General features: G+C 45.1%; 1 protein-coding gene across 2 annotated transcripts; it reads right to left on the bottom strand.

Moving 5' to 3' along the window:
- Positions 1-25245: 25245 nt before the first annotated feature.
- On the bottom strand, positions 25246-50835 carry LOC133360558 (putative methyltransferase DDB_G0268948). Of its 2 annotated transcripts, XM_061579354.1 has the most exons (6): positions 50501-50835; positions 42997-43157; positions 41343-41556; positions 38673-38773; positions 37764-37901; positions 25246-25793 (listed from the first exon to the last, which is right to left on the bottom strand). In XM_061579354.1, the coding sequence occupies exons 1-6, from the start codon at positions 50609-50611 to the stop codon at positions 25694-25696; spliced, it is 825 nt and encodes a 274-aa protein (XP_061435338.1). In that variant the 5' UTR covers positions 50612-50835; the 3' UTR covers positions 25246-25693. The 2 variants fall into 2 exon arrangements, with proteins under 2 accessions (XP_061435338.1, XP_061435339.1); XM_061579355.1 differs by lacking the exon at positions 37764-37901.
- Positions 50836-58114: the final 7279 nt, after the last annotated feature.

The following is a 58114-nucleotide window of genomic DNA, read 5'->3' as shown; positions in this document are numbered from 1 at the left end:
TTATTAAACAGTATATTTAATTAAGTAGAACGCGTTGTCTATATTTATTTAAAGTTGCGTATTTTGATGTGACGTCACATTATTCAAACGCCCCCCCCTCGTCACGCATCGTCACAAATGTCTGACCACCCCCCCACTAGGTGCGTGACGTCATTTATGGACGGCCCCCTAGTAGTTTTCACCTGGTAAAATTAAAGTAATACAATTCTCACCTGATGATGATTGCTTGTGTTGCAATCGAAACATCGTGAGCATTTTATTGTTTTATTTTTGTTATATTATTATTTTCCTTCTACGTGACTTTACCGAAATAACCAATAATACGTTCTACTTAATTAAATTTATAATGAAAGACTTCGTCAGGCACTGTTGGTCCCCGTTGGTCTTTTATTTAGTTTCCTCTTCGCACCCCGCTGGTCCTGACCGCAGACCAGCGTCTCCTCGCGCGCTCCCTCGTCAGCTCCTCTGCTCTTCCTCGCACCCCACTGGTCCTGACAGCAGACCAGCGTCTCCTCACGCGGGCCCACGCGCGTTCCTCCAATAGCTCCTCCACTTCCTCACTCCGCACACCGCTGGCCGACGGCGTGCCGAAGGTCCTTCAGCCACGTGGCCGATGGCGCGGATCTCCTCCAGCCAGCCAACGTGGCTCAGCCTCTTTACTCCCCAACTGACCCCGATCCCTTCCGGGCTCCCACCTATATCCTCTTTACCACGTGATCCTGACTCCTCCCCTTCCGGATCGTCAGATTCGGCCTTCCCATACTGCCCTGCTGGCTCCACCCCCATTCACCTCGCTTCCAATTGGACCCGAGGTGAACGGCGGCCCCTCCCACACGCCCCCCATACTGGGCTCCGCCCCCCAATACCCCAGGCCGTGTGATTGGGCCAAAGCCCAGCAGCAAACCCCGTTAACGCTCGCATTACATATTTATTGACATTATTAAAACAAGTTTACGATTGAGAATCAAAGGGGTGCAAGGCTGCAGTAAAGGTTAAAAAGCACTGATCCAGGCAATATTATCATGACACGCATAATCACACGCGTACCATTGCATTCGCGCTGACGTCACGGCGGCGGCTGTGCCAGGCGAGGTGCAGGAGGCAGTCACGGGACAGATTCAGGTGGTGCCATTGGTAGACTGCTGTACCAGACTAGGTGCAGGAGGCGTTCACGGGACAGACCTAGGTGGTGCCATGGGTTGACCGCTGTGCCAGGCTAGGTGTAGGAGGAGTTCACGGGACAGCCCCAGGTGGTGCCATGGGTTGACTGCTGTTCCAGGCTAGGTACAGGAGGAGGTCACGGGACAGACCCAGGTGGTGTCATGGGTTGACTGCTGTGCCAGGCTAGGTGCAGGACGATGTTATGGGGACAGACGTGGGTGGTTCATGGGTTGGCTGCTGTGCTAGGCTAGGTGCAGGTGGAGGTAATGGGACCGACCCAGGTGGTACCATTGTTGAATTGCTGTGCCAGGCTATGTGCAGGAGGTGGTCATGGGGACAGACCCAGGTGATGCGATGGGTTGACTGCTGTGCCAGTCTAGGTGCAGGAGGAGGTCACGGGGACAGACCCAGGTGGTTCCATGGTTTGACTGATGTGCCAGGCTATGTGCAGGAGGTAGTCATGGGGACAGACCCAGGTGATGCGATGGGTTGACTGCTGTGCCAGGCTAGGTGCAGGAGGAGGTTATGGGACAGACCCAGGTGGTGCCATGGGTTGACTACTGTGCCAGGCTAGAGGTAGGAGCAGCTCACGGGACAGACTCCGGTGGTGCCATGGGTTAACTGCTGCACCAGGGTAGGTGCAGGAGGCGGTCACGGGACAGACCCAGGTGGTGTCATGGGTTGACTGCTGTGCCAGGCTAGGTGCAGGACGATGTTATGGGGACAGACGCGGGTGGTACATGGGTTGACTGCTGTGCTAGGCTAGGTGCAGGTGGAGCTCACGGGACAGACCCAGGTGGTGCCATGGGTTGACTACTGTCCCAGGCTAGGTGTAGGAGGAGGAGGTCACGGGACAGACCCAGGTGGTGCCATGGGTCAACTGCTGTGCCAGGCTAGGTGCAACAGGAGGTCACGGGGACAGACCCAGGTGGTTCCATAGGTTAAATGCTGTGCCAGGCTAGGTGTAGGAGGAGGTGATCACGGGACACACCCAGCAGGTGCCATGTGTTGACTGCTGTGCCAGGCGAGGTGTAGGAGTTCACGGGGCAGACCCAGGTGGTACTATGGGTTGACTGCTGTTCCAGGCTAGGTGTAGGAGGAGGTGATCACGGGACACAACCAGCAGGTGCCATGTGTTGACTGCTGTGCCAGGCGAGGTGTAGGAGGAAGTCACGGGACAGATCCCGGTGGCACCATGGATTGACTGCTCTGCAAGGCTAGGTGCAGAAGGAGGTCACGGGACAAACCCAGGTGGTGCTATGGGGTTGACTGTCTGGGCAGATGCACCAGCTGTGCCCTCTAATGTGCCAACTGACTGTGTTTTAGCCACTCGAGAATTGCATCAGAAATTATTCAACAACTTAAAAAAAACTATGCAAATGTATTCATATTTTACGAGATAAGGCCCCACTGAGCTATATAGCTTCCTTTTCAGACGCGACCTGGCCACAATTTATAGCTCAACGACGTGGGCTCTTATGATCATCATGTGGGAATTTATAGCAGTACGCCAAATACTCTAAACGCGTGACGTTGATTATGAATGTGGAGGGAAAGACCGAAGGACCCGGAGACCATGAGGAGAGAGACACGCAGACTCCAAATATAGAGCAGGCGTCAGGATCGGGAATCGACCACACGACCTCCTGTATACCAGGCGAGGTAGCAAACATCTTCTACCCACCGTGGCGCAGCAACAACAACATACGCAGCCACCATTAAGTGGCGCTAACGTGACCACGGCTTTTGTGCCAGTCTAGGTGCATCCTAATGGCACGTATAATTGCAACACACAAGCAATGCAATACATTACGCTACACTCACAGCCACACACGAGATACCAAGATCTCCCTCCTCTGTAGCTTGATTAGACTATTGGGTACAAGTGCTGTTTGGCGAGTAGCACCTTATGAAAGCCAGCACTGTGGAACACGAGAGGGGTGGGGTGACCAACACAATGCCCGGCCACCTTTGTCTCCCGATTTATGATGTTTACACACCGCAACCAGATAATCTTAGAAGGTTCAGTCGATCTATGGGAGGTCCAGGGCCGGTTCAAACATTTTGCCGTGAGCGCAAATCGAATTCGGGTCGCCCGGTTTGTAGCGCTTTGAACTAACCACTGCGCCACTGCTGCCCCACACTCATGAACACACGACTTTCCAGTAGACCCATAGACAAAGAATGATTTTAATACTGTACTCACACGTAGCATTAAACTGCACTCACGATCACACACTGCATTATGTTGGACTCACCTATCTCACCTGTCTCACCTCCCTAACCTGCCCCACCTCCCACACCTATCTCACCTTCCTCACCTGTCTCACCTCCCTCACATAATTTATTTAGAACTGCTTGTTGTTGCTCTGTTTAGCTTGTTGTCCTTCCCCCGCACCTCTGATTAGCTACGTTTGGCTACGTACGGCGCGAAAGAAGTTCAACATACATACATGCATACGTTTCACCTCCCTCACTTATCCCACCTATTCATGCCACCCCGACCTTTCTCTCCTCCCTCACATCCTTGGGGGAGGGGAGGATTTGGGGGCGTGAGACCTCGCTGGAAATCATCAGATTTCACTCATGGACTCGTGTTCAGTTTTGGAGATAAAAAAAAATCCACATTCCTATGAGGTGGAGCCAGTCCCCCCTTGAAAATGACTGCTGTTGACATACAAGATCTTGCCTTCTACGCCGGGCAAGTCGCTTGCGATTAAAAACAGTTGTGAATTAATGCGCAACAAACAATCCATCATACGGTTGATCGTCGATTATCCGCCACATTATCCGGCAGCCTCGGGCCGAACCGGCGATATCGGCAAAACCGCTTCAAAGGAGTACGGCGATTGGCACCACATCTGTGGGACGAAAAAAGTAGCTCTGTGCAACCAGCTCGCCCTATCCTCCCAGTGATCGTAATGAGCGGACAGGCCAGTTAATAAAGTCTACAATCATAGACGAGTTCTGAGACGATGAATGGATCCTCTGTGTTGTGTTCTTCCCAACTGGTGAGGATCGAGTGACTCCACTACCGAGGGACACCAGAGGGTTGCGGAACAGCAACTCTTAATTTCAGTGTTCTTCTGAGGAGCATTCATACATCTGTAATGATGACCAGATGCACACCAATCGACTAAACGTCACACAACACCTCACTGCTCAATCCCTATACAGCGTCCATCACCCCGGAAGAATGGAGGTTCATTGCCATCAGATTGCACAACCAAACGAATCCCAAATAAATTAAAAGGTAATGACTGGTTACCCACCGATGTTTTAAGATTACCCAGCACACTTGTATCATGAGTCTTGGCATGTGACTGCAGCTTGCATGCTTACCGATTGGCCAATTAGGTGTGCGAACTGAGTAATTAGGTCGCCAAGCTCATTCCGAACCTGACCCTCACAGTGTGACCTTGTTGGGTCCTCTCCGGGCCTCGGATCATTGTTTAGTACCTACTCCTAGGACATTTGCATCTTGTTGGTTGTAAAACCGGCATGCCACTGCTATGCCCTCACCATTACCATCATCCTTAGACCCACTAAAAAACCTGAGTCCAAGTTTCCGGGCTGTGGCACATCTGTGTACCCTATAGGTGTTACAGGTGTTTTTCGTTCCATTTTATCTGCCATTGGACACACACAATGGGAACAAAAACAAATGTGCGTGTTGAATAATTCCTGATGTACTGACGCAAATAAAATATAAAAAGTAAATGATGACACTCAGCTGCCCACACATGCACAGCAAGCTCTTGGCAGCAAAATGACAATGCCTTTTACAGGAAAAGAGTCACGGCACCAAGTATGATCATAACGAGGGGATAGGCCATTGATTCGGAGGCGATGAGTGGACAATCTGCGTTGTGGTCTGCCCTCTTGAGGATTGAGTGACCACCACCGAGGGACACCACAGGGTTATGGGACGGCAACTTATTATTTCTATTTCTTCTGAAGAGGAGCATTCGTGGATCTATAATTATGACCAGATGCACAGCAATCGACCCCACGTTACACAACAAGTCACTGCTTAATCCCTGAACGGTATCCATCCAAATCTCAATAATGATAACACCTGCTTATAATACACATTTAACATCAAACATCTGATAAATGTAACATTAAAAAAATATCTTAAATATTTTTTTTTTTACAAAAATATCTTAAAGAAACATCTAGAATGCCGTCTAAATACTCTATCCTCGTCACAGCTACTGTGATAATACTGCACAAATAAAATTATATTTGTATAACAAAACATTTTATAATTTAATTATACTACTGAAATGTAAATTTGGCAATTAATTTTAATCACCAGAAATCTATAAAGCAACTACTCTTTCTTATATCTGAATCAGAATAACCTCTACCAAATAACGTAGATAATTCTGCTAACTCCATCAGCACTGTTCAATTTAGAGCTGCAGGGCAGCCATTTTGTGCTGGTTTCTTTTCCTAACATAACTAAATATCACCATATTTAATCAGCTATTACAAAATGAACTCATTATTGTATCACTATAACATTCGAATCACCTTCCCATTACTGTATATCCATTAAATTAACTTGAATTGATCAAACTAGACAAATGAGCACTAGTATATATAATTAAATAAGTACAACGGTGTTAATGATGCCATCTTGTCTTTCAACACTCCTGCGCAAAAACGGCAAAATAAACAAAATAAAACTCAAAAAGAAATTAACTTATCATACCTGTAATTATGACCAGATGCACACCAATCGACCCCACATTGCACACCGCACTGCTCAATCCGTGTAGTTGTGATCGAGTGTTAATATTGTGCACCCACGCCCGAATAACAGTATTAAATAATAAAAATCCTCTTTAATAATAAAGATCTTAACTGTGAATATATTTACTATCATTAAACAATCAGCAGCTAATTCACATAACTTAAGGCATATCAGTGAATTAATATTAGAATAACAATAACAGTAATTATTAAACAGTTATATATAGCTAAAACACAGACTTTCGCGACAAATATCCATAATACAAGACGAATCATCAGCATGAGACTAAAATAACACCAAAGGAATATAAATTACTCCCAAATACAAATGTCGGCAATGGCAGAACATGCGTACCAACAAAGATACTCAATTGATTTTGATAATGTTGAAGTTTTGTGCAAAACTAGTTATATAATCTATCGAAATTGAGAGAAATAATTATTGTAACCGTTCGGATTGCTGAAGGTTTAGTGCTGTTTGTAAGCGAATTAGCAAGTAATATTGTTTAACTGCATGCCTATACAGGTCACCATACGTCGATGGTGATAACCTTTGAGTAGACAATAACAGGTACTGCTATTGCAAATGTACAAGAACAATGTGCATGCAGTGTGTATAATAGTTTAACACGTAGGCTTTCGCGACCAATATCATCCATAATCGAGTATTTTTTGGTTAGATCGCGTAAATATATAAATGTGTTGTTAAAACCTGCCCCCACCTGACACAGCCAACTAGTAAGGGTTATCACGTGAACAGAACATGCCAATTCCTCACGAGTACAGCACACCGGAGTGATGGAGAGCCAAGCCACAACATTTACAATCTGAGTACGACGTTTCACCAGTAATTACAACTTGCTTCATCAGGCAATAGCCAGATTTGTGGAGAAGTCTGTTTCGTTCCTTATTACAGTCGATCATGATCATGATCGACTGTAATACACTAGACACTACACTATACACTATTATACACTACACTAAAAACTAGAACTAGCTTTACTACCCGGCTTCGCCCGAGACTTGGATTCTTGTCTTGGATTAATGCACGGCCTACGCGTATGGTGGGGGGGATGTGTGACGTCAACAGGCACCCTGTGTAACGCTGCCGCATACAGGTGACATCACAGATGTGACGTCACCACTCACTTGCCGTGCAAAATATATCCATTATTGTGCCCCCCCCCCCCCCCCAAATACAAAAGTCATTTTTATACTTTTTGCATTGTGGACAGTCTGGAAGTTACCCACATGCCAAATTTCAAGTTTGTTGCATGTTGGGAAGTATGCTAAACATTTCGAACAGACACACATATTCACAAATTTTCCTTTTATATATAGATACTAGCTGTACTACCCGGCTTCGCCCGGGACTTGTATCCACCACGGCCGGCCGCCTTTGTCTCCCCAGTGGCGATGTTAATACGGCACACCAGTTACTCGTTTTGCGGCTGAGTCCCTCCCTCACCACTCTCCCTCCCTCACCACTCTCCCTCCCTCACCACTCACGCACGGCCGCCTTTGTCTCCCCAGTGGCGATGTTAATACGCCACACCAGTTACTCGTTTGAGGCTGAGTCGACCTAGGGGAGGTTCAAATAATCGTCACCGGTGGTGGCCGTGAGCGGGAATGGAACTGGGTTCGCCGGGTTGGTAGCGCAGCGTAGCGTTAAGCACTACACCCACCGCTCCTCACACACCACACACGCACAGACACACACACAGACACACACACAGACACACGCAGACACACACAGACAGACACAGACAGACACACAGACAGCACGCTAACCACTACACTACCGCTCCCCACACACCACACACGCACACACACAGACACACACACACAGACACAGACAGCACGCTAACCACTACACTACCGCTCCCCACACACCACACACGCACACACACAGACACACACACAGACACACACACACAGACACACACACACAGACACAGGCAGCACGCTAAGCACTACACTACCGTTCCCCCTACACAACACACGCGCGCGCGTCCATAGGTACACATACACGCGCTTGCTGCAGACACACACGACTTTCAGGGTGCGTACGGCAGTAAACGACTGAAATAATAAAGCGGCAATGCTGCGCAAGGAACGCCTTAGACCTGCAACACATTTGTGTAATGCGAGCGTAAACACACAAACACATACAAACACATACACAATACACACACACATACATGCAGACACACAGACAGACACATAACACACATACATACACACACATACATACACAGAAACACATACACACACATACATAGACACACACATACATACACACAAGCACATGCACACACGTACATACACACATACATACAGATACGCAGACATACACATAAAGACATAGAAAGAAACCCACATACACACACACAAACACATACACACATACATACATACACACATACATACAGACACATAGACATACACATAAACACATACACACATACACATGACCCGGCTTCGCCCGGGACTTGGATCCACGATGGCCGGCCGCCTTTGTCTCCCCAGTGACGATGTTCACACACGACAGCAGTTACGCGTTTGAGGCTGAGTGGACCTAGGGGAGGGCCAGGTCCGTTTCAAATAATCGTCAGCGGATGGTGTGCGTGAGTTGGAATCGAACTGGGGTCGCTCAACCAGCTTAATGACTATTTGTACAAAGAACATATAAAGAATCGATTATAATAACCAGGCTACAGTCCACATTATAGACTGCCAGTACACGCAGTCAGCTTAATAAGCAGGCTAGAGTGTACATGATAGAGTGGCAGTACGCTCACCGAGCTTTAAAGAAGGCTACAGTCTACATGATAGACTGGCAGTACGCTGAGCCAGCTTAATGACTATTTGTACAGTGAACATTTAAGTAATCGATTGTTGGCGCGTTGGGTTTAAAAGTAATATTAATTGCACACATTGTGGTGGGGGTGGAGTGAAGAGTAGGAAAAACTTTGATGAATTTACCTCGGAGTGGCGTGGTGGGTGTCGAGGCCTAGTAGCGTGCAGAGCCTGCGGCCTCGCCAAAATTGTCCAGCCGGCAGAGGCAGGGTACGGGTGGCGTGCCTCCCCCCCCCCCCCCGCAGCGCTCCAACAATACTGTGTAATGGCTATTATTTAATTATTTACGGAGCCTATGAAAGTGGCGAAGGCGTGGCTAGCCGTTGGCAGGGGCAACCGCCGTCCAATGAAACTGCAGCCCTTGGCGAAGGCGTCGCTAGCCGTTGGCAGGGGCAACCGCCGTCCAATGAAAGTGCGTATGGTCCGAAATCCACACACACACACACAGACGGACAGACAGACATTCACGATTTTATATATATAGATATATACAATACTATACACTATACATACACTACTAGACACTACACTATAGTCTACACAGATAACACTGTAACAATTTTTTTGTCCTTGGGTAGTGTTATTTCCAAATTGCTTATGCCTCAAAAGTACAGAAAATGGCTATTATTCCCCACAAACTGTGCTTTTGTGAACAGGACAATGATATTTTGAAATTTACCTATTTTCAAGAACTTTCCAGATATATTCATCAAGTTGTAGTATCTTGAAGGAGACGGAGACTTCCTTTAGATGCCACACGCTTTTATTTCAATGACAGCTAGACATCCTGACGCACTGGGGGATTAGCCTAACCACACAACCTAGGGAGGTACAGCCTCCACTCTATTCCAACTACTCTCCTACCCTAGCCTACAGCTACTCAGCCCACTCAGTCCCGGCGGGGCGGCATCCTCGGGGCTTGGGGTCCAGGATCTCCGGCGGCACCTTCCTTCAGCTTTAGATGAGATGGACTGGCCCCCGCTCTCCGGGAGCCATCTTATATATCCCCTCTCTGAGGGGCGGGGGTGTCTCGGGGCCCCGGCTCTCACCAGCCCCCTCCCCTCAGAGCGGTTCCAACCGCCTCTCGTCCCGGCCAGTCCGGACTAGATCAGACCGGTACGTACCCCTCCCCTAGGTTGTGTAACCTGTGTCAACCTTGACCACCACACACGGCCTACGCGTATGGTGGGGGGATGTGTGACGTCAGCAGGCACCCTGCGTAACGCTGCCGCATACGAGTGACATCACAGATGTGATGTCACCACTCACTTGCCGTGCAAAATACATCCATTATTGTGCCCCCCCCCCCCCCCCCCAAAATACAAAAGTCATTTTTTATACTTTTTGCATTGTGGACAGTCTGGAAGTTACCCACATGCCAAATTTCAAGTTTGTTGCATGTCGGGAAGTATGCTAAACATTTCGAACAGACACACATATTCACAAATTTTCCTTTAATATATAGATATACAATACTATACACTATACATACACTACTATACACTACACTATACTCTACACAGATAACACTGTAACAATTTTTTTGTCCTTGGGTAGTGTTATTTCCAAATTGCTTATGCCTCAAAAGTACAGAAAATGGCTATTATTCCCCACAAACTGTGCTTTTGTGAACAGGACAATGATATTTTGAAATTTACCTATTTTCAAGAACTTTCCAGATATATTCAGTGCTCAGCAAACTCGGAGTAACTTCTAGAGCATTCTAGAACTTTCAAATACTATAGATAGTAGTGTAAATACAGGGGCTTTAAGCCCACCAGTTCAGTTTAGTTCCAGCTGCCTAAGTGGATACATATCTGCATTTTTCTGAGATGGAATTAAGAAGCTACAAGCATCCGGCAGACACATTTTGCTATGTCTGCGGCCAATTATCAAGACAAGAGCGAAAAAGTACTCTGTGGAAGCATCTGCTAAGATGTGTGAGGCCTACAAGGCATATTTTGGCATACCTGTCGGGGATCAAGATAAAACTTGGGCACCTCATTTCACCTGCGAGCTCTGCAAAAAAAGCTCTGGAAGGTAAGATGGACAATTGTTGCTCGGAATTTAATGTTATGAAATTTGTTAAAAGCAGGGACACCAAGGCGCACGACCACAGACGGGACTGGCCACAGCGGACCGAGTTTTCTGTGGGGAGGAACAACATCAAGTGGGAGCCACTGGTGGACCCCCGGAAGGTGCTGATGCCACCACTGCACATCAAATTGGGCCTTATAAAACAATTTGTCAGAGCTGTAGATAAGGAGTCGGCAGCCTTAAAGTACCTTCAAGACTTCTTTCCTAAGCTGTCTGAGGCAAAGGTCAAAGCCGGTGTCTTCATTGGGCCACAGATAAAGAAGATCCTGGAGTGCAACGAATTCCGCAAGAAGCTCACTAGTAAGCAGAAAGCGGCTTGGAGCAGCTTTGTTGCAGTGGTTCGTGGCTTCATGGGCAATAACAAGGTCAACAACTATGTCGAGCTGGTTGAGACTGGTGAAGAACTACGGCACAATGGGCTGTAGGATGTCCCTAAAAGTCCATATCCTTGATGCTCATCTTGATAAATTCAAGGAGAATATGAGAGTGTATGCGGAGTTGTAAGGCGAGCGCTTCCACCAGGATATACTGGACTTTGAACGCCGCTACCAAGGACAGTATAACGAGAACATGATTCGTGAAAGGGATTTACAGTATAACCGTAAATCTCGATAAACTACTCCTAAATCCTTTGTAGTAATTTTTTAATTACTTTAGTATAAATACGTGTTAATTTTTATTCATGTTTTTTTCGGACTTTATGTGAACGAAAAGACAAAAATTCGCCAGTTTTCTGATTGAAAATAGGTAAATTTCAAAATATCCCTGTTCTGGTCACAAAAGCAAAGTTTGTGAGGAATAATAGCCATTTTCTATACTTTTTAGGCATACGTAATTACGAAATAAAACTTTCTAGCCAGGGACAAAAATTGTGTTACATAGTGTAATTGATGATTGTGTGTATTCACTATGTCTATAGACGTGTCAGGCTGTAGTAGATGCCCACGACTCAGCTCGCACCAGACGTGGCCAAAAAGGTTAGACGAAGAAAAAAAAGACACCACGTGAAAAAACCTAGGAACACAATGTTATAACATACGGATCAATTAGCCAATAATCAGAGGCGCGACTATGGGTGGGTGTGGGGTGTGTGTGGCCGCGTTATGCGACGCTGGGGAGTGGGAGTATAGTGGTTCATATTCTTAGGGTTTTTTTCGGTAAAGTCACGTAGGTAAAATTTTTTTGTTATGTAGGGTAGGCGTAGTCACAAACCGAACCTCTCCATAATAAAGGCTCAGTCTTTTGTTATGCAGTCTATTCATAGTCTCAAGCCGCACCTTACCATAATAATAAAAAGTGGGCCATTCCTGCCCCCCCCCCCTCAACCATTATATATACGGAGTGGTATCTCCTGTAATCTCTCATTTACTTGATACAGCTGTCGGGTTGTGACGGTTCCATCTGAAGACGGAAGCTTGTGTTGCCTCCGAAACGTCGTGATTTTTATTTTATTTTACTTTTATTAATTTTAATTTTTTACCTACGTGACTTTACCGAAAAAACCTAAGAATATGAATCCTTGCAGTCACGAAAACTTCAAATCTAGTATAGTGGTTACTGTGCTGTGCGAGGATCCCGGCGACCCGAGTTCGATTGCCACTCACGGCCACCGACACCATTGAAAATTATCCGAACTGGTCCTGGGCCTTCCCTAGGTGGACTCAAATGAGTACCTGGTGCGGTGTGTAAACATTGTCACAAGGATGATAAAGGCGGCCGGGTGTGGTACTGGCCACCCACCTGCTTGTGTCGGCCTTCATAGGTGCTTGCTAACAGCAACTTGCTCCGACAGTCTGTGAGAAGCTGTACGGGGGATATTTGTATTTTGTTATGCGATGCATAGGGGGCCCAGTCGTCCATAATGTGGGGGAATGCATTCATCAAAACGTACCCGCGTCAAGCATGGACCAAGTCCCCCGAATAACCGTATCTGCTGGCTATTGTATAAAAAAAACATGATTAAATAGAACAATTAACCACGAATACTAACAACAAAAAACATTGTTAGAAATGCGAAAAGAAATGATGTTTCTGAAAAATTACACACGGCGTTTGTTACTGAACAGAAGAAGGCTTTTATTTTTGATAACTGACATTCTGCATGCAATCAAGACGGCACAATAACTTAATTGTGAGTTTTGTAACCTTCATATATTTGTTTTAATTAATAACTGTCAATATAAGACTGTCTTGTTTTCAAACCCGTTACGTTGCAGCAACAACAAAATATAGTTATTACCTAACATATTATTGTATACGGGATGAAAAACCACCCATCGCTGGATGGGCATGCAAACTGTACATGTATACTGTGCATGCATGGTGTGCATGCAAACTGTGCATGTGTAATAAAGGACTCGATCACTGGGTCTGTCTCCGTTGTCCTTTATTCGGGTTCTTACACACTTGTCCCACACGGCCCTCGCTCAGAGTCTCCCCCGCTTGGCAGCTCGACCTCTGCCTTCGCTCCCGTAGCCTTCCGCGCTCCTGCAGCTCCGCTGCAGGTCCCTGGTGCAGCCCCCAGCTCCACCGCTGCTCCCCGTTCCTCCGTGCTCGGTCACCGCTGGCTGGCGGTGCCGAGTCTTACCGTGTGTGGCGATCTCGCCACTCCCCAACCTCAGCCCTGCGTGGCCTCTGTGGCGATCTCGCCACTCTCCAACCTCCGCCCTGCGTGGCCTCTGTGGCGATCTCGCCACTCTCTGTCTCTATCCCCAACTCTCTCTTCCACCCCGCTGGCTAGCGCCGTCATGAGCCCCTCAGCCACCAGGCTGAGGCACGGCGACCACCCAACGTGTTCTCCACTCTTCACTCCCCCGACTGACCCAGATGTCTTCCTGTCTCCCAACTATAACATCTCCCCCCACGTGACCCTGACTCCTCCCTCTCGGATCGTCACATCCGACCCGTCCATTTACGCCCGCATTACACATGCATAAGGTATGTTGATTACCCTATGATTCAGCCAACTGGTAAGAGGTATCCATTGTCATTTATATGCATACACCAACCATCCCCCCCCTGCTCTTTTTACCTAATTGACTCACAAGTGAAGACGACATTTATCCGCTCAAAACAGAAGGAAGATCTCCTCTGAAGGATCGTAACCTTATCGTGGTAGTGGGGTTTGTGTGTTTCAATGAGCCTCAGAGCTATGTCGCCTGGAGTCTTGTACTCCTGCTAGGGTCTCCCTTGGCGAACAGGTCTGGGGGGAGGTTCAAGACAAATAACGGTATATCAAGACAAATAACGGTATACCGACACCCCCCTGGAGCCAGGCCTGGGGGCAGTGTTCGCCGGCGAGCGCCTGGTGGCCGGATGACCCACGTAACCCGGGCGGGCCCAGCCCGAAATGACTACGTCGCGCCGTTTTGCGGGCCCACCATCTGCAGGACAAAGGGTGAGGGGCGGGTGCGATACCAGTATGGCAGGGAGAGGGATGATTTTGAATGGACTAGACCTTGGCAATGGACACTAATAGGATGTGTAATGTGACGTCATTGGTGGGGAAGGAGCCCGAGCTGACAGAGGAAGTGGAAAGGTATCGACTAGACATAGTCGGCCTCACCTCCACACACAGCATTGGCACTTTAACCAAAATTCTCGATCAGGAGTGGTCTCTCTCCTATTCTAGAGTAACCCCTGGTGAGAGGCCCCGGGCAGGTGTGGGGATTCTCACAAGTCCCCAGGTGAGTTCTGTTCAGTTGGAATTTGTCCAAATGGATGAGAGGGTCAGCTCAATTAGACTTCGGGTCTCAGAGAGGACAACTCTGACTGTTGTCTGTGCTTGTGCACCAAACAGCAGTTCAGAGTATTCGGCCTTCTTGGAGACAATGGGTGCAGTGCTCGAAAGAGTGCCATCTACCGACTATATAGTCTTACTGGGCAACTTCTATGCTCACGTGGGAAACAATAGAGATACCTGGAGAGGCGTGTTTGGGAGGAATGGACCCCCTGATCTGAACTCGAAAGGAGCGATGTTATTGGAATGCTGCGCTAAGCACGGAATGTCAATAACAAACACCATTCTTTGGTTCTTTCGGTAAAGTCACGTATAAAGATAAAAGAATACATTAAATAATAGCATACTACGACGTTTCGATTGCAACACAAGCAATTATCATCAGGTATAAAAGAAATAGCAACAAAAATCTAACCAGAAAACTATAGACAGACATATAAGCAGACAAATATCACAAAGATACACAGAGAGAGAACACGTATCGGCACAAAAGAGAGGGATCGTCTCTGTGACGAGGCCTTAAATATAGAGAGGGGGCGGAGAGAGGGAGGGGGCAGAGAAAAAATTAGCATGTCAATGAGTGGACGACGACGTGGCAAGCTTGAAAATTAGGAGAAAGACACACTAAAATTAAATAACCGAGCAAAAATATCGAAATGTAATGTAATGCAACACAGAGAGTTGGTCAACACACAATTAATGCATAGCCTGGTTGATTACGTATTTCAAAGATTGCTAAGTTATAATTTTAGTGTGAAAATTCCAAAGAGAGGACACAGGCAGAGAGAGAAAACAAAAAACCAGAGAGAGAGAAAAAAGATAAGCTTAAAACTTCCCTGTAGAAGTGGTTCAATCTTAATTTAGGAGCTTTCGTGACTGCAGGAATTATTCTTTGGTTCTTTCGGTAAAGTCACGTATGAAGATAAAATAATAAATTAAATAATAGCATACTACTATTATTTTATCTTTATACGTGACTTTACCGAAATAACCAAAGAATAATTCCTGCAGTCACGAAAGCTCCAAAATTAACAAACACCATGTTTGAATACAAAAATGTTCATAAGTGTATATTGTACCAAAACATCTTGGGCCGAAGGTCCATGATTGACTTTATAGTTGTGTAGTGAGTCCAACTGAGTCGCCGACGTTATCTTGGGAGCAACTCTTTATTTAACACAACAGTATGTAACATAACGCAACCTACGTTCGGGTCTCGAATGCCCATCTAACCACGCTATGGCAGAACTAGACACGGTTCGCCATTCCCGGTCTGAACCACAAGCCACGCGGTCCTGGACCGCGTGGCTAGAGGCTTCTCCCTGACGTGGATCTTAGAACACCAACACTTGAAGAACCCCGAACTCCTCACGGAGTTCTTGTTATATGCTCCTGGGCTGGGGCTGGCTCCGCCCTTAGCCCCGCCCACCTTCCAGGCTCCTCAGGCTCCTTCTCGAATGTTCTCGAGAGCTCTCCCAGACCACGTGACTGCCCCTCGGCCCCCGTCCACTGGTGGCCCCCCTCTAGTATCGTCCAGTCACGTGACAACAGGTCAGCCAGAGTATCATGCCCCAGAGTAACCCTGACTGGCTGACGCTCGCTCTCGCTCCCTCACTGGGAGTCGACACCCCACACTGCTTGCGGTGCCTCCGCGCTAACCAGCGCTCACCCAACCACCGCTAGTGTTGGTACTGCAGCCCGCAAGTCCCGGCACCACACAGTGACAAGTACAGTCACTACAGTTGTATCATCAGACCTAAGGACATATGTTCTGGAAATATGAGCGAAGAGAGGGGCAGAGTTGTCAACTGATCACCACCTGGTGTTAAGTTGGATCCGATGCTTGGGACACCGACCAGATAGACGTGGAAGGCCCAAACGAATAGTGCGCATTTTCTGGGAATGTCTGGCAGAAGACTCGGTGCAGAAAAAAATTCAACTTCCACCTCCGGGACAACTTCTCCTAAACTCCAGTGGAGGTTATGGACATTGAGGCCAAGTGGACAATGTTCAGGACCTTGATTGTCAATGCAGCTGAGAAAATATGTGGCCTGAAGGCAGTTGATACCTGTCACAGCGGCAACCCGAGGACCCACTGGTAGACACTAGTTGTGAGGGAAGCTATCACGTTGAAGAAGGAGACAACGGTAGCAGTCGCTGAAGGGAAAGCCCAAGCATGGGAGGAGTTTAGAGAGGCCATGGAGAGCAATTACCAGGCAGTCTCAAATATGTTTTGGCAAACCATCCGACACCTTAGGAGGGGTCGACGGGACGTGGCCCAGGCTGTTTACAGTAAGGGCGGCGTAACATTGACCTCAACCAAGGAGATAGTCGAGAGGTAGAAGGAACACTTTGAGGAGCTCCTCAACCCAGTGGACATGCCCTCCTCTCAGGAGGCAGCCCTGGAAACAGCTGGGGGGTCAGATCCAGCATGGCTGCTGAAGATTTCTGCGTCAGTCGAGGGCGTTCGGAGCGGCAAAGCTGCTGGGGTGGACGAGATTCGCTCAGAGTTGTTGAAAGTGCTGGGCAGGGTAGGCCTGTTGTGGTTAACATGCCTCTTCAATGTTTTATGGAAGACGGGTACAGTACCTCTGGATAGGAAAATTGTGGTCGTGGTTCCTATTTTTACAAAAGGGGACCAGAGGGTGTGCTCCAACTAGAGAGGAATCACACTGGTCAACGTCCCAGGTAAAGCATATTCCAAGAGTGCTGGAAAGAGGCTCCATCCGGTGGTCAAGCCTCAGATTGAGGAGGAACAATGCGGATTCTGTCAAGGTCATGGAACAATGGACCAGCTCTTTTCGCTCTCGTAGATATTTGAGGGGTTATGGGAGTATGCTTCTCCGGTCTACCTCTGCTTTGTCGACTTAGAGAAATCATATGACAGAGTTTCCTGGAATGTCATGTGGGAGGTACTGTGGGAGAATGATGGAATGGTGCCACTTTTGTGTTTTGTCCGGTCTCTCTATTTCCAGAGTGAGAGCTGTGTCCATATTCTTGGTGTTAAATCAAAGTCGTTCACTGTGGGACTTGGACTCCACCAAGGGTGCGTCTTTACTCCACTCCTGTTTGTGATTTTCATGGACAGGATATCAAGGTATAGCCGAGGTATGGAGACTATCTAGTATGGAGGCATGGCGGTGGCATTGCTGCTTTTTGCAGATGACGTCCTTTTTGCCTAGTCAGTATGTGATCTCCATCGTGCACTTGAACGTATTGATGCTGAGTGTGAAGCATCTGGGATGAGGGTCAGCACCTCCAAATCTGAGGTCATTGTACACTCCCGGGAGATGGTTGTTTTTTACATCCAGGTGAGGGGGGAACAGCTGCCCTCAGTGTAGAAGTTTAAGTACCTCATGGTCTCTTTCCCAAGTCATGGTATTTGGGAGCGGGAGATCGGCCAGCAGATCGGTGCAGCATTCGCAGTGATACAGGTGCTAAACTATTCTATGGTAGTGAAGTGGGAGCTGAGTTTTCAAAGAAAACTCTCGGTTTACAGGTCCAACCTACGTTCCCACACTCACCTATGGTCATGAGCTTTGGGTAATGACTGAGAGGATGAGATCGCGGGTAAAAAGGGGCTGAAATGAGGGTTCTCCGCAAGGTTGCTGGGTTCACTTTCCGAGATCGGGTGAGAAGCTCGGTAATCCAGGAGAGACTCAGTCGAGCTGCTGCTCCTCCGGTTCTAGAGGAGCCAGTTGAGGTTGTTCAGGCATCTGGTGAGGATGCCCCATGGTAGACTCCCCCTTGAACTCTATCAGGCACGTCCCACTGGACAAAGACCCCGGGAAATGGTGGCAGGACTATGTCGCTCAGCTGGCCTGGGAATGCCGAGGAATTCCAAGCTGCCAGGGAAAGCGAGGTCTGGACTGACCTACTCAACATGCTGCCGCCGCGACCCTCACCAGGACAAACAGATTGATAAAAACAGTTAACGAACAGGAGGACGATTTCTCTACAACTCTGGCTGTTGCCAGAAAATGCTGCTTTTTGTTATAATTACTGACGAAGCGTCATGGTTGTAAATGTTGTCGTGGGTTTACTCTCCAACACAACCGGTTAGTGCTGAACAAGTAACACATTGGCATGTTTTGTTTACGTGACAAACCTCACTAATTGGTCATGTCGGGTGTTGGCGAAATTAACGAAACATATTTACGCGATCTAACCCAAAAACCTCTTATGCATCCGTAGAGATTTCAGTAAAAGCGAGTCGGGAGAAAGGAGTGGGGCCCACATTTGAATTTTGCATAGACCCTCCCTCCCCATTGAATTAGGCACCGGTTGCACCGTTGTTATTGAGAGGTTACACAACACCTGAGGACATGAATAATAACGACATCCAAACAACTCGTGAATGAACACTTTCGAGTTGTGGAGCCGCAAGATAAGGCAAAACCTGCTCCTGAATATATATTTTAACTTTGTATTTACCGTATGTTGGACTGCTTTCGCGCTGTATGTAGCCAACCGTGCTCATTTTAGCTGTTGTGGGCTCCAAACCCGTGATCTGCTTTTCCTCGGGTTAATCGCAGCCCTCATGCTGTCGTTTGTCGCCCCCTGTCTGTGGCTCGTTGAATGTTTGCGAAGTGACTCCGGAACCTCAGGGAGTGCCCAAAAGGAACCCACGAGTCACGTGTTCACTAGTCACGTGATGTTGTATGTGCAGTTTATCATAAACTAACGGACGTACTCGGCGTTGCTTACAGACACATCGACTTACACACACACACAAAGATCCCCCGTATAGCCTTAACAGACTGGCGATGTTTACACACTGCACCAGGTACTCATTTAAGGCTGAGTCGACCTAGGGGTGGCCCAGGACCGGTTCAGATAATCGTCACTGGTGTTGGCCGTGAGCTTGAATCGAACCTGGGTCACAAGGTTCATAGCGCAGCGCGCTAACCACTACACTACCGCTCCCCACTCACACACACATACACACACACATCAACCTACACACACACATATGGACTTACACACACACACATAGACTAAGACACACACGCGAAAGAAAATTTCCCCCTCACCCCCACTGAACGCGTGTCACTTGGTAGAGGCCGTCCCCCCCACCGAAGGCATGTGAGTTGGTATGCCCGAGCACACGTAAAAACTTAAAAGAGAAATCTCACTAAATCGCTAATTTATCTAATTCAAAGTTGAGGGACGTCAAAAACGATTAGCGTTTGCCCATCGCGGGGCTTACGGCGTGATACCTGGCTAATTTTATTTGACGTTAACCCCACCATTTGAGAAACAAATCCTTCGCAAGTGTGTGAACACACAGACGGACAGACAAAAAAAATTTCTTTTATAGGTAAGATTATCAGGCACACGATTATCCGTCTGCTTCCAACATTATCTGGCGGTCCCAGGCCGATCCGTCGAAACCGGCAAAACTGCTCCAAAGGCTTTAAGCAGTCCGGCGATCGGCACCGTGTATGTGACGAAGAAAGTAGCTCCGTTTTATTTCAGTGTTAATTGTTACATACAGTACACTACATACAAAAACTTAAAGAATGAAAATACTAGACGTATATACATAATCCCATGCAGCGTCTTCGAGATTGGAGTGGTAAGTACGGTGCAGTAATTAGGCACTTTTTACAGTAGGATATTTTAGTCTATTTGTATGTTTATTGTTGCCAATTTCACATAGTAAACGAATATAAAGCACAACACCTAAAACATTATATAATGCAGGAATGTGCAAAAACAAGCTATTTTAAATAATGATAATGGAGTGATTATCTGGCATTTTTGAAAATCCGGCGCCCCCTTCCCCCAAGCTGCCGAATAATAAATGATCAACTTTATGTAATCGATTATTTACAGTACTGTACATAATCGATGATCTACTAAAATGGGACCTTTTTGGCAGTATCAAACTATAAAAAAATAGAAATGGTCGTTACCATTTTTATAAATAAAACAGTAAGATTTCGATTTAAAGCTTTCGTGACGAACTGGCGCGTTCTATTTATGTGACAAACCTTGCTAATTGACAGGTGGCGGCGGTTTTAACGACACTTGCGCGATCTCACCTCAACGAACACCTTCATGCATAATATTGGTGTTGAAAGCGTACTTCAAAGTGTTAAACCAGTTATATTTTTTGGTTAGCTTCAGGAAGCAACCGTAAAAGACGGAGGAAGTCCACCTAAAAACAAACTCCAAAAAGGCACCCTCCGGTGAAGAATCGTCGCGCGTGATCTCCACCATACTGTGTGGCAATGTGCGTAACGTTCACGCGCTTAATTTAGAATTGAGATCACCATCTAAATACGGGTAAAAACAAATCGTGGCCGTATTTTAAAACGGCAAGCGCTTTTGAAAAAAAAGTGTCACTGTTGATAATGCGGCCATTGTCACCCACAGATGGATGTGCCTCACAAAATGTACGTGGCGAAGCCCTTACCTCAGGGGTCTCAAACTCAAATTACCTGGGGCCGCTGGAGGCAGTATCTGGGTGAGGCTGGGCCGCATCAGGTATTCCTCAAAAAAAACTTTGCTAAAAAAATCCAAACTTCTCAAATGTCATTACTAACAGTTATTTAACTTCAATGGGTTCTTCTGAACATGAATAGAATATTGAAGAACATGAACGGTTCTTCATGGAACCTCCTTTGCCAGTACCAAAATATACTAATAGGGTTTTTCCCCTTTTTCTGGCAACAAAATTGACACCTTTTTGCAAGGAATCATGCTTACATTAACCACAATACTTGCAGTCAAATGCAAACAAAAAACAATACTCTGATAATTTATGCATTATCCTTGAAACTGATTGTTCCACACCAGAGACAGCTTTCTTTAGAGCCTAGTCTCATATGGTATTCGACCAGATGACGGCGTCATCAGAGTATTGTTTTTTGTTTGCATTTGACTGCAAGTATTGTGGTTAATGTAAGCATGATTCCTTGCAAAAAGGTGTCAGTTTTGTTGCCAGAAAAAGGGAGAAAACCCTATTAGTATGAACGGTTCTTCTGAACATGGCTTCTCTTGCCTACTTCTTGCTGCCAGAGACCTGGCAGCGCTTCCTCTCACATAGCTGAGCCACATTTGGCTTGAGGGAGGAAGCAGTTGAGACCCTCAGTATGGCTTGAAGATGATCATCAGTAAGTCTGGACCTGTACTTGGACTTATTGAAGTTCAAGGTGGAGAAGAGCTTTTCACACAAATATGTGCTCCCAAAAAGGCACATGGTCCGCTTGAACATTCGGGAAAGCTCGGGGAAGCTGGGGTTCAATTTTCGCAAAAATTGCCCAAGCTTGTCTTCTTTTCCACTCACCTCCCTGAACTTGGCTTTGAGGTCAGAGTTGCACTGCAGGTCAATGAGCTCCATTTGAAGCACAGGAGGGACTTCTTGCACATCAAAGGAGAAGGGATCCGCAAAAATTAGAAAAGTGGCTCTGTGCGTCTTGAAGTCTGCAAATCTGTGATAAAATTCCTCCTGTAGCCTCAAAATGGCATCAACATACTTCTCACCACTGAATGGTGTGCCTGCATTCAGGAGTGCCTTGCATGCTGGGAAATGGCAAAGGTTTGTCTGAGAGAGCTGGGCTTTCCATTACACAAGTTTTGTGGAGAATGCTCTCACGTTGTCATAGGCAGCACTGACGAGCTGCCCCTGGCCTTGTAACTTCTTGTTCAGTACATTCAGCTCATGCGTGATGTCAACAAGAAAAGCTAAGTCCATGAGCCATTTGGGATCACTTAGCACAGGAACAGCCACCCCATCCTTCTCCATGAAGGCTTTCACTTCTGCTCTCAACTCAAAAAATATCTTCAAGACGTTTCCCCTGCTGAGCCAACGTACCTCGGTGAAGTAGAGCACATCCTCATATTCTGATTCCATTTCCTCTAAAAAAGTACGGAACATCCGGTACTTTAAGCTCCTGGATCTGATTTGGTTTATGCATTTCACAACAACAGACATCACGTTGTCAAACTTCAGGCATTTGCTGCAAAGGGCCTGCTGATGGATGATGCAGTGCAGAGCAATGGCCTCCTCCACACCCTCCTCTTCTAGTTTTCTTTGAACAAGTGCCACCAGTCCATTTTTCCTCCCTGTCATTGATGGCGCTCCGTCGGTTGTTATTCCAACAAACTTCTTCCATGGCAAACCGGCATTCACAATGGCATCACACAGCTGCCAAAATATCTCCTGAGCGGTGGTGTGGCCATGCATTGGAATTACTGTGAGCAACTCCTCCATCACTTCAAAATTGTCATCAACACCACGGACATATATTGTGAGCTGGGCAGTGTCAGTGATGTCTGAACTCTCGTCAAGAGCGACTGAGTATGCATTGAAAAATTTGGCTTTCTCACGCAGTTGATCATAAATGTCACTTGACAGGTGAGAAATGCGCTCTGCCACGGTGTTAGCAGAAAGGCTGATGTTGCTAAACTGACCTTTCTTTTCCGGACAGACTATACTTGCAGCCTGTAAGATGCACTTTTTGATAAACTCGCCTTCTGTGAATGGTTTTCCTGCCTTAGCAATCATCTCACTAACCACGTAGCTTACTTCGACTGCTGCATTATTCTCTTTGGTTGCTTTCTTGAAGACATTTTGTTGCCTCAGTAGACATGTCTTAAGATTGGCAACCTGGTTGGCTCTCTCATCTCCCTGGTATTTTGCATACGCCTCAGCATGTATAGTTGAGTAATGGCGTTTGAGGTTGTATTCCTTGTGCACCGCAACTTTTTCTGTACAAATAAGACACGTCGGGGTGCTCATGTGCTCAACAAAGAAATATTGCATCTCCCACTTTTCCTGAAATTGTCTGTGCTCGTCACCAACCTTTCTCTTCACTGCAGGCTTTGAAAAATACATGATTGGGGCTGTGTGACAAGATATATATTCATTCCACTTGCTGTCCCTCACGCACGGAGACGTAATTTCCGCAAATGCACGTCATTTCCGCTTTTTCCGGTAACAACAGGTGCATAGATTATGGGGGGGGGGTGAGGTGTAATGCGTTCCCATCAGATTTCGTCCCCACACCCCAGTCACAGGCAGACACAGCTGTAGCGGCTGCTACTATACACGCTTCTCTGTTCAAAGCACGAGCTGTGGATCTGCGCTTTGACGCGCTCCGGTGCGCGCACAGTGGAGAGCCGAAAGAGGGAGAGGAGAGGACTATATGAGGCAGCGTCATTGTGTGATCACGGGGTTCAAATGCTGCTGGCCACTGTCGGGGCTTTCGCTGCCTTCTGTCACATCATCACATTTTTCTATACATTTTTGTGCTTACTTTGTGCCGGCGTGTTGGCTTGCCTGCGTTCCGCGACTTATTTGAGCAGACCTCTCGTATCGAAAAAAATATGAATATTAAAAAAAGTTTTTAAAGAAATGATTAAAATAAAATATAACAATATAATGTAATGACTAGAAAATTACGGAGCCCCTGTTGGCATCGGTGGATGAATTACTAATTTGTGGCCACGCAATAACAAGATAATCTAATAAGTTATATAAAAAGCTTTCTTAACAACAGCAATACAATTTCATAAAATAACAAATGCAGACTTCTAAGATGAACCAAAATAATTATGCACATCATCATGTACAGTCTGTGGCTCGGTGCGTAAATGTCACCAGAGGATGAGGGAATTTAAATCATTAAAATTCATCCACACATATCAGGTGTAAATAATAATGTAAAACAGCCCAGACTGTAAAATGTAGACATTAGCTCAATGACGTTTTATAAACTGCTGCGGTTTAGAATAATCCGTCTGCGTAAAGAAGCTCCCAAAACCTCACAGCGCAGCGTGTGCGTAAAGGAGCCGTGGTGTCCCTTGAATTTGCCTTCAATTTAACAAATTGTGTGTGTGTGTGTTCCGTTCGTTTTCTCCGCTGGACACAGAAGTCGCCTTTGCTCAAGATGCCACTTTATTAATCACTGACACAAAGACTGATACCGTCACTGCAGTATAGCCTAAATAAGTCCCACTGCATTGTAAGTGGCATGTGTGTGCTGTTTTAAGCGTCGTTTTACGTGCCTTCCGGGAACTGTGCTCATCGTACCTGCGCTGTCATATGTACTTAGCGTTCCGGCACCTTGTGATTTACAAATGAAGCACTGGATACATCATGACCTGCGCTAAAGAGGGCGGAAAACTATGAATTTCACCCTCCTGCTCTCCGCACATCCAAAGCCACTCTTTTCTCTCCCGGCTCTCTCTCTCACTCACCTCTCACACGTACACAAACACACACACACGACCCCGCCCCCCATGTCACTCACATGCATGCCGCATTCACTGCACAGGCACACAGTAGGAAACCAGAACATCATAACATTGTCCCACACAGCAGCTAACAGCGGGGTTGCTACAATATAAAACTCGCGGGCCGCACTAACATTCAACTTTCATATTAAGGTGGGGGCCACAAAATATCATCCCGAGGGCCGTAATTGGCCCGCGGGCCGCGAGTTTGAGACCCCTGCCTTACCTGATCGCAGTAGTTACAGGCTCATAACACAATAATAAGGCCACAATTTTAACTTTTTAAGTTGGTGCACGCAATGTGGTATTGTAACATGACAGCCGACAGTGGCAGCACTGATACCATGGCCAAATTTTTACGTTTTGCTCTAAATCATTTATAGAAACGTTAGAATCGATAGTATCAGTAAATGACAGACAAATCATAACTGGAATCCATTCTGTTCTTTTATTTGAAACGACATTACAGGGACTTCTACTTACGAACAGAACTCTGGAACCTAAGTCGATTTGTTTGTAAATCCAACTTTCGTTTTGTCGCTTCCAAACACTTACAGCATGTACAGGAAACAGAGGGAATGGTTTTAGAAATTGTCTATCTCTTATAGATGCCGCTGGTTCTTGATGTTCTGCAGATATACAGTAGATGCCACCACCACTATCTATTGCGAGGCAGTTGAACATACGACCCTCGGTCCGAACATGCTACTGGACATACGGATGTTTGTTCATATACATGCAAGTTCATTAGTAGAAATGTTCCTAAGTAGGAGTCCCCGTATTGTTTGCAACAAACAGGTGGCTTTGAGCACTCTGGTCACAGCAGTAGCATTATGAGCTCTGAGAGTCGTTGCAGGCCAGCAGCAGAACGGTCTTCACCACGATCTTCATTTCAGCAGAAGCTGCTGCGTTACCCAGAGTCTCTTTAACTCTGAAATGCAACGAGAAGACATTACTGACCTATCAATACCCATTGTCATATTTATCATTGATCTGTGAAGACGGATCCATATCAGTGTCCAATTGCGCAAATAAAAATCGCCTGCAGCTGCTTTTTCCATGTCTGAGCGAGGAGTAGTGCCTGGGCGTAGCTAAGCGACGTCTGGTTATGACCCTGTAGTGTCAGTGCACCGACTGGCGGCTGTATGGGCTAATCATGGGTGGGAAAACAGCACACAGCCGAGTTATATGTGAGCGACCACTAGAGGGGGAAAACTAGGCCAAGGGTCAAAGGAGGGGATCTATCTGGAGCTCCGAGAACCCATGAGAGAGTTCTAAGAAAGGCATGGCCAGGGGCGGGGCATGGCCGCGCTCGGGGGATATAAGGGAGAGTGGAACGGGGTTTTGGGTGGTAGCCATTGGACTATGTAGTTAACATCGTCGTCGTCGCTATATAGTCAACCAGCTGTATAGTTAGACATCGCTGTTGTCGCTGTATAGTCAGCTAGCTAAATAGTCAGTCAAGGGTAAGTAACAGTGACTGTGATTAAAGTCGTAGCTGTATGCCGACGAGAAATAAATAAAAAGCACTCTACAGTCCGTGTCGGAAGTCATTACGTTACACCCCTTTACAGAGCCCGGCCGCATTTTAGCTCCACCCTTCCCCCACACACAAACGTCAAAAATTATAACAGCCTATCAGTTAGCAAAACGTGAAGCATGCAGTGAAAACACGGGACTAATTTGTCCAGCAGATCGGCGCTTGAGGGTCGAGTATGCGTTTACAGTGAGCAGCAACCGGTTGTAGACGTCCACATCTAAGCGACTCGGTTGTGTACAGAGTTGAAAACATTCTTATTCGAGTGCAGAGCAGTTTTAAGCAGCTCTTCTAAAACGACAGGACAAAGTGTTTTAATTACGTTTGTGTGCATTCAGACTTAAATGAATACCTACATCAATGTGGGTAGGCAAATTACAGTTCGAGAGCCACCGAAGCGAACGGATGAACCAGGGAAGTCACCATTTCAATTCGGACATCCTCTCATTTCACGTAAAGTTTAAATGTATTCATGAAGGCAATTAGTAAAACAAATGAATATTCTATGGGTCTTTCGCTAAAGCCACGTAGATAGAAAAATTATAAAAAAAAAATATCACGACGTTTCGATCGCAACACAGCAATCGTTTTCAGGTTAATTTAAAAAAAAATCATTTTTCTATCTACGTGGCTTTACCCAAAGACCCATAGAATATGAATTCCTGCAGTCACGAAAGCTTTAAGTCAAAACAATGAATATTAAACAATCAATGAAAAGTAAACATGGTTAAATCCAAAAATGTACATTATTCCTACCAGGGCTGGATCATGGTCCCGTGAGGCCCCTGGGCACATTTCTTTTGGAGCCCCCCACCCCCCCCCCCCGCTTTCCTATATTGGTGTCTTTATTGCCTTCTCCCTACTAGATCGTCAAAAAATAGCTGTCTGACAAGGTCGGACTCTATTGACATAAGTGACAATGAGCCGAGACGTGTTTGGCACATGCTACGCCGCAGCATATTTTTAAATATTCTGCTTAAAAGGGAAAATGTTCGCTCACCCTGGCAGTTTGTCACTGGCAAAGTTAGAAAAATCCGAAGTGCCACGAAAACATTGAGGAACACTGACTGCAGATTAAGTGCCTGCAACGTCTCAAGCAATTTAGTTGGGCACTTCTAACCGTCAGACATGAAAGACTTGAATTAGTTCGTTGACAAAGCGGTGCTTCTACAGAGATGTCAATGTCACTTTTCTGTAGGTGCATGGTTGTAGCGTGGAACCGGTTAAGTAGGACGTCCCAGAAATGTGCCACGAACACATCTCTAACGTGTCCAATTTAGCACAGGGTCCAGCGGCCCCAATTCGAGCATCTCTTTTCTCATTATCATCATTGCAAATACCACTAAAGGCCTCTAATGTCGGTGTAGTTTCTCCAGTGCCTCAGTTGACTCTGCCCGAGCACTGGACAGCGATTTTAATGTCAGTCTGACATCCGTCTGACTGCACCATGTTAAAAAAGACTCGTTATCCTCTGGGCTACTGCCGTCGAAGGTGTTAACACCAACTAAGTTAAGTGAATGCGCTGCGCAAGGCACATACTCAGGTTTTTTTTTTATTCAGGTGGGCCTGTAGCCCATTGTATTTTTCCTGACATGTTACTTGCATTGTCATATGACCGACCTCTACAGTTTGAGTGGTCCAACCCAAGGCTCTCCACCATCAAAGTCACATGGTCTGCTAAACTTTTACGAGTGTCGCTCTCAATTGGCTCAAAGCCCAGGAATCGCTCCACCACATTCCCGTTGCTGTTAACCACAACTTGGTGAGCATATGTTTACGTTGATCCCTTCTTGGCCAAACTATTATGGGTGCCACAGTAGCGATATTTTAACTACCTTGCCTGGTATACAGGTTGTTGTGGGTTAGATCCGATTCCTGTATATTTGGAGTCTGCGTGTCTCTCCACGTGCTCACGTGGATTTTTCTCCGGGTACTCCGATTTTTCTCCTCCACATTTAGAAAACAAGCATTTAGAGTATTTGGCGTATTTGCACAATTTTTAAATCCACGTGATAAGCCACTACGTTGAGCAATCATTTATGGACAGATCATTTCTTTAAAATATCTAAATAGCTCAGTGGACCTTAACTGGCAAAATACAACTATTAGTTTGCTAAAAAAAAAAAGAACCCCAATGTGGGAAAAACAGTGCCGACTTGGCGTGTCTCTCCTGGATAATTAAGTTTATTAGCATTTTCTTGGTTCTTTCGGTAAAGTCACGTAGAAGGGAAGTAATAAAATAATAAAAATAAAACACAATAAAACAATTCTCACGACGTTTCGGCCACAACGCAAGCAGCCGTCCTCAGGTGAAAACCAGGTCTGTCGAGGTGACAGAGTCTGAATGAAACAGCACACGAGCTTGGAGCAATATATATAAGCTGGGTGCCTTGACAAAGGAATTTGCATATCAAGAGGAATTTAGCATATTTATGGGAAATGCAGGAATGTGATTAGTACTACATATGCATGTGCATTATGCAGGCCGCAGTTGCTGCTGCTGCTGCCGCTGCTGCTGCCGCTGCTGCTGCCGCCTTATACATTTTAATATAACACTATGTATTATTCTACCCACCCTAATGTGTATCACACTGACATTACTCTGCACACTGCACCAAGCATACAAATGCCACACTATCTGCCACTATACACTGTACCATTGACCGTCGTGTTAATGGGTGAGTGGTGAGGGGAAACTTGCAGCGGAGCAAATAATCCATTCCCTGCGGAGAATACAATGCCAGTGAGTGGAACGCGGTCTGAAAGTCACCGTAAACGTGAGCACAATCAGTTAAGATCCGAAATGGTTTATTACGTCCTTCCAATGATTGCTAAGCCAGAATCCATATTCTCGGTTGAAATTGTCTCCGTGTTTGTATATGTGGATCGCCTCATGAACGAATCTCTCATGATAGCCAGATGGCTTGCAGAGAACCTCTGTCTTGGAGAAGTCAATGTCATGTGAGCCCACTGAATTGTAGCAGTGATCTGCCACGGCTGAGGTGTTTGTCCAACCGTGTTTCAGGTCTGCTTTATGTTCACGGATGCGGTCCGAGACATGTCGTTTGGTTTCTCCAATGTAACTGCTACCACAGAGGCAACTTAGTTTGTAGACGCCAGGGTACTGTATGTCTGGAACCACATCTTTTACAGACGGGACCAGATCACGGATTTTATGTACTGTGTTGAATCGGACTTGGATATTGTGTTTAATCAGGATTTTGGAGATCTTTTTTTTGACTCCAGCAATGTAGGGTAAGGTGATGGTCTTGAAAGGCTCCTCAACAGGATCCTTCTTGATGGTTGGAGTGATGTCCTTGCGGATTGTGTAGTCCGAGTAACCATTAGCCTTAAGAGCTTGGCGTACGTGTTTGAGTTCACTGTCAATGTGTTCCTGGTCGGAAATGCATTGGGCTCTATGGTATAGAGTCTTTATGAGGGAATGCTTCTGGGATGGATGGTGGTGGGAATCCGGTTTTAGGTAAGCATCCGTATGGGTGGCTTTATTGTAGACAGAATGGCTCATTGGACCATCAGGTCTCCTTTTAATTAGGACATCCAAAAAGGGTAGCTTGCCATCTTTTTCGACTTCCATGGTGAATCTGATGGCTGGGTGTATGGAATTGATGTGGTCGAGAAATTGGTCTAGAGCAGGCCGGCCATGTGGCCAGATGACAAAAGTGTCATCTACGTACCTCTTCCATAAGGTCGGGCGTAGAGTGGCAGTCTTGATGGCGTCAGTCTCAAATTTCTCCATGAACACGTTGGCTACAACCGGAGATAGGGGGGAGCCCATTGGGGTGCCCTCAGTTTGCTTGTAGAAAGTTCCATTCCAGGTGAAGTATGTATTGGTTAAGCAGTGTCTCACCAGGGGGGGGGGGGGGTACCCCAGCATTCAGTCCTTGATGAACCAAGTCTTCAATGGTGTCAGGTACAGGAACTTTGGTGAATAAGGAAACCACATCAAAACTGACAAGCAGGTCGTCTGGGGACAGGGCAATCCCCTTGATTGTCGATACCAGGTCAGTAGAGTTTAGTACCGCAGAGGTGGTTTTTCCAGTGAAAGGCCGTAGGATTTCAGACAAAAAACGAGCCAGTTTATTTGGTGGGGGAGTTGATAGTAGAGACAATGTGACGAAGAGGTGTATCTTCTTTATGTATCTTTGGCAAGCCGTATAATCTTGGTGGTCTGGCTGCAGAAGGTTTCAACGAGAACTGTTTGGTCTGATCAATTAATGCGGTTGAATCAGAAATGATTTGCTTGGTTTTAGAGACGAGATGTTAACAAAGTCGTAATTAATCGCAGTAACAGTTCTATTTCTGAAGGCCTGAAATCCGTTTTAGCTAAAGGACTAAACTTTGCAGTCACACCTAGACACATACCAGTTAATGATATAATTGCTAGAGTAGATGTAGCTCTCTAGGGCCTAAGTCACATCGCTGCAGATGTAGCAAGATCTGAAATCTCTGGCGTCTACAAACCAAGTTGCCTCTGTGGTAGCAGTTACATTGGAGAAACCAAACGACATGTCTCGGACTGCATCCGTGAATATAAAGCAGACCTGAAACACGGTAGGACAAACACCTCAGCCGTGGCAGATCTCTGTTACAATTCAGTGGGCTCACATGACATTGACTTCTCCAAGACAGAGGTTCTCTGCAAGCCATCTGGCTATCATGAGAGATTCGTTCATGAGGCGATCCACATATACAAACACAGAGACAATTTCAACCGAGAAGATGGATTCTGGCTTAGCAATCATTGGAAGGACGTAATAAACCATTTCGGATCTTAACTGATTGTGCTCACGTTTACAGTGACTTTCAGACCGCGTTCCACTCACTGGCATTGTATTCTCCGCAGGGAATGGATTCTTTGCTCCGCTGCAAGTTTCCTCTCACCACTCACCCATTGACACGACGGTCAATGATAGAGTGTATAGTGGCAGATGGTGTGGCATTTGTATGCTTGGTGCAGTGTGCAGAGTAATGTCAGTGTGATACACATTAGGGTGGGTAGAATAATACATAGTGTTATATTAAAATGTATAAGGCAGCAACTGCAGCAGCAGCAACTGCAGCAGCAGCAGCAACAACTGCAGCAGCAACTGCGGCCTGCATAATGCACATGCATATGTAGTAGTAATCACATTCCTGCATTTTCCATAAATATGCTAAATTCCTCTTGATATGCAAATTCCTTTGTCAAGGCGCCCAGCTTATATATATGCTCCAAGCTCGTGTGCTGTTTCATTCAGACTCTCACCTCGACAGACCTGGTTTTCACCCGAGGACGGCAGCTTGCGTTGTGGCTGAAACGTCGTGAGAATTATTTTATTGTTTTATTTTTATTATTTTATTACTTCCCTTCTACGTGACTTTACCGAAAGAACCAAGAAGATGAATCCCTGCAGTCACGAAAGCTTTAAATCGAAATTTATTAGCATTATTACATTCTTTTTAAATAAACGAATTACGAGTCACCGTATTGGTAGTGGAAAATGTAAAGCCTGCGTATGAAATAAAATAACTCCAACTAAAATGAGACCATCGGCTTCTTAAACGCAGGTGGGATTTGTTTGATATCGTGATATTTCAGAGCTGGAATCTCGCAAGAGCAGCCTCTAGTTGGGGTTATCTGCAGTGCTATAGCTACTCAACCCGAACTATCAATACTTGCCTGGTCTTTGTACTGTTCGCATTTTGGTTCAACACTGGTAGTGATACAAGGCCAATCAGTTTGGAAAGACAATTTATATTTTGGTCGTGAATGCCTACTGCTACGTGTTAAACCAGTTTGTTTTGTTGCTTTGGGAAGAAAACAGACGGAGGAAATCCACGTAGAAAAAAAAACCTCCAGGAGAAAGGCACCCGAAGTGAGGAATCGAAGCACGCGATTCCCACCGTACTGCGTGGCAATGTACATAAAGTTCACACGCTAACCTTAGAATTTAGATCACCATCATCAAAAACGGGTAAAAAAATCGTGGCCGTATTTAAAAACTGCACGCCCTTTGGAAAACGTGTCACCGTTGACAATCCGGCAATTATCACCCAATGATGATTTGTGCCTTGCGGGGTTCATATGAATAAGCCTGGACGTCAATGACTATTTATATAATTTAGACTTCCGATTTAACTCTGGCCTATCGTGATTATATTTACTTTAATTATTCATGTTTCCTTCTCTTTACGAATTGTTTTTGCTCTCATGAGTGTTTCTACATGTCTTTGGAAATGTTTGGCCTTCTATTTCAACTTGTGTGTAACTACTTTACCATATTCGCACTACCAAGACAAAGGTGAGTGGGGGAAAATTACGAAATGTGCAGTGGACACCTAACGGGCTATCTGCCCATGGATCGTGATGATTCATAATCGACGTTTTTGGGTTTAGATCGCGTTATTTATAAATGTGTCGTAACCCTCCACCACCCGACACGGCCAATCAGTAAAAATGTGTCACGTTGACAAAGACAAATAGTTCACTGCTTTAGCCCACCGGTGTGTTGAAGCCACAACATTTACAATTTGAGTACGACGTTTCGCTGGTAATTGCATCCAGCATCATCGGGCAATTCGCCAGAATGGTGAGGCTCTGCTGTGTCTCCCGTTCTTATATAGAGCAGCAGCAGAGTGACGTCATCATTAACTCATCAGGTGCAAAGATTCAAGGGGGGAGTGATTGTAATTATATACTAGATTAGTAATCAGGCTATTGTTACGATGCGAGTTGTAGATTAGTAATCATTTGGAATGTGTTTTATTGTGATTATGCTACATTAGTAATCAGTTAGTGGTTGTTTCCCTTATAAGGAATTGTAATGTATCTTATTTAATAATACGCTTCCAGGCCGCAGTAAGCCTGTAGCTGTCTGAGCGATTAAAGTTATTTCTGTTTCTCTCAATTTCAATCGATTCTCTAATTAGTCTTTGCCAGTAGTAACTAGTTTTACACAACACTTCCACCGTTGTCAAAATCAATTGAGTGTCCCTGTTGGCATGCATGTTCTGCTACTGCCGACAGTTGTGTTTGTGATAGTTTAATATTTCTCTGGTGTTCTTTTAGTCGTACACTAACGTTACGCCCTGTCTGTCCAATATAGCATCTGCCACATACACAATTAATCCGATATACACCTTCTGTTGATAATTTAGGTAATTCGTCTTTAGTGCACGTTACTAGTTGTTGAATTTTGTGTACTGTACCAAATCTTACTGTAATGTTTTGCTTTTGCAAAACACGGGCTAATTTATCAGTTACTCCTGAGATAAAAAAACCCGGCCATTCAGTTCACCATGGAAATGGAGGTGAATAACACATTCCCGTTCCTGGATATTTTACTTGGGCATGGCCTAAATGGTAAAATAACACACAGCGTTTACAGAACGCAAACGCACACTGATGCCTATCTGAATGCAGATTCGCATCATCACCCAGCTCAGAAATCCTCTCTTATCAAGACGCTCATACATCGGGCTAAAACAGTGTCAGATGGTGAAAGTCTAGTGAGAGAGATTAAACACGTTAAAGAAGCACTAAGACAGAATGGCTACAATAATGCTCAAATTAACAGAGCACTAAAAGCCAAATCACGATCGCAAAGCAACACTGCTGAAAGCGATCAGATTATTAAAACAATAAAAATACCATTTATCTCAGGAGTAACTGATAAATTAGCCCGTGTTTTGCAAAAGCAAAACATTACAGTAAGATTTGGTACAGTACACAAAATTCAACAACTAGTAACGTGCACTAAAGACGAATTACCTAAATTATCAACAGAAGGTGTATATCGGATTAATTGTGTATGTGGCAGATGCTATATTGGACAGACAGGGCGTAACGTTAGTGTAAGACTAAAAGAACACCAGAGAAATATTAAACTATCACAAACACAACTGTCGGCAGTAGCAGAACATGCATGCCAACAGGGACACTCAATTGATTTTGACATGTTGTGTATGTACCCCCTTTTTATTTTTTTTTAATATTATTTTTTTTAAGGCTTATTCTGCCATCATATATAATATTGTTTTTTTAATAGACACGGGGCCACGTGGGAACGAACACGCCCCCACACTTCCACAGAGGCCCCCACACTTCCACAGATGCGCGCATACCTCATTTCAAAGGAAAGACGGCATGAAAGAGGGTAATCAAGGTCATAAACTCCCCGAATTTCACACAAGAGGAACAAGGGAGGGGGGAATGGCAGGCGGGGGGTTGCAGAACCAGGAGACACGGAGGAAGAGATAATTATATTCTTAACAAAGAAACAGCATCGACGACAAAAAGCACAGATGGGTCTTTGAACCATGTTAAATACACAAGTTACCAACTCAACCATAAAGATTAAGCAAACAGTATCCATCCTCACTCCAATTGAAAACCAAAAGACAATCTGCACCAGAATCGCGACCCATCATTGTTAATTAAGTACTGACATTATTTACCTTTAAAGAATATCTACACGGCCGGGCCGAAGCATCAAAGAATAATTAGGGCATCTCTTTCGCTCCAAAACAAATTCCTAGCCGGGATATCAGATCAAATAATCACAAGAAGTCGAATAATAAGTACGGAATTAAAATAGAAGAGGAATCAAGGGCGGAGAAGGCTCTCAAAATTAACCAAACACAACACCCATGGGAAGCGAGCAACACGACCGCCTTTGTCTTTCCGAGAGGATCTCCACACACAGGCACCAAGCCAGGAAATGACACCCATAAAGGTTGGGTCACGATGAAACATCGTGAACACGGTTTCGGCATAACCAAGCAGCAAATAAGTCGCATTTCAACTTCCAAACCAAACCAACTTAAGCTGTGTGAGACAAAGGATGTGATCCCAGAGCAAGGGAGTGAATAGTTAAGCTCGCTTAACGCGTAGGTTTTCGCGACAAATATTATTCAGTAACAAAACATGGATTCGAATGTTTTTTTTTTAACTCAACGCGAATCATCGGTCTGGCTAATGGATAACTTCTGAAACAGCCGACACGAGGCCCCCACCCCCACCCCCTTTCTTCCAGAACGACACACACAGCTGTGTCTTCAAAGCTAATAAACACACGGACAAACACGCACGCGAAACACACGGACGGACACACACACGGACGCAGATGGTCCACCCCCACAGGAAGGTTTTATGACACAGCTTTTGAACAACTCGGGAAGCCGAGTGGAATTTTCCGATATAAACCGAAGGAAAATCCATACAACTCAGATCGACAGGGGCTCTGGCCCCCATCACAGATCTCCAGGGCTGTGGCTCCATCTCTCCTCGTCGCCGCCAACGAAGAAGTTCCTGTCATTCAGAATGACGAGGTTTGCGGAGTAGCGACGCGTAGCTACAAGCCGAGGTCTGCACCACCTGAGAAGAATCGCTACCCTGAGTCGCAGAGCTGCGAGTGAAGCCAACAAAGACGCCAACGTCCACCCTGCCACGAACGAAGCATCGCTCCTCGTCAGAGTGACGACCAGCGAACAACCCGCAGGAAAGGCGGAGATCGCTGAACGAGCGCTGACCGTGCGCCACCTTGCGCCACCGTGCGCCACCGTGCGCCACCGTGCGCCTCCGTGCGCCACCGCGCGCCATCGAGCGACAACGAGCGACACCTTGCGCCACCGAGCAACACCGAGCGACACGAGCGACCGAGCATCTTCAAGGACAGCATCGTGCCAACTCGTCATCTAGCAGTAGAAAGAGAGAGCGCACGAGCAGCACCAAGCCCCCGGAACCATCAAGCGCCAAGCAAGCAAGTTTCTTCAAGGAACATCGTGCCAACGCCGCTCAATCCAGCAGTGGAGAGAGAGAGAGAGAGAGCAAAAGCCGAGCGACACGCCGAGCGAGGGAGCAGCAGGAGCTGTTCGTATCCTCCCACACCACACAAGCTAACGACACAATTAATATTACGAGAGGACAACGCACACACAGCACGCACACGAATAAGACTTTCAAAAAGTGATCTTTGCGTTTCAAAAAGGGTTGCCATTTCGAGGTGGTGCGTTCAATATCAACTGATCGTGCAAAGCAGTTGCTGCCGTCGAGTTGCATGAATAAGAAATGTTTTAGTCATTCATTTTCGTTAACTGCATAATTTCGCCAATGAAGAAGTATTTCTAGTCATTCAATTTAGTTAATTGCATAATCTTGCCCATGAATTATTGACGCATGTTTAACCTGCATGATAGAATGTCACGTGCTTGTTAGAATAAAATTGTAATCAAGAAGCATATCGAGTGTTCCTTCCAAGTTCATGCAAAACTGTCTTATTCTTGACAACTGTATCCTGTGATGAGATATGAAAATGGAGACCTAAAATATTATAACACACACTAGGATAATCGGTAAATGAATCTATGATAATCGTGTTATCCTGATTGATAACTCTGGATAAACGAAACTAAGCAAATTATCATAACTGCACACATTAACATAATCGCAAGCCTCCGCATAAATTACTACGATTATCATAATTTATGCATATAATCACACGCATTATCATAATTTATGCATAGTAATACATACATTAACATAATTAATGCGAATTGCGCATTTTTTGGAAAATTATTAATTTTTATTATTTTCATCAAAATTTCATAATCACAACACATACAACAGACAACGTGGAAGTGTTGTGTAAAACTAGTTACTACTGGCAAAGACTAATTAGAGAATCGATTGAAATTGAGAGAAACAGAAATAACTTTAATCGCTCAGACAGCTACAGGCTTACTGCGGCCTGGAAGCGTATTATTAAATAAGATACATTACAATTCCTTATAAGGGAAACAACCACTAACTGATTACTAATGTAGCATAATCACAATAAAACACATTCCAAATGATTACTAATCTACAACTCGCATCGTAACAATAGCCTGATTACTAATCTAGTATATAATTACAATCACTCCCCCCTTGAATCTTTGCACCTGATGAGTTAATGATGACGTCACTCTGCTGCTGCTCTATATAAGAACGGGAGACACAGCAGAGCCTCACCATTCTGGCGAATTGCCCGATGATGCTGGATGCAATTACCAGCGAAACGTCGTACTCAAATTGTAAATGTTGTGGCTTCAACACACCGGTGGGCTAAAGCAGTGAACTATTTGTCTTTGTCAACGTGACACATTTTTACTGATTGGCCGTGTCGGGTGGTGGAGGGTTACGACACATTTATAAATAACGCGATCTAAACCCAAAAACGTTGATTATGAATAACATTGGTCGCGAAAGCCTACGTGTTAAACTGATCGTGATGATGATTGTGTGGCTAAAGTTGCCTTGAGCTTTTGTGGTATGAATGGTGCTCTATAAATATTATTATTATTATTATTACTATTGCAGCTCACCTTTTCTCTACATCTTCCATGAAGGCCTGTGCAGCAAGAGGTTCTGCAGCCTTCAGCGCATGGTATTCGGCGAAGCTGCCAATTAACCCCATGAATTCCGGTACTTTGACGAGTGCAAATACCCTGTCACCCTCCAGCCTGCGGGTGAATTAGAGAAACGCAGATGTCGATATTATTACTTCTACTTAAAGTCAACTTTGACTTTCATGTCCACGCCAACACTGGCATTGTGTCGAGTTACAAAAACCTAAATTGTAATGTTATACAACAAAATGTGCGTGATAAGACGCAACTTGTTCTTTGCTCAACTTTAGTTAAATATCTGTTAACAAACTAACGCATTAGCTGTGGTCCACATTTGTTTTTTTGGGTTAGGCCACGTGGAAATTGTACACACCAGATCTAGAGCAGACATGCTTTGAATTCATTAAGGGGTTTTTAGTTATTTGCGTAAACATAAAAAAATGTCATTAACCCACCTCCCCCGCCAACCAACCAGTAAAGTTTGTCACGTGAATAACAACGTGCCGATTAATTTGAATAAAACCACGACACCATTTACAAATTGAGTTTGGCGGTTCTCTGGCAATTATAACAACCAGTCTCATCAGGTCATTTGCCAGAATTGTGAATAAGCCTTCCTGTTTCCAGTCTTATATTGCTTTAACTGTCATGATAAACATTACTCAGTGGCTGTGCGTGTGGTAATGTATGGCCCTTACTGTTTGAACCAGATGTCACTTGAAGGAATCTCAGAGATAGATAATTAAAATGGGGGATGAGAATGGAGAGAGACTCAAAGAGCCAGGCATCTTATACAGCATTTCCTTTCCAGCTACTTAAATTTTTAAAATGCTGATAAACCCCGCCACAGATTTGCGGTGCTAACCATAAAAAAAAAACTCGAACCTCTTCTTGTCCACAAACGGAATGGCTTCACACATGGCAGTATAATCTTCACGCAGGTGGTTCATCTTGTGATTCTCGTATGGGCGAAGATCTTCAAAGACCTAAAAAACAAAAAGGCACCACAACGGACCATTACATTGAACGCGTTAGGCCCGAGGGGGCTCAACATTTTCCTGCAACTGATAATACAATTGCCATTGGTTTTTGGGAATTGAAACAGACGTGGGATTTTCTTAGACGCCAATCTTCTTTCAGATCTCACCTCAGAACTAGAAGAATTCTGGTGAAGATTATGAAAACACTAACGTCCAGAATAAAATAGCTCACAGCTCCTGGCTTAAAATAATGTACATTGCAGGAGTAACTGATAATTAGCCAGAGTTTTGGAAAAACAAAAACAATCCAAGTGAGATTTCGCACGGATACGTAATATAAAACGAATATCCTGTACCAAACAAATTCTCGAACTTTTAAACAAGTGTGTACTGGATTAACTGCACTTATGGCAAATGCTATGTTGGTCAGATGAGATGAATTATTTGCATAAAACTGCAAGAACAAAGTAAATATTTAATTCTCACAAACACACTTGTCGGCAGTTGTAGAACATGCTTGCCAACAAGGACATGCAGTTGTTTTGGTAACATTGATGTGTTGTGAAACACTAATTCTAATTACTGGTCAAGACCAATTAGATAATCTATTGAAATTGAAACAACTAAAAATAAATGTAACTATTCTGACAGCTGCAGTCTTAGTGGTGCTGGGAAGCATATTGTATTATTAAGTAATACAACTTTAAATTGTTTCTCGTATCAAGGCATCGTATTAGTGATGAATTATGATTAACCCATCTGTTCAATATTAACATAATCCATTTTTTATGATTACATGAACCCACCCCCCTTGTTATCTGCACCCGATTGGCTCAGTGATGCTACATTGCTCTATTTAAGACGGGGAAACAGGAAAACTTCTTACATTATGGCAAATCGCCCTCGAAACGTTTATCAACTCAAATTGGAAATGTTGTGTGTTTACTGTCCAAAACACAACCGGTTAGTGCAGTAGTAACTAATTAGCACGTTTTGTTCACGTGACAGGTGGAGGTTTGCAAATGACATTTATATTTACGGGATCGAACCCAGCAAAAGCCTACCACTATTATTACGTATTTAACTGCACACACCCCCTTCATAAATGGAACATTAGAGACGCAATGGCAATGCGATTGTGGCCATGGAACCCAAACTATGGGATACACAGTAAACCACCGGTCTGCGCTCCTTCGGAGGTGGAGGAGGGTGGGTGTGTGGAAGAGGGAGAGGAGTATGAGCAATCTTACACCAGTCTCTCTTTCTTGGATGTGTGTGTATATATGCATGTTGAGCTTCTTTCGTTACCATACATAGCCAACCATGCCAATCGGAGGTTGTATATTTCCGAATGACTTACTGCTGTCTAATTATGGACGACACTTCATCACCTCTCCCTCAATTCCTCCAAGACCTAAAGATTATTGTTTCCTGCTTCCAATTCCCCTCTCATCTATCCCACAATTTAATTTCCCCCCTTTTCCCTCACTCCGGTCCACTGTGCTCGAAACCTTGGGGTCACCTTCGATCCCTCTCCAATCATACATGCTGCTGTCATATTTTCAACATCTGCCAAAATACTAATTTATTTCCTCATCTTTGCTCGTCTACTATAAATCGATGCTGTTTATTTTAAAATTCCTCACCCTCGTTTACAAATCGCGCCATGGTTCTGCGCCACCCTATCTCGCTTCTCTTTTTTTATCATTTCCCATCTAAGCCCCTGCGTTCCCAATCTCTATTGTCCCTTACTACCCCCACTCCCTCACTGTGATCAGTTACGTTTCTGCTCTTTTTTCTCTCGTGGCTCCCATCCATTGGAATAAACCTCTCACTCCACATCAAGACAACTTCACCCAGTTTTCGTTTCTCTCTTAAGACTTTTTTCAATAGTATATCCCCTCCACAATTTCGTGTCCTCATCCTTAAAACCTTTACTATCCTTTCCATTCCAAAACCTCGCCAGCCCTCCCCCTTTCCCCCCCTCCCCAACACTCAAGCCCCATCCCTTTTACTCATCAGCCAATGCACCATTTATACTTCTTGGAAATCGCCTTGAAAAAAAGCACTATATAAATATGAATACATCAAGTCTAAAGAAATGAGACGAGTATAGCGATGTAGTATATACGTATATATGTAGAACTTTTTGCACCATACGTAGCAAACCATGATAAATTGGAGCGGGGGAAGGACAAACTAAACACAAAAAGCAGTCCAAAAGAAGAGTTTTCAATCTATATGATGTTTGAAAGTGCATGGCTCCAGTGGCTTCCTAATATCGTAAGGAAAAGCGTTCCAGACGGTCGCAAATACTCATCTGAAAGCGTGCGATTCTGTGACCGTTTTTGTCCAATAGTTATTGAAGGCTGCTACTGTGAGGATGGCCAGAGTTGGGAGTGATTGATGGTTTATGCTCCTTGACGAGATCAGCAAGGTATTGTGTGGTTAATTTGTGGCATGCATTTTGTGTGTGTTGAGCGTGAAAGGTTGAAGTGAATGCAGAAAGAAAGAAATAAAATCGGGCAAAATGAATGAAGTACAAAACTCTGTTAGTGAAGTTGCATGGTATCACCTTCCACATGATTTGTGTGAGTTTCTCCGTGAAGGCTCCATACTCGACGTTCAGTGGGATCATGGGGGAATAGATGACGAGGCAGCCACGTGGCTGCAGCACCCGCTTGACTTCGCGCATGAAGGCTGGCAGGTCAAACCAATGCGCTGACGTGAAGGCGGTTAGCAGCGACACGGAGCCATCCTCTACGGGAAGGGTCTCGGCTGGCCCCACCCTACGATGTGGGAGGGGTGGGGGGAAGAAGGAAAACCAAAAAAATGTGCATAGCAGCGCGTTCATTTTTCACAAAGCGACAAACAAAAATACAAAGATTCCCCTGTGTAGCCTGCAACCGACTGTTGGGGACGAGTGCTGTTAGTAGCGAGCGGCGATGCCTATGAAGGCCGGCACTGTGGCATATGAAGGGGTGGGTGACCAGCACCACACCCCACCGATGGCGATCTTTTTACACACCGCACCAGGTAATCATGAAGCAGAGTCGACATAGGGGGAGGCCCTGGACTGGTTCAGAAAATATTCACCGTGATGGTCGCGAGCAGGAATCAAACTCGGGTTTGTAGCACAGGGCGCCCGAGAGACGATGTGTTACCATGGTCTCCTGGCTCCCCACATTCACACAGCAGGCTACCCTGTAGTAGTACACCCTATCGATGTTTATCCCGGACTGACAAACTGCTATCTCTTTCGGTGTCCAATCTGTCACCAATACATCAGAAGGAAAACTACTCTGCCTCATTACAGATTCTCCCCGTGAATTTAATTTCCCGCACGTGACAAGCGTGTTTTGGCAAGGTAAACATACTACAACCAATACCTTTTTGGGTTAGATCACGTAAATATGTGTCGTTAAAACCCACCACCACCCGACATAGCCAACTAGTAAGGGTTGTCTCATAAACAGAACATGCCAATTTGTCACTAGTACAGCACACCAGTGTGTTGGAGAGCCAAGCCACAATATTTACACTTTGCGCAAGAGCGCAGAAGTGTGGTCACCACATCTACGTCTCTATATAAGGAACGAAACAGGTGGACTTCTCCACAAACCTGGCTGTTACCTGATGAAGCTAGTTGTAATTACTGGTGAAACGTCGTACTCGGATTGTAAATGTTGTGGCTTGGCTCTCCAGCACACCGGTGTGCTGTAAGGTGATGAATTGGCAAGTTCTGTTTACGTGACAATCCTTAATCGTTGGCTATGTTTAGTTTGTATGGCATGATAATACACAAACATCACCATCCAAATCTGCCTCCAATCTCTCGACTCAATCCTTAAAAACACAGTATAGCCGTTTTAATGTGTCTCCATGGAAGGCCAGAGGGACTTTGTATCTGCGAGCGTGGGGTTGTTAACCTGTGGGCAGCGATTGGCACTATGAACCTGTTTACCCAAGTTCGATTCGTGCTCACGACCACCAACAGTGACGATTATCTGAACCAGTCCTGGTCCTTCTCTAGGTGAACTCAGCCTCAAATGAGTACCTGGTGCGGTGTGTAAAAACATCGCCAACGGGGAGGCAAAGGCGGTCGGGCGTGGTGCTGGCCACCCACCCCCTCCTGTACTGTACTGGCTTTCACTAGGTGCTAATCACTAACTTTGCTTGCCCCAACAGTCTGTAACAGGCTACATGGGGGATATGTATTTTGAACCTACATGTAGGTGATGTTGTTGGGATGTTTTGCGAGCATCGCTTCTTCTATCTGCGATGGGCTCACATCGATGCCCAACACGGTTTTGCTGATAGATGCCAGAAGCTCCGTGCCCTGCCCGCTTCCACAGCCAACATCCACAACGAGGCTGGGCTTGCTCCCCGTCTACATGCACACACACACACATAGGATTAATAGGCTTAATAATGTAGCCCCTTTCGCTCAGCCTTTCCACAATGGTTTCAGCTGGACGTCCGAGCGTTTTACCTGGCCATGGTTTCCTGAGTACGAGATAGAGAGAGGGGTGGGTAGGCAAGCTGGGATGTGACAGTGACAGAGCTATGGGAGAGCGGACTGTGGGTCTTGCAAAGTCGAGATTGACGCAATACACATGAAACTTCATAACGCTGAAATGAATCCATATTATAAATCAAGCGATTGGAGGGACGCCACACCTTATATTATATCATGTATTTATATAGTGCCTTAACCAAGGTGCTATACAGTGAACTTACTACGGAACAAGATGGTTGGCAAGATGAAATGAGACGAGTTGATGGGATATATGCAAAATGGTGGCGACGATGTGTGGAATAAACGAAGATGGAAATGAGACGAGTGGATTGATGATCGGTGACCATGGGGAGTTGGGGACAGTGATGGCGTTAGCACGAGTGGGGAGGACAGCAAGTGGAGAAGGAAGGGTGGGGCAAGAGAGAATGCGTGGATTTTAAAAAGAGAATAGCATATGGTAGTGAGAAGGTCATTGTTTGACGTGCAACGGTAGTTCATTCCAGTGAGGAGGGGCTCGGAGAGAGAATGAGCGAAGCCTAGACTGTGCGCACGGAGGGAGAGAAAAGAGACGGCAAAGATTTAGAACGCAGCGAGCGGGCAGGAAAGTAAAGTCGGATGAGAGAAGAGAGGTAAGGAGGAGCCGGGCAATGAGAGAGATTTATAAACTCAGCTAAGGAAGTTAAAAGGAGGCAACGATATTGAACGGGGAGCCAGTGTCGCTGAATGAGGAGGGGCGATGTGTGGGAATGGAAGAAGATTAAAATATTATAGGGGCAGCTGCGTTTTTAATTTGTTGGAGTGGTTTGAATGCGTATTATGGCAGACCATCATAAGATAATAGCAAGTCGAGTGAAAATAAGGGCATAAATAAGAAGTTTGGTGGCAGCGATTGTCATGAAACCGTGGATTTTAACGAATGTTGGTAAAGGTGAAAACGGCACGATTGAGTCGTGGAAGTTTCGTGGTGAAATGGGGAGAGAGTCGAAGATTACACCAAGGTTGTGGACCGACTCTACTGGAGTAAGATAAAAAATGGGAAAAGTAAATAGTGGGACAGAAAGGATGAAAATGTGAAGCTGTAAAGAAGAGGATGTGTTTGTGAATGGTTGATGGAGAAAAAGTGTTGGGTCATCCAAGAATGGATAACGCAATACAGTAGAACCCCACTCTTCATGACCACCGCTGTGAATAACTAAATGCTTAACGACAGGCCTCCATAGAGCCCAACGTCTGCTTAACTACCATTCCACTGTCAATGACTGGCTGTTGTAGGTACAGTAAATGTTAATTAATGCATTGATTAACCATGTTTATTTTAATATTATGCGTTTATAATGTTAGTATATCTATGTATTAATATCCATTGTTTAAACATCATACATTACACCTTTTGGGTGAAAGGTAACTTGATGCTATCGGAACAAATTTAGCTTTTAACATGTATTTCCTATACTCGATAAATGACCAAATCAGTCGAAAATGTACAGCTCGCAAAATTCACTGTACAACTCGCATTTTGCACATGCGCCACAGTCATCTCAGTCCTATCGCATTGTCTCACGTGCGAAGCTGCAAGTGCTTCTTGTAAATCGGCGTGGACTTTATGTCACAAATATCATCGAAAACCTTCAACGGTGAGTAGCAAGCATAGTGTGCCAGTGACAGTTCAGGTGGTGAGTGTAAGAAGTCTCAGCGGGCGTATGCTGGATGTTAAAATGGGAGTGATAAAGTGGAGCAGGGCAAGGTGAGCGTGTGGTTGATATTGGGCGCCATTTTAATCTTCCTCCAACGAGTGTACACGTACGATCATGAAGAAATTAGAGGCCAGCTTGTTTTAAAGCAGATGTTAAAATGACGTGGCAAATAAAGTGTTATCATAGAAAAAATGTAATGATTGCTCGCATTATGGATCGAGGATCTACACAACAAAAACTCCGATCAGCCGAACTCCTCATTCAGGAGAAGGCCCTAAGCTTGTATGGAGGAGACTTGAAAAAGTAGTTGGGAGAGGAAGAAGTAGCAAAAGAGAACCCATTCAAGGTCGCCCATAGATGGCTTTACAGTTGTCTTCAGGCATGATGTAGCTCACAGAACTTAAGTCCATGATGCCTGGAGTGGATGGCACCAACAGAGAAAGGAGCCTTGTTGCTTGCGCCTACAACCTTGCAGTGTCGTTTTTAGTCTTTTTTACTTTTACTCATAATGTCTTTGCTATTATTTCGTATGACCACAAAGCACTTTTAGGTCCCTTTGTTCAGACCCCCCCCCTTCCCCAAAGCAGCTCAATTTATCTTACCTGGTGTTCTTCTTCGGAGATATCAGCACGGACCGGGCAGGGGAGCCGGCGCTCTAGTGAGGCTGAGAAGATAGGCTAATCGACCCCCCACCCGGCTTCCCAATCTTAGGAGCCCAGGTTCAGTTCCGTGAGAAAAAGCTGGACGAGTGAAGATCGAAAATCTTCTACCAATGAGATGTGATGGAGTAATGTCCTTCGTTTGACCGAATCATGGCTCTCCTACTGGTGTTGGACCTCGCAATTCAGCCCACTAGATGTTTCATCGACCGGGGGGGGGGGGGGGGGGGGGACAGGACAGAACAAAGGCACCAGTGAAAAGCAAAGCAGAAGAGTAGGGGTATGCTTCACGATTAACCACTCTTGGTGGATACAAAGCCCTCCCCCATGGCCACCGTTCGGCAAATCAGATCACACTTCCATCCTGCTCCTACCCATCTATTAGGCAGACGCAGGAATTGCCTGTTACTAGAACTATTCAACACGGGTCTAACTAATCGAAATTTGTGCGTCAGGACTGTTTTTCTTCATTGGACTGGGAAATGTTCCAGGTCACCGGGAATAACAATCGACAATCACAAAGACAGTTACCGGGTTCATCAAGAAGTGCACAGAGGATGTTGTTCCAACAGTAACGATTCCTACATATCCCAACCAAAAACCGTGGATGGTAGTATTCATGCAAAACTAAAAGTGCGAACCACCACATTTAACAATGGTAGGGCGACTGGGAACATGGATTAATACAAACAGGCCAGCTACAACCTCCGAAAGGGAATCTTTGTGTTCATTCATCCCATGCATACAAGCACATAGTTAGTGCCATTTGGATTCCTTCGGATATTTTCGTGATTTTTTTTTATCTTTCCAATGTTTGTTTTACATTCTATTGCAGTGTTGTAGAGCTGACAACCTCAAACATTTCGTTGCACCTACAATAACATCAGCTTCACTGTCTGTGATCAATAAACTTGACTGAATACAGGGAGTCAGCCAACGTCGAAGTGGATGATGCAGAAATGTTTCTACTCAAGCCAAGATCATAAAAGTTATAGGTTAACGAAAAATACTTTTAAATGACGTTTAATATTGTGTTTTTTTTTTACTCTAAAATGTTTTTAGTCGTTGTTTAAAACCTGTCACAAATATTATTTCTATTAAAAGGAAAAACTTTTAAAGTGTATAGGGCTGCTTCTAAATGCTCATAAAAATGGTTTTCAATTAAGTTTTTATAAGTGTAATAAATCCCGTTCAGACGACGTCTTGACTTCAGAGTTGTTTATTCGTTTCTCCCGTTTACAGCCTTCCACCGCATTCATACACTCGGTTCCCTTGCCTCCCTCTCCGCTCCCTCGCGCTGCTGGAAGACAGCGTGAGAGAGACTGCCGCGGCCCGCCATGTGGCTGGAGCGGGACCACGGCACCAGCGTGGCTTCCCCCCCTTCATTTCTCCGCACACTGACCACGTGCTGTCTTTCTCCACCTCTTATAATACCTGGCCCAAGTGATACCACGTAGCCAATCCTCAGCCACACCCCTGGAAATTTCTCGAAGATACTGTCCAGCTCCAGGGCTACGCCCCTGGCTCGACTCCCCATTGGATGAGGCCGGCAGAACCCATAACTATCGCCCAGGTGTAACATCATTACATAAGTATAAATGCTGTTTGAAGATTAAAAAACAGAATTGGTTAAGTGTACATTGTATTTGTATGCGCAGCTTTCTTGCACCAAAAATAAGCTACGCATGAACCTAAATGGAGCAATAAGTCGACACGTGTTTGATGTCTTAAATAAAACTACTGTTTCTTAGTTCTTATTTACACAACGAACGCTTTCCAAATTTATATCTAGTCTTTTACTTTATGCCGTTATCACACTGTCAAAGACTTGTCTACTCACTCCATCTGGTTCTTCTCCTGGCTTCCCTTTTATACTTCCAGACCGGAAGTGACGTCATGAGCTCAACCAACAGTGTGTCTAACCAAGGGGGAGTCTAAACAGTTGGAATATTGAGAATAGGTATCCCCCCATTGTTTTTCTAACTAAAAACAACGCTGTCTGATAATAGGTTCCCATTTTTTCTGGCAACAAACAGGTGTTAAGATGCTAAAACACCAAACTGAAACCTTTTACAAGGAATCATGTCCACATTACCCACAATGTTTGTGGTCAGAATGCAAACAAAAAACATATCATAATATATACATTGTTTTTTTAAACTGATTGGTCCACACCAGGCAGCTTTTCTTTTAGCCTAGTCTCAAAACAGTGTTATACAAGACCAGGACACAAGGCGTCCCCTCTGTTGCCAAAAAAAGGGAAAATCCTATTCACATATTTTGGTACTGGCAAGGGAGGTCCCATGAAGTTGGAATATTCCAAGTCAAGTATTCCCAAGCTTCAAAAAATGTATGACAGATGTACATAAAATGTATACACAGAAGTAATAATACATTAACTGTCTAATGGCTCTTATCGTGTTGAACTGTACAGTTCAGGTACTGCAAATGTACAGTACGTTTCCTGTACATGTACAGTACGTATTCTGGTTAGGTAATAAACATTTTCCTAATGTACAGCTCCTATGGGAGAAATTTCCCCAGCTTCCCGTTGGATCGGCAATGTATATAATCTTACGGTTCCCATCACCTACCATTTCCATATATTCACATGGGGGAGCGAATTCCTCGTTATACATCTGCTGCCGACGTTAGTGTCAAGGTCGAGTTTTGCATCGATTCTCGTTTAAATCAAACTCAAATGGCAGACGGGGAGAATGCGCTGCCTTCCAGTTAGAAACCGCAGACTTGATCGTAATTATTTTATTGGCGAAGAATATTTACAAGTACTGTGCACAGACCGTTTTATTAGTTGATGGGTGGTTTGAGTGAGGAAGTGGTTGGAGTGGGGAGGGTCAACTCAATCTGTAACCCCTTTTAGGTCGATAAAGTACCTCCCTGGTTGGATGATTGACCGATCGGTCTACGTTAGTCGTAAACTTATTGGAATTCCACCGCCCTACCCCGTAAAGGTCTCCTGGCTTGTGTTCTGGGTTGAGAGACTTGTTTAATCTCTCAATGACTTGTTGTCATGGTTATTTTTGTTTTCATTATTTTTTCTACATCCTGCAGGATTTTAGTTTGCTTGCTAGTTGCTATAAAAAGGGAGGGATGTTTTCCCTCTTTGTACAATTAATGTGCAGTGTTGCAAGATTAATTTATGAATGACGCGATATAAAGTATGATTGCAGGGACTCCTACTTAGGAAAATTAGACTTCGGAACTTTCAGAGGTACGACCAAACTTGTCCACATGTCCAGTTGACCGTTTGGACCGAGACTCATAAGTTCAACTGCCGTCAATACATGGAGGCTGTTGCATCTACATCTTCAGAACATTAAGTGACATGTCCATCTACAGGAGATTATACAAGTGTAATGTAACTCAGAGACGCCGTCTTTTCCGTTTGTTTATTATCAAAAAAATATCAACCAATAACGCAACATGCAACTACGAGTAACTATATACACACGGGTGTTTGACACGACACTATTCTAAGATAACATGACTTCTTCTTGTGAGACAACTCGCGGGCGATGGAGACGGCCCGGTTATTTAAAAGCTTTTATTCCAACTATATACAGTCACCGTTTCAAACAGTTTCAAAACAATAACAACCCGCAAGAGGGACATTGCCGCGAATACAGGATCCCCTACATTTCCATAACACATGGAGTGTACGGATAACAAAAACTTTGCTGGTCCATCCAATACATAAACAAGAGTCCGCGATTGCCGAACCGAGTCTCGCTCCTCAATTCCCGGTGCAGTGGCAGAAAACTCTTCCAAGTGCCGCCTGTGTCAACGTTTGATACTTAGCAAAACAAGTCCCATAGATACCAATGGACATGTTACAAACGTGGTGTCTCACCAGGCCCGTGGTGTCCAGCTCTCGTTGGCTTCTCTATTTGCGGTGCTACGATTCAGCTTTGTATGGTCTTTCAGCAAAGTACCTGCGGGCCCCGAATTATCTGCAATACGACCGGGGTGTATATACTACTACCAAGCACTTCAGGAGCAGGACGTACTTCTCTCCCAGCCCTCGGCTCTTGCACTCGACGCTGGGGAAGGGGAGGTCGAGCCTTCTCAAGCGTTGCCCCAAGGATCTGGAATGTCTGTCCTGTAGTGATCCGGCACCCTACATGCCTCCGTGTTGTTTAGGAGGAAGTGTAAGACTCGTAGATTTTACTTGAACATAACATTTTTTCCTTTTCTGGTCTTTGCATTTTATTTGAGTGCACAATGGTTTTGATACCCCTTGAGTGGAGGTAATATTATATTTAAATAAATACGGTAGAAGCTACGGAGCTAAAAAATAAACTACGTTATTTTTATTTTACCATGTAAGGCCCCACCTAGCTGTTTTAGTCTGCCTCGGCAGCAGACCAAGCTTTCCCACCTGATGGACGCTTGTTGCACCAGAAACGTCGCGATTTATTGTATACCTACGTGACTTTACCGAAAGAACCAAAGGAGTATCTTTATAGCCACTATAGTTGGCACTCCAACGGAGGAGAAGCAAAACTACTTCTTGACCAGCAGAACTCGACATTGGCATTCAGCCCCCGAACGTATTGCCATACGCAGGAATATAATTCACGTTACAAATAGGAATAAATCCACGCCTATGCGATGGCTGTTAAATGGCAGTGCAGTAATGTTGTAATCTCCCCGTATAACCTGGTGGGTCCGCAAAGTCAAATTCGGCAAGAAAAACATCAAGCACGACCCACACGAAGCCGCTACGACCTCGTTGCATTGCGGTGAATGCGTGGGCGGTGCTGTGTTGCATTCGAGAGTGAAGCCACGCTCCACACATACACAATTCGAGAATTAAACCGCACTAAACACACTCACGTACCTTTACATACACGTAGTCGGTTAGGGTTGTCAAGACGTCTGCCGGCAGGATGGGCCGGTAGCACTTATACAGGCGGGCTAGTTCAGCGCCCTCAAACACGCGCACGGACATTGCTGCTGCGAGAAGGTGGAGCAGGTCTACGCGGGACTTATCTGGCTCAAGGTGTCGAGGAAGAGGTGGTGGTGGAGGAAGAGGTGGTGGAGGAAGAGGTGGTGGAGGAAGAGGTGGTGGTGGAGGAGGAAGAGGTGGTGGTGGAGGAGGAAGAGGTGGTGGTGGAGGAGGAAGAGGTGGTGGTGGACGAGGAAGAGGTGGTGGTGGACGAGGAGGTGGTGGCGGTGGTCCGGAGAAGTCCCGATGGCTCTCGACGAGAGAGCGAGACCCGTTTTATAGAGAAGCCAACGACAAAACCCCACCCATGTGTGTGTTTGTGTGTGTGTCTTTGTCTTCGTTGTGTGTGGGAGTGGTAGTGTAACAGTTAGCGAGCTGCACTATGAAACTGGCCACTCAATTTCGATTCCCGCTCATGGACAACAACAGTGCCGATTTTCTGAACCGGTCCTGGGCCTCCCTTAGGTCGACTCAGCCTCAAATGAGTACCTTGTGCGGTGTAAAAAAATCATCACTGGGGAGACAAAGGCGAACTAGCGTCGTGCTGGCTTATACTTTTACAATAATTAACATATAAAGAGTGGCATTGTGTATTATGGAAGTAATTAGCAGCAATTAGCATTAATTAGCAATTACAGTAAGGAGTGAAAATAAGAGGTTATGATGAGACCAGCTTGATTTAAACATTTTTTTTACCAAAGCTGATGGTCTTGCGAGGCTGTGAAACTTTTTTCTCCAACAGTGGAGAAGGGGGGAGGGGGCAGATTAATGGGTGGGGCCGGTGGTTGGGGGGTGACTACTAAAAACCAATGAACAAAATGGCTCTAACAGTCGGAGATGAACGCGTAAGTTAAATTCAAGGGGGTGGGGGGGGACCCAGAACAATACAATTAACCTGACGCCACACCGAGCACACAGTTTGGACAAAGATACGAATAAATGTCCTCGCGATCTCAATGCCGGTCCCAATTAATGAGCCCCCCGTGGCGTTCGGAGAATGAAAAAGTTGAATAATTACACCACTCAGTTCAACACGTGGTAGGGGTTTCGCGACCAATATCATCCATGATAGAGGTTAGTTGGGTTAGATCACATAGATATAAATGCGTCGTTAAACCCGGACACCACTCGACACAGCCAATTTGTTAAGGTTTGTCACGTAAACAAAACGTGGTCAATTCGATATTAGTTCAGCAGTAACGGGTTGCTGTGTTGGAAAGTAAACCCACTGCAACATTTACAATTCGAGTACTGTAACGTTTCGCCAGTAATTACTACAATAACGAGCAGCATCATCGAGCGACAGCCAGAAGTTGTGGATAAATCCTCCTGTTTCCGTTTGAAATAGAGGAAAGCATATATGTGATGTCATCACTTGTGCGAAGGCCATTACCGGTTGGGTTAATTACAACTACCGCAAAGGAATATTCTTAAACATCATCATGGTTACTACGACGATGCAACCTATGGCCCGATAGGATTGACGGTACTATTTTTGCATTCTCTTAACAACCACTGTTGACACATCCGGTCCGGGTTAATTATGGGAGCTCGTGTTGAAGTGTTGAACCTCAGGATCATTCTGGACCACAATCTATATACATAACATCGCGAATCTGTCTGTCTGTCTGTGTGTGTGTCTGTGTGTCGCCCGACCATACGCAGTTTCATTGGACGGCGGTTGCCCCTGGCAACGGGTAGCGACGCCTTCGCCGCGGGGTGGACGCCATTTTTAATTCCCGTTAAAAATAGGCGCACGCATTAACACGCGACTCTGAGGTAAATTCATCAAAGTTTCACGTCCTCTTCACTCCCCCCCCCACCACAATGTGTGCAATTACTATTATAGGGTCGGTAGATTATAAAATTATAGCGATTAGACAGTATTATTGTAGCGCGGGGGGGGGGGGGGGACGGCACCCGTACCCAGCCTCAGCCGGGTGGGCAATTTAGGCGAGGCCGGAGGCTCTGCACGGTGCTAGGCCTCGACACCCACCACGCGATTCTGAGGTAAATTCATCAAAGTTTCACGTCCTCTAGAGAGTGGTGAGGGAGGGAGAGTGGTGAGGGAGGGAGAGTGGTGAGGGAGGGAGAGTGGTGAGGGAGGGAGTAGTCCCAAGCTTCAAAAAATGTATGACAGATGTACATAAGATGTATACACGTAAATAATACATTCACTGTCTAATGGCTCTTATCGTGTTGAACTGTACATTTCAGGTACTGCAAATGTACAGTACGTTTCCTGTACATGTACAGTACGTATTCTGGTTAGGTAATAAACATTTCCCTAATGGTACAGCTCCTATGGGAGAAATTTCCCCAGCTTCCCGTTGGATCGGCAATGTATATGTTCTTACGGTTTCCATCACCTACCATTTCCATATATTCACATGGGGGAGTGAATTCCTCGTTTTACATCGTCTCGTTATAAGGTTGCAATTTCCTGGTCCCCAACCCCAATGTTTATATCGGGAACACTTCTGAATAACATTTAATGTCAACCATTCCTGGGCCCCTTCCCCCTCTCAAGTGGAGTGACTTTCACTTGCTCAGGCAGAAGCATTGTTCCTGGGTTGTCATTTGTAGCAAGCCCTTGTGTAAATAAGCGCGACTTCATAACAATGTATTTGTTTGGCAACTGGAAGCCAATGCAGCTCGGTGAGCACTGGACGGGCATGGTCAGATCTTACAGCAAGTCACGGCTCGTGCCAAAGAGGCCTGTACACACGCTGCAGTTTGATATTGTTTTTGCCAGACGTCTAGTCTGGGAACAGCCCTCGCTGAATGAAAGATTTGCCAGGTGGAAAATCAGCGGGACAAGCACGTCCGAGCGCGATTTGAGAATCGATGTGCGTATGTAATAGAGCGCCGATGTCTTTATTTGGCAGCCATGTGATGAATAGACACACCTGCTGCCGACGTTAGTGTCAGGGTCGAGTTGTGCATTGATTCTCGGTTAAATCAAACTCAAATAGCAGACGGGGAGAATGTGCTGCCTTCCAGTTAGAAACCGCAGGCTTGATCGTCATTATTTTTTTGGCGAAGAATATTTACAAGTACTGTGCACAGACCGGTTTTATTAGTTGATGGGTGGTTTGAGTGAGGAGGTGGTTGGAGTGGGGAGGGTCAACTCAATCTCTAACCCCTTTTAGGTCGATAAAGTACCTCCCTGGTTGGATGATTGACCGATCGGTTTACGTTAGTCGTAAACTTATTGGAATTCCACCGACATACCTCGTAAAGGTCTCCTGGCTTGTGTTCTGGGTTGTGAGACTTGTTTAATCTCTGAATGACTCGTTGTCATGGTTATTTTTGTTTTCATTATTTTTTTTACTTCCTGCAGGATTTTAATTTGCTTGTTAGTTGCTATAAAAAGGGAGGGATGTTTTCCCTCTTTGTACAATTAATGTGCAGTGTTGCAAGATTAATTTATGAATGACGCGATATAAAGTATGATTGCAGGGACTCCTACTTAGGAATATTAGACTTCGGAACTTTCAGAAATACGACCAAACTTGTCCACATGTCCAGTTGCCCGTTTGGACCGAGAGTCATACGTTCAACTGCCGTGTATTACATGGAGGCTGTTGCATCTACATCTTCAGAACATTAAGTGACATGTACATCTACAGGAGATTATACAAGTGTAATTTAACTCAGAGACGCCGTCTTCTCCGTGTGTTTATTATCAAATAAATATCAACCAATAACGCAACATGCAACTGCGAGTAACTATATACACACGGGTGTTTCACACGACACTATTCAAGGATAACATAACTGCTTATTGTAAGACAACTCGCGGGCGATGAAGACGGCCCGGTTATTTTAAAGCTTTTATTCCAACTATATACAGTCACCGTCTCAAACAGTTTCAAAACAATAACAACAACCCGCAAGAGGGACATGGCCGCGAATACAGGATCCCCTACAGTTCCATAACACATGGAGTGTACGGATAAAAAAAAACTTTGCTGGTCCATCCAATACATAAACTCCGCGATTGCCGAACCGAGTCTCGCTCCTCAATTCCCGGTGCAGTGGCAGAAAACTCTTCCAAGTGCCGCCTGTGTCAACGTTTGATACTTAGCAAAACAAGTCCCATAGATACCAATGGACATGTTATAAACGTGGTGTCTCACCAGGCCCCGTGGTGTCCAGCTCTCGTTGGCTTCTCAATTTGCGGTGCTACGATTCAGCTTTGTATGGTCTTGCAGCAAAGTACCTGCGGGCCCCGAATTATCTGCCATACGACCGGGGTGTATATACTACTACCATGCACTTCAGGAGCAGGACGTACTACTCTCCCAGCCCTCGGCTCTTGCACTCGACGCTGGGGAAGGGGAGGTCGAGCCTTCTCAAGCGTTGCCCCAAGGATCTGGAATGTCTGTCCTGTAGTGATCCGGCAACCTACATGCCTCCGTGTTGTTTAGGAGGATTTTACTTGAACATAACATTTTTTCCTTTTTTGGTCTTTGCATTTTATTTGAGTGCACAATGGTTTTGATACCCCTTGAGTGGAGGTAAATATTACATTTAAATAAATACGGTATAAGCTACTGAACTAAAAAATAAACTACGTTTTTTTTTAATTTTACCAGGTAAGGCCCCACCTAGCTGTTTTAGTCTGCCTCGGCAGCAGACCAAGCTTTCCCACCTGATGGACGCTTGCGTTGCGCCAGAAACGTCGCGATTTATTGTATACCTACGTGACTTTACCGAAAGAACCAAAGGAGTATCTTTATAGCCACTATAGTTGGCACTCCAACGGAGGAGAAGCAAAACTACTTCTTGACCAGCAGAACTCGACATTGGCATTCAGTCCCCGAACGTATTGCCGCCATACGCAGGAATATAATTCACGTGACAAATAGGAATAAATCCACGCCTATGCGATGGCTGTTAAATGGCAGTGCAGTAATGTTGTTATCTCCCCGTATAACCTGGTGGGTCCGCAAAGTCAAATTCGGCAAGAAAAACATCAAGCACGACCCACACGAAGCCGCTAAGATCTCGTTGAATTGCGGTGAATGCGTGTGCGGTGTTGCGTTGCATCCGAGAGTGAAGCCACGCTCCAAACATACACAATTCGTCGTGATTTTTTTTATCTTTTATTTTTTATTTTACTTTTATTAATTTACATTTTTTACCTACGTGACTTTACCGAAAAAACCTAAAAATGGCTCTAACAATCGGAGATAAACGCGTAAGTTAAATTCAAGGGGGTGGGGGGACCCAGAACAATACAATTAACCTGACGCCACACCGAGCATACAGTTTGGACAAAGACACGAAAAAATGTCCTCGCGATCTCAATGCCGGTCCCAATTAATGAGCCCCCCCGTGGCATTCGGAGAATGAAAAAGTTGAATAATTACACCACTCAGTTCAACACGTGGTAGGGGTTTCGCGACCAATATCATCCACGATAGAGGTTAGTTGGGTTAGATCAGTGGCGGCTCCTGCAAAATCTCTCAGGGGGGGGCAAATGTCTGGATGATTGATAAGGATTAGGTCCACCCTTGCAATGGATAAATTAACAGCTTAAGCATGTAAAGGCAACTTCACTTCTTTAATATTAATGAAAAATAAAGTGACTCTTACAATACATCTTGTTTGTTTCTATACTCACTATTAAAACAAACCACTCAAGTTTATTTAATTAAAGATTCCACTAGGTGGCAACAAATTATATTGTTGGATGAAACGTGCTTACGTATGATGACGTAAGCACGTATGATGACGTAAGCACGTTAGGGCGAGCCCTCCAGGAAGCCATAGAGAATGCATTGCAGCGCCCCCTTTCGAAAAAAACATCTTTGAATGTAAGTCTATGGGGCCACTCGGGGCGATTCTCAGCTGGAGGGAAATCGCCCAAAAAGAGGCGGTACTCCACAGAACGTAGCATGACGCTGATTTGACTATATCCAGAGGCACAGTGACGGCTAGCGTGACTCTGTGGTTGAATGACATTGGTGGTGCGTCGCCCAATTGCCCTAATGAAGAAACCGCCCCTGGGTTAGATCACATAGATATAAATGCGTCGTTAAACCCGACACCACTCAACACAGCCAATTTATTAAGGTTTGTCACGTAAACAAAACGTGGTCAATTCGATACTAGTTCAGCAGTAACGGGTTGCTGTGTTGGAAAGTAAACCCACTGCAACATTTACAATTCGAGTACCGTAACGTTTCGCCAGTAATCACTACAATAACAAGCAGCATCATCGAGCGACAGCCAGAAGTTGTGGATAAATCCTCCTGTTTCCGTTTGAAATAGAGGAAAGCATATATGTGATGTCGTCACTTGTGCGAAGGACATTACCGGTTGGGTTAATTACAACTACCGCAAAGGAATATTCTTAAACATCATCATGGTTACTACGACGATGCAACCTATGGCCCGATAGGATTGACGTTACTATTTTTGCATTCTCTTAACAACCACTGTTGACACATCCGGTCCGGGTTAATTATAGGAGCTCTTGTTGAAGTGTTGAACCTCAGGATCATTCTGGACAACAATAGCTATCTATATTTATCTTATCTATGAAAGTAATTTCTGTCTGTTTGTCTGCCTGTGCGTGTCTGCCTGCTTGTGACGCGTTTAACGGACAAACTATTGGGTTTCAAATTTAACAAGTAGACAAATACAATAAATTAAGCTTCCAGATGAACATTTAATTTTTTTGGCCCTTAGTGCAGTGCAAATAAAAGTATGGAAATCAAACTTTGTAGAATGTATGCTGATCTGTGTAATAATGCATTAGAGCTGTGCGCACATCTGCGCATGCGCGGAACTCCGACTCGCGGTTGCACCAAGCAACCCAAAAAACTTTGCTTAGCGACAGTTGTTTTCAGGCATGATGTAGCTCACAGAACTTAAGTTCATGATGGCTGGAGTGGTTGGCACCAACATAGAAAGGAGCCTTGTTGCTTGCTCCTACACAACCTTGCAGTTTGTCGTTTTTAGTGTTTTTTTTATTTTTACTCATAATGTCTTTGCTATTATTTATTATGACCACAAAGCACTTTTAAGTCCCTTTTTTCGGACCACACCCCCCCCCCCCAAAGCAGCTCCATTTATCTTACCTGGTGTTCTTCTTCAGACATACCAGCGCAGACCGGGCAGGGGAGCCGGCGCTCTAGTGAGGCTGAGAAGATAGGCTAATCGACACCCCACCCGGCTTCCCAATTTTAGTAGCCAATGTTCAGTTCCGTGAGAAAAAGCTAGACGAGTGAAGATCGAGAATCTCCTACCAATGAGATGTGATGGAGTAATGTCCTTCGTTTGACCGAATCATGGCTCTCCTACTGGTGTTGGACCTCGCAATTCAGCCCACTAGATGTTTCATCGACCGGGGCGGGGGGGGGACAGAATAAAGACACCAGTGAAAAGCAAAGCAGAAGAGTAGGGGTATGCTTCACGATTAACCACTCTTGGTGGATACAAAGCCCTCCCCCATGGCCACCGTTGGGCAAATCAGATCACACTTCCATCCTG

The sequence above is a fragment of the Lethenteron reissneri genome, chromosome 69 (assembly GCF_015708825.2).
Source record: "Lethenteron reissneri isolate LAM-NWPU_2019-01 chromosome 69, ASM1570882v1, whole genome shotgun sequence".
Classification (NCBI taxonomy): domain Eukaryota; kingdom Metazoa; phylum Chordata; class Hyperoartia; order Petromyzontiformes; family Petromyzontidae; genus Lethenteron; species Lethenteron reissneri.
The sequence above is the reverse complement of the archived record's forward strand: the minus strand, read 5'-3'. Positions and strand labels throughout refer to the sequence as shown.

Excerpts from the sequence above, each read along its gene's own strand:
- LOC133360558 (XM_061579354.1), bottom strand. The coding sequence starts at position 50,611 with ATGTCCGTGCGCGTGTTTGAGGGCGCTGAACTAGCCCGCCTGTATAAG. Across the intron at positions 41,557-42,996 it reads CCCAACAACATCACCTACAT|GGTGGGGCCAGCCGAGACCC; the intron begins GTAGGTTCAAAA and ends CCCACATCGTAG. Across the intron at positions 25,794-37,763 it reads ATGGAAGATGTAGAGAAAAG|AGTTAAAGAGACTCTGGGTA; the intron begins GTGAGCTGCAAT and ends GTTGCATTTCAG.